A 72089-nucleotide genomic window follows, 5' to 3' on the forward strand; every position below is an offset into this window, starting at 1 on the left:
AGATGGCAGCCATTACATCTTCCGCTGTTAATCAAGGTATGTCATCTATCATATTAAGTTCTGTTTGTGAAATATTCGGTATTGATGATCTTTGGGCTGTTAATGGAAATTTTACAAATGAAATGCAGGCGTGGGCACATGGGGCGATTCTGAGAATCGTCCAGTCACCCCACGATTCTCAGAATCGCCCCAGCATCATTATAGTCTCAAGGAGTATTGCCCATCTGCTGCAATATCCACACTTGTAATCTTTCACAAGAATCAACCTTCACTTGTTTGTCAAATAACACTGTCTGCGCACGTGGGCATTTGCCTTGATACCTCAGTGAATGTGAACTTTCAAGGCCTGAATAGGGTTTTTGTGTCTAGCTAGTGGTTGATTATCAATGGCAAAATTTCCACCACTTTGAGAATTGGGCACTCTCCTTAAGTCTTTCCAAACATTCTTCTGAGTGCATTTTCAATTTGAAACTTTCCAACCACAGTTTATAATGATGCTGGGGCGATTCTGAGAATCGCCTCATTATAGTTGCCCCATTACTATATACTAGGCCTTTAGTAATCTATACCAACTACTGTATATCCGGCCTTTGTAAGCCTCACGGCTGTGTTTGAGAATAGATCCAATTGGATTATTAGATTTCAAAATCGATGAATAAGAAAAATCATAGACTCCAACAAATATTGTTGTTTAACTAACTTTTTGTTCATATATATTTATAGTCCATGGGTTCAACGTGACCGCAGATATTCACATTCCAAGTACCTTTCATCGTAATGCTGCACTCTGCACCGTAGCCTGCAATCATGAAAAGAAAACAAATTACATGGTCTGAGATTCTAGACATTTTTGTATTTATTTAATTGTAAATTTTTATAATTTTTCAGAATCTATTAAAAATATTTGAAAATCTCAGGAAAAGAGAAAAAAAATATTTCTCAAATCTACTATAAAAATACCTAATAAATATAAAATTTTAACAATAAAAAAATATATATTCTAAATATTGCCCAATTAAATTCAAGATAAGATGTATCAGCATTGCCCATAAAACTATCGAATCGCTGTTTAAGAATATAAATAATCACGATTAAGGTTATGTTAGGATATTGACTCTGTGGTTGTACCATGAATTGGAAAGCTATGTATAATCGCCCCAGCATCAACTTTGGAAAGTTATAATTGGAAAGTTATAATGTTGGCTTGTCTTCATTAATTATAATTTCAAAGTTGATGCTGGGGGTGATTATACATGGAAAATATATATTAACTTTTCAATTAATCACCCATATATATATATATATATATATATATATATTACTTACATACAGAACGTTAAAAGAGAACATGTCGTGGCCGACGCATTTGACGGTATGGGATCCATCCTTACCATGGTAGATGAAGGACTTAGCAGTAGCTAAATCAGAAATGTTGTAACCACATAGCCCTCCACTTGCTTCACACGATCTGCAACTTTTATTTCTCATTGGAAACCCATTTGATTCCTGCAACTGGTTTTTGTCTACATAAATTTATATTTTCCATGTATAATTGCCCCAGCATCAACTTTGAAGTTATAATTAATGAAGACAGGCCAACATTGTATTCAATTAGTGGTCGCATTCGCCATGTCCATCAATGATTCAACAAAAACAATATATAGTAGATGCGACTATAATGATGCTGGGGCAATTCTGAGAATCGCGAGGTGTCGGGGGCGATTATGCCATCCAGGCGTGGGACCACCCCATATTTTTTATCATTACATGGAAAATATAAATTTACGTAGACAAATGCAATTATACAGCAACGAAACAACTTGTATATTAAACTACAACCTATTACCAAATCAATAATCATCTTAAAAGATTCCATGATCAAAAAGCAACGAAACAACTTGTATATTAAACTACAACCTATTACCAAATCAATAATCATCTTAAAAGATTCCATGATCAAAAAGTATTTAGTTGGAGACATATGATATTTAATCTGTGATGCTTATTTATTTATTATTTAGTGGCTCAACCTTGTTACCTGTTTATTAAATTTTCAAATTAATATATAATATACTTTTTCAAATTCATAATAATATATACAGCTTTATGATTGCTCTTACTTTTAAATTATTAATATTACAAATGGGGATGATTTTTCTTTTCAGATGAAGACATAGATGACCAATTATCACCGAACGAACTTTTCAACCACATAACTATTAAGGTGGAACAAACTTTTTGTTAGTCTCCTAAATAGCTCGCTAATAAATGAAGGGTGGCTGATAAATATATTCAAACCTCGGAAGAAGGATGGTTATTACTAGGCTATGCAAACCTGGGAAGAAGGATGGTTATTACTAGGCATGGATATGAGGTGCTGCACATGGTATAACAAGATGACTTCGAAATTCAGGAAAAGCATTACAACATTATAATGGGGGCAAAAAAATGATTCTTAATGAACTTAAGAAATAGGTTCACAGAACCCATGTTAGCAAACAAGCCAACTTAGAAAGGCTACCAAATAATTCAACATCATATAGTGTTGGATATTAACTCAAATTTGAAGTTATAATTAATGAATACATGCCAACATTGTAGTCAATTAGTGGTTGCCTTCGCCATGTCCGTCAATGATTCAACAAAAACAATATATAGTAGCTACGACTATAATGATGCTGGGGCGATTCTGAGAATCGCGGGGTGGCTGAGCGATTCTCAAAATCGACCCATGTGCCCACGCCTGCATGCAATCCAGGCCTGGGCACATGGGGTGATTCTGAGAATCGCCTCGCCACGCCGCAATTCTCAAAATCGCCCCAGCGATATATTGATTCTACACATGATGTAACTAAGTTTTTTTTCCTTCTTAAATAAAATAATGGCAACCAACACATCCTCACTGGCCAACATGTCATCAATATTAAATGTTGAATTCGAGTTAGTGGGTAGACCTTTTTATCCTAATGTGACTTAATGGAATTTGTGTAGTATACCACTTTGTGACCCCTATAATGTGTCCCATTTTATGCAAGAGTTGCCAGTCACATAAATGGTTAAAGTCCACTCACCAATATATTGAACTATTAATGGAATCTAGAAAATGTTTAAAGGTTTCAGAACAGGACATGGTTAACTTTGTCCTCTATGATAGCAATATGAAATAGGAGACGATTCTACAACACAACTTAGCAACAAGAAACGTTGGGTTGGTTGCCTCAGACATTAGAATTAACTAACTTCTTATATATATATATATATATATATAGTATATTCAGAAGGTTAATTGGGAGTGGTGGGGTGAAATGCTATTATTTTCTTACTAGTGATATGATGACTATAATACCATCATTGTAATGACTTTGTGCGTTTATGATTAAGAGTTCCTTGAGAATATATATATATATATATATATATATATATATATATGAGATTTTGTGAAAAGTAAAAGATTTCTATAGATATTTTAGAGTATATTTCAAAGTTATATGACGGTAGCAATGACTGTTGGAAAAGTTTTGTTGGAAGATGTTAAATATATATCATTAAATTAAACTAATATAATATTATGTTATATAGATAGATAGATAGATAGTGTTAATATAGTTTATATCAATATTCAACTATGTAATTTTTTTGGAAACTGAAACAAATTAATAACTTGGAAATCAACGTTAAATTTTGTGCTAAATTATGTAACCTTTAAACCTAACAAAATGAACGTTCAAATCAATTTTTTTGAAATAGCATAAAATACAATTTTATACATTTAAGATTACACATATAGGCTTTATTAATGCATCAATTTTTAAAACACAACCTCCAAACCTAGGCTAGATTCTAGTTCATAATTACATTCCCATTGGAGATGCATAAAAGGAAATAGTTATGCTTGTATTCTCAAACATATTATCATAATTTTTAATCTTATAGGTGTATTACATGTGTGTTATATATTGTGATCGTGAGTTATAATTGTGAGTTTCTAGATTAATATCTTTAGCTAATCAAATCCACTTTCTTAGAGCATAAATAGGCCTAATGGTTAAGAGCATGTGTTTCCTCCTAAGAGGTCACAGGTTCAAAAACCAGAAGGGGTTAGAGTAGGTATGCCTTCGTAGACAATAATCAAATCGTTGCATGGATGTGGGTCTCTTGTCCCACAAACAAGGGGGTCTCGTACACCAATTTGCTGTCTGGTTTGGCTATGACCTTAAAATTGGATAATAATAATAATAATAATTAGGATATAGATTGTTAGAAATTCATAATCTATAAGGGTGAAAGCATGGAGCTGGGTTACACTTTTTAGCAAGAGATGGCACGTTTGGGTGGAAAAAATGATTTCTCGATTGAGCCCTTTTTAAGTGCTTGATCGAGCCGTTTGAGGACTTAAACAATGTAACCTAATGTTATTTAGGAGCTCGATTTAGCCATGTCTTTGCGGCAGTGAAATGAAGGAGATTGGGTTTTGGATTTATTTTCTTGCTCATGTAAGTTTTATTATATGGAATTGAATTTCAATATGTTATTTATTAATTTATATGTCATTGTACTAATTTACTTCATTATTTCTTTTGTGCTTGATAATTAGGCACAACACTAACATGTTGCCTTCAAAAAGGAAGAAATTTCATTGCTATTGAAAAAGATCCAATACATTGCAATTTTATTTAGCAAAGAATTAATGCTCTTCAATTTCTTCCAGATGTAATGAAAGAAATTGGGTTGAAGAAAGGGGACTTTAGTGAATCACGTGTGGCGAAAAAGGCAAAGGAATCCCAACCACCATTACACGGAATGATTGGAAAGGCACACATTGGGAGATTCGCAGACATCAAAGATCCATTAGAGGAGGAAAATGAGCAAAATGAAGCAGAAAATATTGTGGAAGAAGACAATGATGAAACTCGAAAGGACGAAGAGTTTGGATTACGTGACATTGTTGATTAAATTTAAGTTATGCTTGGAAATCAAGCTCATTTTTGGAAACTATTAATTAGTTATACTTGTAATGTTTTGAATTTGACATTTTATGAGATGAATAATCACTCAATTAAGGTTGTTATGTGTTCAATATTTGTATTATGTGATTTTCGCATTCATTTTTATGTTAATCATTATTTTTTGAAAAATAACAGTGATTATTATTTTTTTTTGACATGAAATTCATAAAAAAAACTATTATTTAACCATTTTTAGTTAAAATTTTCCTATAAAAATTGTGATTTTGACATGTCGTCTCTAGCCAAAAATTACAAAAAATTATCAAAACGTGTAGTTTTTTAGTTATATTTATGTTAAAAATGGTTATTTTTTTGTCAATTGTTAAAAATTATTGTTTTTTAGAGACAATTATTTCATTTGGATTAAAATATTAATTAACGATGTATAAATATGTAGAATATCGAAAACTCAAAATATCGACTTTCTTCTTTAAATATGCAAAACAATAAAAACCTCACTACAAAAAAAAAATTAAAATAAAAATAAGAAAATATGAAGAAGAAGACCACTTTAAAGTCAAAAAATAGGTCTTTTAAAAAAATGGCCTGATGCAGAATTACCACTTTTTAAAATCAGCATGAAAATCACTACCATTCTAAAACGTAATGTACATAAAAAAATTTAAAGTGCCAAAAACTATGCTCTAAAAAATAAATGTGTGTTCTGCATCACCCCTTTTCAAAATCGGGTCACTTTTTTGCTATTTCTACAAAACGGGTAACAGTATCAGTTCTCGTTTCAAAGTTTACATTGTTAAGTGTTGATCTCACACACTTTCATGTTTGGTTCATGGTATTAGTCCAACAGTTTTTTGATCCTATGGTTTTGGACCGTGGCATTGAGAAAGGACTAAGGCTATAAAAGAGGAAGGAGATCATTTGGCAAAGTATCTTCTGAATTATTGAATATCTGATAGAGTGCTAGATCTGGAATATGGTGATTGGGTTATGGTGCAGATCTGGATCTGAATGAAGAAGGAACCTGAGCGTAAGGAGAAGGATAAGTTCTATTGATGGGTCAAAATCTTAAGGCTGGAATAGTGGTATCTCTATATGATTTTGATCTGTGATATGTGGCACACGGTTGATCTATAAATCTAATAATCTGGGTTAACTAATATCTAAATATTTGAAAGAATGAATTTATAGATCTTAATTATTGATGCATGTTTTATTGTACACATGTTATGATCTGGGTATACTGCAAAGTTATAAGGAAATATTTGCAGATCTGTATGCGGGTTGGCTTTGGTGAAAGCATTGATTCAGTATTGGATAAATCAGAGATTGATGATGCAAGTGTAGTTGATGGGTTTTTGGTGTTCTTGTATCCAGTCTGAAAATTAATGAAAAGTGGTCCTTGAAAGAAAAGAAGTAGGGGGTTGTAGCTCCCTTCCAGGAGAGACTGGAAAACGAGAGAGAGAGTTGTAGCTCTCTGCAGGTTGTAGCTTGCGTACTGGTAAAGGACTGCACCAGTACAAAATCATTGTAAAAGGAGTTTCTTATTAAAAGAAGATAGAGACATATTGTAGCAGGTGGTTTTCACCCACATTGGGTTTCCACCTTATATCTGGTGTTCTTTTGTGTGACTATTTGCTTTTCTTGTTCCTGCTCATTATTTTATGATACTGACATACAAAGTAATGATCAATATTTGAAGAACTATTCAAAGTATAAATAAGGAAGATATATTGAAAAGAATTTGATAATACTGATTCACCCCCCTCTCAGTATTATTTCCAACAATTGGTATCAGAGCAGGTCCTTTTGAAGAAGCTTGATCGCTTGAAGGAAGATATATCATCATGAGCAACTACGAGAGGGAAGCATCAATCAGGCCACCGATTTTTGATGGGACAAACTTCGTATATTGGAAGGTAAGAGTTACTGCCTATCTTCAATCTTTGGGTACAGAAGTATGGGACATTATAGAAACAGGGTATACTTTTCCATCAGCTACTCCTACAGATTCAGCTGAGAAGAAGAAATATGAAACAAATGCAAAGGCGGTTAATACTCTTCTAGGATGTCTATCTCAATCTGAATTCGTGAAGGTTATGCAATATAAATCCGCAAAAGAAATATGGGACAAGATTGTTTTGAGCTACGAAGGAGATGAACAGGTAAAACGTGCAAAACTTCAAACCCTTAGGATTTAGTATGAGAATCTCAGAATGTATAATGATGAAAGTGTGGCTAACTATTTCCTTCGGGTAGATGATATTGTTAATTGTATGAAAAACTTGTGTGAAGAAATAAAAGAGGATGTTGTGGTTGAAAAAGTCCTAAGATCATTGTCCCCCAAGTTTGAATCTAAAGTATTTGTAATAGAAGAAAAGGAAAATCTACGAACTCTTACTATGTCTCAGCTACACGGAATTCTAACTGCTTATGAAATGAGAAAAGGAGGTCCATCAGACAGCAGAGAAGCTGCTTTTAAGGCTTCACGAAAAGGAGACTACTATGAATCAAGTCACGTGCCAAAAGAAGAAGAAGAATCAAATTTTGTCAGAAATCTTCAACGAGGTACTGGAAGGTTCAGAGGTAAGCTACCTTTTAAATGTTTTGCTTGTGGAAGAGTAGGTCATTATGCTGCCAAATGTCCTCATAAGGATAAGATTGACAAAGGAAAGGAACCTGCTAGATGGAACAAGAAACATAATGCAAATAAGAAAAGCTACTACACTCATGAAGACAGTGATGGTCTATCAAATAGTGATGAAGATGAACGAGGTAATGACTATAAACTTTTAATGGCATTTGAAGATGATGATTACATGGATGCTATAGATGTGGATAGTTTTTATGAAGAGATTTCTAGACTTAAGACATGTATAGAAGAAAAGAATATGATCATTGATACTCTACAATTTCAAATTGATGAAAAAGAAAAATATCTTGAAAAGTTAGAAGGTGAAATTGTTGACCTTAGAAAAGAAATTGAGAAAACAAAGGCTATTAATCTTAAGTTTGTCAAAGGATCTGAAACTCTGGATGAGATCATCAATGTACAGCGTTCTCCGCTAAACAAGACAGGTCTAGGGTATAATGGAGAAACATCTCAAGCATCCACCTCAAAGAGTTATCTTGATGCAGCAAGAAGGAATGAGCAAAAGCACAATGGAGATCACCAGGTAAAGCAGGGACGAATTACATCAAGAACGAACAAAGACTATCAGGTAAACCAGGGGAAATCTGTCTTAAGGATGAACAAAAGCTACAACCAGCCACAGGTAAAATCTTCTCAATTTGATTCAAGAATGGATGACAATAGAAATTACAATCATTTGGCCGGTAGATTTGATAATCGCAGAAGTTTCTTCAATGGGCAATGTTTCTCTTGCCATAACTTCGGTCACAAAGCAACTCAATGTGTTGCATATAAAACAATCACGACTAGAGAAGCTCAAAAAGAAATAAGTATGATCGGGATTACAAAAAGGACCTATAACAACTTTTCGGCTCTTGAAAATGAAGTTGAATGTTCTATTTGCAATAAATTTGGTCACAAAGATTCTGAATGCAGGAGCAGGTTTCTGCAGACAAAGGAACAAGCCTCAAGCACCAGAACATGGAGAATAAAGGAACCACAAACAGAAAGATGTGGGATAGAATTTTATGCAGAAGGACAAGAAAATCTATGGTACATTGACAGTGGATGTTCGAAACATATGACAGGTGATAAAGAAAAACTTGAATCATATTCTGCTTTAGAAAAGGGAAAGAAAGTTTCTTTTGGAAATGATACTCCTGCAGCTATAAAAGGAAAAGGCACTGCTCAGTTAAAAGAAAAGGTCAAAGCTGGAAATGTTTTGTATGTTGATGGATTGAAGCATAATCTTCTAAGTGTCAGCCAGATGTGTGATCAAGGAACCGAGGTGATATGTAGATCAAACGGATGTCGTGTTCGTGATCTTGATACAGGTGAAACAGTAATCAAAGGTAGAAGAACTCCAAATAATCTATACATATTTGAAGAAGGACAACAACAATGCTATTTGAGCAAGGATGATGAACACTAGTTATGGCACCGGAGGTTTGGGTATCTAAGCTTTTCACAAATAAGGAAATCATGCAAATATCGGGCAGTTCGTGGTCTTCCAGATATCAAAATTCCAGACAACACCATATGCAAATCATGTCAGTTTGGAAAGCAAACCAGAACTAACTTTCCAGAGAAGGAAGGATCAGCTAGCATGCCTCTTGAGCTAGTCCATACAGATGTATGTGGTCCATTTAGGAAAAGGACACCTCGAGGAGAAGAATACTTGATATTATTCATTGACGATTTCTCCAGGTTTGTTTGGTTAGGACTTATGAAGCACAAAGACGAAGCATTCGAGAAATTCAAATCCTTCAAAGCCTTGGTTGAAAATGAATCAGGTTACAAAATTAAGTGCCTTAGGTCTGACAGAGGTGGGGAGTTTACCTCAAATGAATTTTTCGATTTATGTGAAGAACATGGGATAAGAAGAGAATTCTCTACAGCTAGAACTCCTCAGCAAAATGGAGTGGTGGAAAGGATGAACAAAACAGTCCAACAAATGGCTCGTGCTATGTTGGATGAGTCTGGAACTCTCGCAACTTTCTGGGGTGAAGCCGCATATGTTGCGATTGTTATTCTCAACAAAACAAATGTCTGAGTAAACAACACTCAAACTCCTCATGAGCTCTGGTATGGTGAGACTCCTTCGGTAAAGCACTTCAAAATCATTGGGAATAAATGCTATATTAAGAATACTGATGAGCAACTTGGAAAACTTGAACCTAGAGCAGATGAAGGCATTCTTCTTGGTTATTCTCCACACAACAAAGCATATAAGTTCTACAATAAAAGACTTGGAAGAATTGTTGACATCATTGATGTAGTGGTTGATGAAAAGGGATACATTCCTAGGCAAGTAAATCATGAAAATATCGAAGAAGATGAAGACTACCCTCAAAGACAGAATGATGAAGAAGAAGAACCTCAAGGAGCACCAGAGGAACAGACAAGAATAGAAGAGAAGACTCCATCCCGGGACGTTCAGAAGAATCATCCATAATCTCAGATTTTGGGGCAGAAAGAAGCAGGTGTACAAACAAGAAGAAAAATTGCAGAAGCTTCAAGCTATTTGGCATTACTCTCCTCCACTGAACCACAAAATGTAAAAGAGGCATGCAAAGATGAATGCTGGGTCAAAGCAATGGATGAGGAACTTGAGCAGATCGAAAAGAACAACACTTGGGAGTTAGTTCCTAGACCAAAGGATAAGAATGTTATAGGGACAAAATGGGTCTTCAAAAATAAGTTGAATGAAAATGGGGAAGTAATTAGAAACAAGGCAAGACTTGTTTGTAAAGGGTATGCACAACAAGAAGGAATAGATTTTGAGGAAACTTTTGCTCCTGTTGCAAGACTTGAGGCCATCCGAATGTTCCTTGCTCTCTCAAGCTTTAAAAAGTTCAAAGTATTTCAAATGGACGTGAAATCAGCCTTTCTGAATGGAGACTTAGAAGAAGAAGTATACATTGAGCAGCCAGATGGGTTCATTCTTGGAAATGATCAAAATGTTGTATTCAGACTGAAAAAGGCTCTCTATGGTCTTAAACAAACTCCAAGGGCTTGGTACTATCGTTTGGACAAATATCTTCATCAACAAGGTTTTTCAAAAGGATCAGCAGATAGCAATCTTTATATAAAAATTGAAAATGACAAATTGCTAATACTTGTTGTGTATGTAGATGACATTATCTTTGGCAGCAATGAAGAATCTATGAGTCAAAGCTTTGCCTTGGTGATACAGAAAGAATTCGAAATGTCCTTGCTTGCAGAATTGACATATTTTCTTGGCCTGCAAATCCAACAAAAGGAAGGAGGGATCTTCTTGTCTCAAACCAAGTATCTCAAGCAGATTTTGAAGAAATATGGCCTGGAAGATGCAAAACCAGTATGTACACCCATGGTCACAGGATGTAGCCTCAGTGCAAATGATGAATCAACAGCAGTACATCAACCAACCTACAGATCTATGATTGGAAGTCTACTTTATTTGACAGGTACCCGACCATACATTATGCATGCAGTGGGAATAGTTGGAAGATTTCAGGAAAATCCAAAGGAAACTCATCTTCAAGCAGTAAAGAGAATCTTCAAATATCTTCAAAGGACTCAAAATTATGGCTTATGGTATCCTAGAGATACAGATCTCACACTTCATGCTTATATTGATGTAGTTTGGGCTAGAAGCCTGGATGACAGGAAGAGCACAAGTGGTGGTGCATTCTTTATGGGTTCCAGATTAGTATCTTGGTTCAGCAAGAAACATAGTTTGATTGCCTTGTCTACAACTGAAGCAGAATATGTTGTTGCTGCATCTTGCTGCACTCAACTCCTTTGGATGATACAGACCCTGCAGGATTTTCAAATCACTTGTACACCACCTATCTCCATCTTATGTGATAATACAAGTTCAATCAACATTTCAAAGAACCCAGTCATGCACTCAAAAACCAAGCACATGCCAATCAAGTATCACTTTCTCCGGGAACAAGTGCTTGAACAAAAGGTAAAGTTGGAGTATGTTCCTTCTAAGGAACAGGTTGCTGATATACTCACCAAACCATTGCCTAGGGAGACCTTTGAATACCTCAGGCAAAAGCTAGGGGTTGTTGATGTATCATCTTGTTGTTGAATCTCTTCTGATTGTTGGTTGTACGCAAGGTTCATCTGAAGTATATGCGTACATTGGTCGAAGATTGAATGGCACAGGTTCAGGGGGAGCATATCATGCATTGTTGGCATTATGGAGGAAGTACAGAAGGAGATCATGGATGCTGGTCTAAATATTGCTGCAATACGTCTCTATCTCTTTCTTGGAGAACATATTTTGCAGATCTTTCCTACAGTCAGGGGGAGCATGAACAACACAATTCAGAAAGAGCAGAGCTTTCAGCATGTAGCATGAACAGATTGGTACACCTTGGCATATACAAAGGGGGAGCTCATTAAGAGATTTCAACAGGTACTCAGGGGGAGTATGAACAGCGGAATGCCTTTCTAGGAAAGAGAATATCTTGGTTCACCCTTTGCCCTTGATATCAAAGGGGGAGAGTGATTTGGTATTGTTGCCATCAAGTCCAAAGGGGGAGATTGTTTGCATTATGATGCATGTGTTGTACTTGATGGCAAACAACTCATAGAAGATCAACTCACTTATATATATCTAGATGAATCTACGGAAGAGATATCAGATGACAATTCTGAGTATGACAAGTCCAAAGGGGGAGATTGTTGGCATTATGAGACAAGTGTTGTCCTTGATGGCAAATCACACAAATGATAAATTATAGTGCAGCAAATTTATTTGATAAATTATAGTGCAACAAAGTTTCCTTCATGTAGAGAAAAGTTCACGCACTTTTATACAGAGAAAAGTTTATTCCATGTAGAGAAAAGTTCACGCACTTTTATGTAGAGAAAAATTTATTCCATGTAGAGAAACGTTCACGCACCTTTATGCAGAGAAAATTTTATTCCATGTAGAGAAAATTTCACGCACTTTTATGCAGAGAAAAGTTTATTTCATGTAGAGAAAAGTTCACGCACTTTTATGCAGAGAAGAGTTTATTTCATGTAGAGAAATGTTGACGCACTTTTATGCAGAGAAAAGTTTATTTCATGTAGAGAAAAGTTTACGCACTTTCATGCAGAGAAAAGTTCCCTTCATGCAAGAGAAAAGTTCACACACTTTCATGGTTGGTTCATGGTATTAGCCCGACAATTTTTGATCCTATGGTTTTGGTCCGTGGTATTGCATCCAAAAGTGTTGATCTCACGCACTTTCATGGTTGGTTCATGGTATTAGTCTGACAATTTTTGATCCTATGGTTTTGGTCCGTGGTATTGCATCCAAAAGTGTTGATCTCACGCACTTTCATGGTTGGTTCATGGTATTAGTCCAACAGTTTTTTGATCCTATGGTTTTGGACTGTGGTATTGAGAAAGGACTAAGGCTATAAAAGAGGAAGGAGATCATTTGGCAAAGTATCTTCTGAATTATTGAATATCTGATAGAGTGCTAGATCTGGAATATGGTGATTGGGTTATGGTGCAGATCTGGATCTGAATGAAGAAGGAACCTGAGCGTAAGGAGAAGGATAAGTTTTATTGATGGGTCAAAATCTTAAGGCTGGATAGTGGTATCTCTATATGATTTTGATCTGTGATATGTGGCACACGGTTGATCTATAAATCTAATAATCTGGGTTAACTAATATCTAAATATTTGAAAGAATGAATTTATAGATCTGAATTATTGATGCATGTTTTATTGTACACATGTTATGATCTGGGTATACTGCAAAGTTATAAGGAAATATTTGCAGATCTGTATGCGGGTTGGCTTTGGTGAAAGCATTGATTCAGTATTGGATAAATTAGAGATTGATGATGCAAGTGTAGTTGATGGGTTTTTGGTGTTCTTGTATCCAGTCTGAAAATTAATGAAAAGTGGTCCTTGAAAGAAAAGAAGTAGGGGGTTGTAGCTCCCTTCCAGGAGAGACTAGAAAATGAGAGAGAGAGTTGTAGCTCTCTGCAGGTTGTAGCCTGCGTACTGGTAAAAGACTGCACCAGTACAAAATCATTGTAAAAGGAGTTTCTTATTAAAAGAAGATAGAGACATATTGCAGCAGGTGGTTTTCACCCACATTGGGTTTCCACCTTATATCTGGTGTTCTTTTGTGTGACTATTTGCTTTTCTTGTTCCTGCTCATTATTTTATGATACTGACATACAAAGTAATGATCAATATTTGAAGAATTATTCAAAGTATAAATAAGGAAGATATATTGAAAAGAATTTGATAATACTGATTCACCCCCCTCTCAGTGTTATTTCCAACAATTGGTATCAGAGCAGGTCCTTCTGAAGAAGCTTGATCGCTTGAAGGAAGATCTATCATCATGAGCAACTACGAGAGGGAAGCATCAATCAGGCCATCGATTTTTGATGGGAAAAACTTCGTATATATGAAGGTAAGAGTTACTGCCTATCTTCAATCTTTGGGTACAGAAGTATGGGACATTATAGAAATAGGGTATACTTTTCCATCAGCTACTCCTACAGATTCAGCTGAGAAGAAGAAATATGAAACAAATGCAAAGGCGGTTAATACTCTTCTAGGATGTCTATCTCAATCTGAATTCGTGAAGGTTATGCAATATAAATCCGCAAAAGAAATATGGGACAAGATTGTTTTGAGCTACGAAGGAGATGAACAGGTAAAACGTGCAAAACTTCAAACCCTTAGGATTCAGTATGAGAATCTTAGAATGTATAATGATGAAAGTGTGGCTAACTATTTCCTTCGGGTAGATGAGATTGTTAATTGTATGAAAAACTTGGGTGAAGAAATAAAAGAGGCTGTTGTGGTTGAAAAAGTCCTAAGATCATTTTCCCCCAGTTTGAATCTAAAGTATTTGTAATAGAAGAAAAGGAAAATCTACGAACTCTTACTATGTCTCAGCTACACGGAATTCTAACTGCTTATGAAATGAGAAAAGGAGGTCCATCAGACAGGAGAGAAGCTGATTTTAAGGCTTCAGGAAAAGGAGACTACTATGAATCAAGTCACGTGCCAGAAGAAGAAGAAGAATCAAATTTTGTCAGAAATCTTCAACGAGGTACTGGAAGGTTCAAAGGTAAGCTACCTTTTAAATGTTTTGCTTGTGGAAGAGTAGGTCATTATGCTACCAAATGTCCTCATAAGGATAAGATTGACAAAGGAAAGGAACCTGCTAGATGGAACAAGAAACAGAATGCAAATAAGAAAAGCTACTACACTCATGAAGATAGTGATGGTCTATCAAATAGTGATGAAGATGAACGAGGCAATGAGTATAAACTTTTAATGGCATTTGAAGATGATGATTACATGGATGATATAGATGTGGATAGTTTTTATGAAGAGATTTCTAGACTTAAGACATGTATAGAAGAAAAGAATATGATCATTGATACTCTACAATTTCAAATTGATGAAAAAGAAAAATATCTTGAAAAGTTAGAAGGTGAAATTGTTGACCTTAGAAAAGAAATTGAGAAAACAAAGGCTATTAATCTTAAGTTTGTCAAAGGATCTGAAACTCTGGATGAGATCATCAATGTTCAGCGTTCTCCGCTAAACAAGACAGGTCTGGGGTATAATGGAGAAACATCTCAAGCATCCACCTCAAAGAGTTATCTTGATGCAACAAGAAGGAATGAGCAAAAGCACAATGGAGATCACCAGGTAAAGCATGAACGAATTACATCAAGAACGAACAAAGACTATCAAGTAAACCAGGGGCAATCTCTCTTAAGGATGAACAAAAGCTACAACCAGCCATAGGTAAAATCTTCTCAATTTGATTCAAGAATGGATGACAATAGAAATTACAATCATTTGGCCGGTAGATTTGATAATCGCAGAAGTTTCTTCAATGGGCAATGTTTCTCTTGCCATAACTTCGGTCACAAAGCAGCTCAATGTGTTGCATATAAAACAATCATGACTAGAGAAGCTCAAAAACAAATAAGTATGATCGGGATTACAAAAAGGACCTATAACAAATTTTCGGCTCTTGAAAATGAGGTTGAATGTTCTATTTGCAATAACTTTGGTCACAAAGATTCTGAATGCAGGAGCAGTTTTCTGTAGACAAAGGAACAAGCCTCAAGCACCAGAACATGGAGAATAAAGGAACCACAAACAGAAAGATGTGGGATAGCATTTTATGCAGAAGGACAAGAAAATCTATGGTACATTGACAGTGGATGTTCGAAACATATGACAGGTGATAAAGAAAAACTTGAATCATATTTTGCTTTAGAAAAGGGAAAGAAAGTTTCTTTTGGAAATGATACTCCTGCAACTATAAAAGGAAAAGGCACTGCTCAGTTAAAAGAAAAGGTCAAAGCTGGAAATGTTTTGTATGTTGATGGATTGAAGCATAATCTTCTAAGTGTCAGCCAGATGTGTGATCAAGGAACCGAGGTGATATTTAGATCAAACGGATGTTGTGTTCGTGATCTTGATACAGGTGAAACAGTGATCAAAGGTAGAAGAACTCCAAATAATCTATACATATTTGAAGAAGGACAACAACAATGCTATTTGAGCAAGGATGATGAACACTAGTTATGGCACCGGAGGTTGGGCCATCTAAGCTTTTCACAAATAAGGAAATCATGCAAATATCGGGCAGTTCGTGGTCTTCCAGATATCAAAATTCCAGACAACACCATATGCAAATCATGTCAGTTTGGAAAGCAAACTAGAACTAACTTTCCAGAGAAGGAAGGATCAACTAGCATGCCTCTTGAGCTAGTCCATACAGATGTATGTGGTCCATTTAGGAAAAGGACACCTCGAGGAGAAGAATACTTGATATTATTCATTGACGATTTCTCCATGTTTTTTTGGTTAGGACTTATGAAGCACAGAGACGAAGCATTCGAGAAATTCAAATCCTTCAAAGCCTTGGTTGAAAATGAATCAGGTTACAAAATTAAGTGCCTCAGGTCTGACAGAGGTGGGGAGTTTACCTCAAATGATTTTTTTGATTTCTGTGAGAAACATGGGATAAGAAGAGAATTCTCTACAGCTAGAACTCCTCAGCAAAATGGAGTGGTGGAAAGGATGAACAGAACAGTCCAACAAATGGCTCGTGCTATGCCGGATGAGTCTGGAACTCCCGCAACTTTCTGGGGTGAAGCCGCATATGTTGCGGTTGTTATTCTCAACAAAACAAATGTCCGAGTAAACAACACTGAAACTCCTCATGAGCTCTGGTATGGTGAGACTCCTTCGGTAAAGCACTTCAAAATCTTTGGGAGCAAATGCTATATTAAGAATACTGATGAGCAACTTGGAAAACTTGAACCTATAGCAGATGAAGGCATTCTTCTTGGTTATTCTCCACACAGAAAAGCATATAAGTTCTACAATAAAAGACTTGGAAGAATTGTTGACAGCATTGATGTAGTGGTTGATGAAAAGGGATACATTCCTAGGCAAGTAAATCATGAAAATATCGAAGAAGATGAAGACTACCCTCAAAGACAGAATGATGAAGAATAAGAACCTCAAGGAGCACCAGAGGAACAGACAATAATAGAAGAGAAGACTCCATCCCGGTACGTTCAGAAGAATCATCCAGAATCTCAGATTTTGGGGCAGAAAGAAGCAGGTGTACAAACAAGAAGAAAAATTGCAGAAGCTTCAAGCTATTTGGCATTACTCTCCTCCACTGAACCATAAAATGTAAAAGAGGCATGCAAAGATGAATGTTGGGTCAAAGCAATGGATGAAGAACTTGAGCAGATCGAAAAGAACAACACTTGGGAGTTAGTTCCTAGACCAAAGGATAAGAATGTTATAGGGACAAAATGGGTCTTCAAAAATAAGTTGAATGAAAATGGGGAAGTAATTAGAAACAAGGCAAGACTTGTTTGTAAAGGGTATGCGCAGCAAGAAGGAATAGATTTTGAGGAAACTTTTGCTCCTGTTGCAAGACTTGAGGCCATCCGAATGTTCCTTGCTCTCTCAAGCTTTCAAAAGTTCAAAGTATTTCAAATGGACGTGAAATCAACCTTTCTGAATGGAGACTTAGAAGAAGAAGTATACATTGAGCAGCCAGATGGGTTCATTCTTGGAAATGATCCAAATCTTGTATGCAGACTGAAAAAGGCTCTCTATGGTCTTAAACAAGCTCCAAGGGCTTGGTACTATCGTTTGGACAAATATCTTCATCAACAAGGTTTTTCAAAAGGATCAGCAGATAGCAATCTTTATATAAAAATTGAAAATGACAAATTGCTAATACTTGTTGTGTATGTAGATGACATTATCTTTGGCAGCAATGAAGAATCTATGAGTCAAAGCTTTGCCTTGGTGATGCAGAAAGAATTCGAAATGTCCTTGCTTGGAGAATTGACATATTTTCTTGCCCTGCAAATCCAACAAAAGGAAGGAGGGATCTTCTTGTCTCAAACCAAGTATCTCAAGTAGATTTTGAAGAAATATGGCATGGAAGATGCAAAACCAGTATGTAAACCCATGGTCACAGGATGTAGCCTCAGTGCAAATGATGAATCAGCAACAGTACATCAACCAACCTACAGATCTATGATTGGAAGTCTACTTTATTTGACAGGTACCCGACCAGACATCATGCATGCAGTGGGAATAGTTGGAAGATTTCAGGCAAATCCAAAGGAAACTCATCTTCAGGCAGTAAAGAGAATCTTCAAATATCTTCAAGGGACTCAAAATTATGGCTTATGGTATCCTAGAGATAGAGATCTCACACTTCATGCTTATATTGATGCAGATTGGGCCGAAAGCGTGGATGACACGAAGAGCACAAGTGGTGGTGCATTCTTTATGGGTTCCAGATTAGTATCTTGGTTCAGCAAGAAACATAGTTCGATTGCCTTGTCTACAACTGAAGCAGAATATGTTGCTGCTGCATCTTGTTGTACTCAACTCCTTTGGATGATGTAGACCCTGCAAGATTTTCAAATCACTTGTACACCACCTATCTCCATCTTATGTGATAATACAAGTGCAATGAGCATTTCAAAGAACCCAGTCATGCACTCAAAAACCAAGCACATACGAATCAAGTATCACTTTCTCCGGGAACAAGTGCTTGAACAAAAGGTCAAGTTGGAGTATGTTCCTTCTAAGGAACAGGTTGCTGATATACTCACCAAACCATTGCCTAGGGAGACCTTTGAATACCTCAGGCAAAAGCTGGGGGTTGTTGATGTATCATCTTGTTGTTGAATCTCTTCTGATTGTTGGTTGTATGCAAGGTTCATCTGAAGTATATGCGTACATTGGTTGAAGATCGAATGACACAGGTTCAGGGGGAGCATATCATGCATTGTTGGCATTATGGAGGAAGTACAGAAGGAGATCATGGATGCTGGTCTAAATATTGCTGCAATACGTCTCTATCTCTTTCATGGAGAACATATTTTGCAGATCTTTCCTACAGTGAGGGGGAGCATGAACAACACAATTCAGAAAGAGCAGAGCTTTCAGCATGTAGCATGAATAGATTGGTACACCTTGGCATATACAAAGGGGGAGCTCATTCAGAGATTTCAACAGGTACTCAGGGGGAGTATGAACAACGAAATTCCTTTCTAGGAAAGAGAATATCTTGGTTCGCCCTTTGCCCTTGATGTCAAAGGGGGAGAGTGATTTGGTATTGTTGCCATCAAGTCCAAAGGGGGAGATTGTTGGCATTATGATGCATGTGTTGTACTTGATGGCAAACAACTCATAGAAGATCAACTCACTTATATATATCTAGATGAATCTACGGAAGAGATATCAGATGACAATTCTGAGTATGACAAGTCAAAAGGGGGAGATTGTTGGCATTATGAGACAAGTGTTGTCCTTGATGGCAAATCACACAAATGATAAATTATAGTGCAGCAAATTTATTTGATAAATTATAGTGCAACAAAGTTTCCTTCATGTAGAGAAAAGTTCACGCACTTTTATGTAGAGAAAAGTTTATTCCATGTAGAGAAAAGTTCACGCACTTTTATGCAGAGAAAAGTTTATTCCATGTAGAGGAAAGTTCACGCACTTTTATGCAGAGAAAAGTTTATTTCATGTGGAGAAAAGTTCACGCACTTTTATGCGGAGAAGATTTTATTTCATGTAGAGAAATGTTCACGCACTTTTATGCAGAGAAAAGTTTATTTCATGTAGAGAAAAGTTTACGCACTTTCATGCAGAGAAAAGTTCCCTTCATGCAAGAGAAAAGTTCACACACTTTCATGGTTGGTTCATGGTATTAGTCCGACAGTTTTTGATCCTATGGTTTTGGTCCGTGGTATTGCATCCAAAAGTGTTGATCTCATGCACTTTCATGGTTGGTTCATGGTATTAGTCTGACAGTTTTTGATCCTATGGTTTTGGTCCATGGTATTGCATCCAAAAGTGTTGATCTCACACACTTTCATGGTTGGTTCATGGTATTAGTCCAACAGTTTTTTGATCCTCTGGTTTTGGACCGTGGTATTAAGAAAGGACTAAGGATATAAAAGAGGAAGGAGATCATTTGGCAAAGTATCTTCTGAATTATTGAATATCTGATAAAGTGCTAGATCTGGAATATGGTGATTGGGTTATGGTGCAGATTTGGATCTGAATGAAGAAGGAACCTGAGCGTAAGGAGAAGGATAAGTTCTATTGATGGGTCAAAATCTTAAGGCTGGAATAGTGGTATCTCTATATGATTTTGATCTGTGATATGTGGCACACGGTTGATCTATAAATCTAATAATCTGGGTTAACTAATATCTAAATATTTGAAAGAATGAATTTATAGATCTGAATTATTGATGCATGTTTTATTGTACACATGTTATGATCTGGGTATACTGCAAAGTTATAAGGAAATATTTGCAGATCTGTATGTGGGTTGGCTTTGGTGAAAGCATTGATTAAGTATTGGATAAATCAGAGATTGATGATGCAAAGGTAGTTTATGGGTTTTTGATGTTCTTGGATCCAGTGTGAAAATTAATGAAAAGTGGTCCTTGAAAGAAAAGAAGTAGGGGGTTGTAGCTCCCTTCCAGGAGAGACTGGAAAACGAGAGAGAGAGTTGTAGCTCTCTGCAGGTTGTAGCTTGCGTACTAGTAAAGGACTGCACCAGTACAAAATCATTGTAAAAGGAGTTTCTTATTAAAAGAAGATAGAGACATATTGCAGCAGGTGGTTTTCACCCACATTGGGTTTCCACCTTATATCTGGTGTTCTTTTGTGTGACTATTTGCTTTTCTTGTTCCTGCTCATTATTTTATGATACTGACATACAAAGTAATGATCAATATTTGAAGAATTATTCAAAGTATAAATAAGGAAGGTATATTGAAAAGAATCTGATAATACTGATTCACCCCCCCTCTCAGTATTATTTCCAACAATTGAGGTGCCAACTTGGCACATGATCCAATCCTTAAAGAGCTCCTGTTGGGCTTGATGTGTAAATACGCATGCTCCCCAACCTAATGATCCTTGAATGCTCTATGTTTATCCGCATAATTCTTCTTCCTATCCCGTGTTGCCTTCATATTCCTTTTGATGACCTCCATCTCCTACTACATCTCAACCAACACATCTAGTCAATTCAACACATTGTTCGCTAGATCACTCCAACTGATAGGAGTATTACAACTCTACCCATAGAGAGCCTCAAATGGAATCATCTTCAAGGATTCCTAATGCCCATTATTATATGCAAACTCTACTAGTGTAATATACTCCTCCCACTTATTTTATTGATGCATGACATACATCCTCAACATGTCCTCAATGATCTTGTTAACCTTCTTTGTTTGTCCATCTGTCTATGGATGTTAATGTGTATTGAAGACTAACTTTATCCCCAAACCTGAAAACAAATTCCTCCAAAACCTAGAAGTGAACTTGGCATCTCTGTCTGATATAATCTCCTTGGGAACACCATGCAACCTCACTATCTCCCCTATGAATATCTGAGCTACGTCACTAGCTGAATTAGTAGACTTCAAAACAATGAAGTGAGCTACCTTTCTCAACTTTTCAACCACAACCGTGATGGAATCATCTTGCTTCGATGTACTCAACAAACTAGTAATGAAGTCCATGGAAATGACCTCCCATTTCCATTTTAGAATACGAGTAGGCCGTAATAGACCAGTTGGATGCTTACATTCAAATTTTACCTGTTCAAAGTCCAAGCATCGTGTAACAAAATCAACCACCTCTTGCTTCAATTTCGACCAATAGTATAGCTTCTTAACAACTATCAAAGTCTTATGGTATCTTGGGTGGCCTAATATGACTTCACATGAAATCTCTCAAGATAAGCATCTTCAACTCACTGCTATTTGGCATATAAATCCTATTTATGAATATGACCAAGCGATCTGTTGTGAGGGAATAATCCTAATCCATATCACCTTCACCCTGCTGTTTCACCCTGTGATTCAACTGTTGGTACCTATCATCATGCTACCTTGCCTACAACATCGCTCCTACAAATATGTCCCATATGAACTCACAATTGAGATGTGATTTTCTTGCATTCTTCTACTAAGAGCGTCTACAACCCTATTCTCCTTGTCCTTGATGTATTTGATCTCAAAATCAAACTCACTAAGGGTAGCCAACCATCTAGCTTGCCTAAAATTCATATTGTGTTGTTCAAATAAGTATCTCAACCCACTATGATTTCTCATCAAAACAAACCTCCTGCCAAGGAAATAATGTCTCCACATCTTCAATGCATGAATGATAGCTACCAAATCAAGATCACGAGTCACATAGTTTTTATCATGCTCATTCAACTTCCTTGAATCATAGCATACAACCTGCCCTTCCTACATCAAGACTCTCTCAAGTCTTCCTTGAAAGAATATGTACAAACCACAAACTCTTTATCAAGATCTGCAATCTTTAGAACCAAAGAATTTGAAAGACAATGATTCAACTAATCAAAACTAGTTGCACACTCCTCAATCCATTCAAACTTATTCCCTTTCCTCTGCAAGGATGTAATAGGATAACGAATCTTTGAGAAGTTACTAATGAACGTCCTGCAATAAATTGGTAGTCCCATGAATGATCTGACCTCATCCACATTCCTAGGATTCGACCACTCCATGATAGCTTTAATATTTTATGGATCTACTGCTATCCCTTCCTTGGAAACAACGTGTCCAAAGTAATGAATCTGAGACTGAAAGAAACACACTTGCTAAGCTTGGCATACAATTGATTCTCTCTCAACAATATCAACACTTTTTCTAAGTGCTCTTCCTCATTCTTGGAATATACCAATATGTAATCAACAAAAAATATCTCTAACTTGTCAAGATAAGGATACAACATATTCTTCATCAAACACATGAAAGTGGCTGGAGCATTAGTAAGACAAAAGGGAACCACCACAAACTCATAACCCATACCTCGTACGAAATGCAGTCTTGTAGATGTCTTCTTCTTTGATGTGCACCAATGATATCCTAATCTCAGATTAATCTTTGAGAACATTGCTGCTCCCTTCAGCTGATCAAACAAGTCATCAATCCAAAAAAATGGATACATGTTCTTGATGATCGTTTTGTTTATATTTCTACAATCAATGCACAATCTGAGATTACCATCCTTCTTCCTTATGAAAAACATTTGTGCACCCCAGGGTGACACACTTAGCCTTATGTATGCATTATCAAGCATTTCCTTAAGCTACAACTTCAATTCCACCAACTCAAGAGTGCTCATCCTGTAAGGTGCCTTTGATGCTAGTGTTGCTCCTGCCATCAACTCAATAGAGAAGTCCACTTCCCTATGAGGCAGTAACTCTGACATATCTATAGGAAACACATCCTGAAAATGTTGCAAAACAAGATACTTCTTCAAGACTTTCTCATCCTCAACATTCTTCCCTTTATCATTGGAAATACGCACTGAAAATAATAAACATCCTTTCCTGCAGTTACACTTAGCTTGCATAATTGTAACCATTCTTGTTGATGTAGGATTCTTGTTTCCCTACAAATTTCTCCTTTCTCCATCATCATCCGGGCACTCAATATCCTTGTTATAGTAATCCATTTTAGTCCTGTGAATGAACAACCAATCCATGCCTAAAAGCATACTATATGAATCCAAAGGAAGCACATTTAGATGTGATGATGTAGGCATACCATTCATCTCAAATGCATAATATCTCACCCAATGATGAACTCTTCTCTTGGTCCCTGTAACCAACTACACCAACCAAGATTCTTCCATCTCGATAATGGATGCCTGGTGATCTGCCTGCCTATTATCCATTGCTGCATAAATATGAGGAATACTTTGACCAACATCTCCATCAGTATTTCCTCCCGAGTACTGTAAATTTGAGGCCTGTCACCTTGATTTGATGAACACTCACTTTAGCGCTGCTCTCCAATACAAGCTTAACACCTCCAAGGTTTCCTTCCATTACCCTTATTCTTCTCCTCAGGTTGAGACCCACGTCCTCTCTCAAATGAATTGAACTTCTTATATGGAGCTACATTCTCCTTATCACCTGCATATGGAAGTCTTCCTCACTTCTTAACCCACTTTCCTTTAGTCTTCTCATTCCCTTTCCAATCCTGCTTAGACTCAGAGTTGCGCTTTTATTGTTCATAGAAATGCTTCAACTTTCTGATGGCTTCCTCCGACTACTGAGGCTCACTACAACAAAACCAACGATTAGCGTCCCTTTTTACTTCTTTTTTTGCATCTAGAGCCCATTTTTGGTGCTATTTGCATCCATTTATCAAATATGGTGCAAAACTTGACACAAAATTTGCATCAAGTTTTGCACCAAATCTTACACCAAGTTTAGCACCAGGTATTGCAATAGGTTTTGCACCACATTTTGCACCAAATTTTATGCCAAGTTTTGTGTCATCCTTTACACCAGGTTTTGTTCCAAGTTTTGCATCAAGTTTGGCACCTAATTTTGTTTGACATGCTTTTGCATCCTCATTTGCATCCACTTTTTGCACCTACACTTGCATCAACTTTTGCATCGACTTTTGCATCCTTTTTTGCATCCTTTTTTAAATCATTTTTTGCATCCATTTTTTCATCCATTTGTGCATCCCTTTTGCGCCAAGTTTTACATCGTGTTTTGTGTCTAGTTTTGCATAAAATTTTGCATCTACTTTTGTTGCATCCACTTTTCCCTCTTGTTTGGCATCCATATTTACATCCTCTTTTGCATCTATTATTGTACCCACTATTGCATCTAATATTTTTGTGCCACAATTAGCGCCTAGTTTGGCACCTCCTTTTGCACCCACTTTTGATTATAATTTTGCATCCATGTTTGCATCCTCATTTGCGTCTAGGTTTTCATCAACTACTACATCTATTTTTGCATCCCTTTTTGTATCCAATTTTGGACCGGGATTTGCATCGGGTTTTGTGTCTCGTTTTGCATCTACTTTTGCATCGACTTCTATTGCATCCACTTTTGCACACAATTTTGCATCCACTGATGCACCCATTTTAAATTTCACTTTTTGCATCCCTTTTTACATCTTCATTTGCATCATACTTTGATTATTTTTTTGCATCTATCATTACATCCACTTTTGTTATGCCACAGTTTGCACCATGTTTTGCACTCACTGTTGTATCCACGTTTGCTTCCAATTTTGCATCCATGTTGACATCCTCTTTTGCATCAAATATTGCATCTATTTTTGCATCCACTTTTATGTCAGGTTTATGCATTGGGTTTTGCATCTCGTTTTGTATCTACTTTTGCATCTACTTACATTATATCCATTTTTTGCATCCAATTTTGTTTTGCCTGTTGCATCAATGTTTGCTTCCACTTTTACATCCATTTTTGCATCTTATTTTGCATATTTTTTGTCTATTGTTACATCCACTTTTGTTGCACCATATCTTGCGCCTACCATTGCAACCACATTTGCTTCCACGTTTGCATCCCCTATTGCATCCACTTTTGTTTCATCCATTTTTGCATATACTTTTGTTTTCGTTGTTGCATCCACATTTGTTTCACCACAATTTGTGCCAAGTTTTACACCTACCATTGGACCCATGTTTGCTTCCACTTTTGCCTTCATGTTTGCATCCAAGTTTGCATTGACAATTGCATCTACTTTTGCATCCACTTTTGTGTCAGGTTTTTCATGTTGTTGTGCATCTACTTATGTTGTATCCACTTTTCATCCAATTTTACTTCTATTGTTGCCCCCATTTCTATGTTTGCTTTTGCATCCCTTTTCCAACACTCATCATATTTTCTGCATTGTGATATTCCTTATGGCATTGACAATTATGAACAATTGATGACAATGTCAATAATATTGACAATGATGAAAATGAAGATGATGGCGATGACATGAATTGTGATTATGATGATAAAGACGATAGTGGTTACAATGACAATGATGATGATGGCAATGATTATGATGATGACGATGCTAATGACGTTGGCGAATCTTCCCAATTTTAGATGTTGTCATTGTCATAATCATAAGCATTATCTTTGGTGTCATGATCATCATTTTCATCTAGGTCATCATCAAAAACAATAATGGCATGAATGATGATGATGCATGATTACAACAATGTCGATAGAAATTACAGTAATGATGATGATGGGGATGATAAAAATGACAATGACGATGATAATGGTGGTGATGATGATCATCATCGATCATCTGTCAAAAATAGAGTTGTTATTTCTCTTACGTATATCAATGTGTCCTAAACAACCCTTTTCTAGCACTGATCACATTTTTTGGGTTGATGATATTTCTTACAACATCTACAATTATGAACAATTGCAAACAATGTCCATAATGATGATGATGATGGCATGAATGGTGATTATGATGATAATGTAATGATGGCAATAACAATGACAAGGATGATGGTGATGATGATGACAATGATTATGATAATGAGAATGACCTTACAATCTTATGGATTTGTGAACAATTACTAGTTTCAATACCATCTTCTGGATACGTATTACTATCATACTTTTTAAATTTTCTGTCTCTCTTGAGGTATCTTACTATAATGGTGTTGTCAACACTAGAAAGATATCTTGTTGTAATGGTGGTTCTAATGTTAGCACTAGCAAAGTTTAGTAGGGAGGATGCTACTACAAGAGGAATTCCTTCTAAGTGACTATGGCATTCAAAATGAGGCTTTATGGGCTGCTTGTTAACACATGTTCTCATGCTCATATAAAATTAATGTGAAAAGTTGCCTTAATTGGTTCCCATGCATAATTGATATTGATAATGGGGTGGTATAAAATTGTAATGGGCATATCCGTTAGTTAGTTATGATGGGTCAACAACATTGAAACCATCCAAGTGACATTTCACCTTGGAACAATCGTCGCTCGTGCGAAAAAACGAAGTTTATGTAAATGAAAGTTGTGATTGTAGTGGAATTAAAACCATCGCGAAATATCAAAGAAGACGCTGCCTACCAGTTTTGAAAGACAACCAAGGCATTGAACAACTATTTGCGTTAGGATGTAGTGAGGGAATCGAAGGAAATTTGGCAGCCCTAAGTTGCCATTACTATTGCCAATCACACATTCAATAGTAACCATAAAAGGTAGCCACATATAAACAGAACCTCGAGGTGTTGACAGTCAGAATCTATTGTAATAGCTTTGACGTATATATAGTTTTGTGTTTAGATGAGAATGAAGTGGGCTTCATCCAGGGTTCGGCTCAATCCTCGTCCATTCCATGCAGTGGTGTTTAATTCGCCAAGCAAGAGAATATTACGTGAGTGTTCAGAGTTAAATCAACAGAAATCAAGGACGTGTGATTGTCAAATTATTGCTCCTCCCTTATGATTGAGCGCTTCATGCGATGGTCATTATCCTTGGGTGATACTTTTATTCCCCATTTTCTATTGAAAAAGTAGCGTTTTTCTGTTCGATTATGATAGGATTGGATGAACGCCAGTTTGGGTGGATGTAGACCCATGTTTTTTTGTGGTGATCTTCAAATGTCTTGAGGATAAGAAAAAAATCCTTGACCAAGGTCCATGGTTTTGGGGATGAGTTGGTCTTCTAGTGAAGCCATGGTTTCCCAACTTCAATCCTCTCACTATGTTGCCGATGACTACTCTAGTATGGGTAAGATTCACAGTTTTCCCATTCACTTTACCCATCTAGATCTCTTAGAAAAAGTGGGCAATTTTATTGGAAGATTCGTCAAAGTAGACAGGGAAAGACTTTTGAAAGGCATTTTCACCTATGTTTGCATATGTGTTTAGGTAGATCCAAATGAAGTTTTGCGAGATAAAATTGAGCTCAAGTGGATGGGAATTGTGTATTCCCAACCCCTGGACTATGAAAATACAACTTTTCGATATAGGAATTACCAACAAGATAGACACCTTCAAACTGTCTGTCCCTTTCCAATAGGGGCTTCCTCCTTACAGTCATCTAAGAACTCTAGCTGCAGTTGGAGGGATCTTAAGGAAAGAGAGGGATCCAAAATGTAACACCCCTCCCTTGTGTGTCAAACTTTGCAAACCTAAGCTGAGAAAAGCTAGATATGATGTGTAATATAAAAAGTAAACACATTATTAATAAATTAATCACTTGGAAAAGTGAGACACCAAGAGATGAGATTCTTGCCAAATCACATTGGTGAATGGGAAAGGATAATTCTTTCATGGTAAAGCTTCTCGATTTAATTCTAGATAAGTTGGATGGATTGGAGATAAATATCCATTGAGAAAAACATAAAAGTTGTGCGGGAGAGAAAGGCAATCTTCTATGAGGAAAATCCTCACGGGAGAGAAAGGTGAGCTTTTATGAGATAAGCCTGCGCAAATGGATAAAAAGATCCATAAAAGCGAGACACCGCTAATGGAAACCATATCATGAAAGAAGGTATTAAATACCCATTGCATAGATCAATTGGAGGCGGTTGATCCATGGCAAGAACCTCGACTCGGTGGTGAACTGAAGAGTCATTTCTAGGTTGGGTAGCGGTGCTCTGTTTTCCAAGTGTCGTTCTCTCTTTTGATCTAGTTTGACTCACTTGCGTGGATTGTTCTGTATGTTGGTTTCTTACCCTCTATGCTATAAATTCCTTAGCATATGAGAGAATTTGATTGAGTTTTAAATGCACTGCATGTGGCGTTAATGAGATGATTTTATGGATGCACATAAATGAAATTCTAATTACAGTCACAGTATGTGGATCTTATGTAGAATTGGTGTTAAACTGTCTTTTGTTAAGATAGTGAATAGTCGTGCTTGAGCCGCTATGCAAATTTGTTAACTGTGGTTAAGGCTCGACTGTATAAACTATGGTATAAGTTATTTGTGCTATGCATCCAATGCTGCGCTTCTGATTAATTGTGCATAATCCCTAAGATACACATGTTAACGTGTCATGCAACTGTGGCAGACGGATTATTGATTATGTATGATAAATGATTTTGTTTTGAAACGGTAGAGCCTATGGTTCGGGTTATCTAATATATGCATTATGCATTATAGGATGAATTGCATCCATTGAGGCATTCTAATTATTTATTCGTATTGCATAAGGTATATGTCGGTGGTACTTTCGGCCATGACAATAGGAATATGAACATGCTATATGGCAAAGCTAGTTATTGTAAATGGATGACCTGATCTCCATAAATGTTGGATTGAATCCTCAAAGGAGGGATACTCGAATGCAGGATATTGAATAATATTGATTGATTCCTCCTTTGTGATGTGATGTAGGCATGGGTAGAAGTGCTTGTGTTAGCTTTGTTATGAGGTAGTTGTATATGAACGCGTGTGACAACCATTACATCTAAATTTATTACAAGCTAAAATTAGTAAAGGAAACCAATATGTTGCCTTTAATACTGTGGCTAGGAGGTGTCTACTGAAAGAGGACCCAAAGTTGATCATAATTCATGGAACAAGGTACCAATCAACCTTAAGCACAATGCAAGAATAGGATGAAAACCTTAAGCATGACCACCAACTCATCGAATGGCCTTGAGGCTGCAATATGCAAGAAGAGGATGAAAAACATTGACTTTGAAAGCTTTTACAACCAGAGAACCTTAAAACCCCAACTCCCTCCTTAGGACAAGTGTATTTGAGTTTACCAAGAGTTGGCTTCCAACACACCCAACGCTCAATGCCAAACATGACATGGTACACTAAAACACAAAGACCGTAAAACCTTTCAACATATCAACAAAGTACACATTCTTCCTTGAAATACACATTCTAAGGAAACCCACAGATGACTTCTCCTCATTTTGAGGATGGTACCTAAGTTAAATTGGATTGCATAGGGATTTCTTAACACAGGGTTCAAAATTATTACAACAATATACTCATTAATCACTAAATATGTCATTTGTAGGAATTGCAGTTAGGTGGGGAGGATAACACTCCTATCCATTTTTAAAGCTACACCCAATTAATAAGTTCTCCATGTGCCACAATAAATGCAATTTTTATGACTATAGTGACACATCCCTCGATATTTCCTTCCACACCAACACTTTTATCCATGAACTAAAGAGTGACTATTTCATTATTATATTATACATACATGTTAATATAAGCATTAAAATTTGTATTCCTTTGTAAAAAATGCTAGTCCAAGAGATACATTTGATCACCTTGTCTTGTATCCAATATCCAATGTTGACCCCTATATCCTTAGATCTAGAGTGAAGGTTTCATTTCTAATGTTGTGTTTGAGCTTAAATTCTAATTAAATATTTGGGTTAGCCAAGGTCATTACTTAACTTAATGGCTTTGCAATATACAATGTATCATATTTTTTTTAAGTTCAATTGGTGAGATATGTATGGGGGATTGAACTTTCGATCACTTGGATACACAAGGGCTTGCCAACATGCTTTTTTCCAATTGTGCTACTACCCTCAGAAAATATACAATGTATCATATTAACATCCACTTAAACCAAATTGACTTTTGGGACACATGTCTCTTTGATGATGAAGGGAATCCAATTATGTGATGTCAAACACATTCCCTCACAAACACTCACAAATACCCTACACTTTTTAGGGTTCGAACCTAGGTTGTGTGTTATGAAACCAACTCACAAAAAGATAGAAAAGATAGATCAACAACTTAGAAATCAGCCTCTTCGAGGGGGCAACCTCCTTTACATTACACAAAAGAACAATTATTGGATGATACAAATGACAAAGCCTCATTTCTATATATAGGAGTCTAAGGGGTCACAATATAATCAAAGTCAACATAACAATAATAATATAAGGGCACAAAAATAACAATAGTGGGCTTCTATGGGGCACAATAATAACAATATGGGGACAATAAGGGCACAACAATAACAGTAAGGGCCACAATGACACTAGTAATGGGGGAATCACTAGTGTTATAGGGACCTAACATTGTCTATATGGAAACACTGTATAATTTTGAATTTATTTATTGTAGATTTGTACATAGATGGATATTCCTTTCTTTGCATTTATCTTTTAGACTTATTGCTTTCACCAATTGATTTAGAGCTTATGGAGTCTCAAGTAGCACCAATCCCCTTGCTTCTATTGGATTGAATAACATGATTTCTCTTTTGAAATCCATAATATCTCATTCACATGCTTCCTATTTCTCCCATAAGACTTTAGCACAGACTCCATGATCATGTTTGTGTCCCTCTTAATAACGCACTCCTTGGAAGGGGCCATAAAATCTTTTATTAGGACTAAACTTGGATGTCTCTTCTTTCTTGCCCTTTGATTCTTCATTCAATCATACCACCCATCAACTTGTTATTTTTCCATTTTTCTTATAATGACCTTTGTTGTTGGGAAGGTGCCTTTCAAGTATTTTGTCTTTGCATATAGATACACATAAAGTATCATTATTTTAATCTAATGGACGTGGTTGTTAAAATCACCAATATTTAATTAAATATGCATTGTTATACCTTTGCTCAAGTCAACTTCAATTCAAATTCTAACACATGTGTGTATACCCTTCCTTGCTTAGTTTGTATATTGTTGTAAGTCCCCAATATATTTATGTTGGCTTTTGAAAGATCATCTCATCCAAAAATAAGTATGGGGGATTCAATATTCAAATCCAGAGTGGGGTTGAAGAAATGGATATTGAAGATGGATTCAATTATAGAAACTATCTTTTGAAAAAAGGTTAGTTTTGCCCCAAAAAGAAATTCCCTCCTTTGAGACCTTGCCACAACTTCCATAGTTGTGAAATTTTACAATAATAGAACCTCTAGAGTAGAGGTTTACCATATACTTAGAACTTAGGTTGGAATTGATTTGATTCTTGAACTCTTTAGATGATGACTAGAGATCATTAAATACATAGTTTGAAGCGTTTGCTTGTAGTTATTAATGAACTTGTTAACCATCCATAGATGAATACTTCCCTTGCACATGTGCTTGATTTTGTCAATAATGAAAGAATCCTACTATGTTTTTGGTATATTCGACAAGACTACATCTTTAAAATAAAGAAGATTCAATTCTTAATGCTTTGCAATCCTGTAAGAGGGAGGGACAATCGAAGTCACGCAGGAGGAGGTATTCCCTTTGTTTAGCGAAACTCTACAGAGATAAAGCACTAAATGCAAGATTAACCCCTTGTTTATGTGATAATTAGGGAATATATATCTATTCTCTCAAAGATTAGTCTTATATATTCAAAAAGAATTTCTCATTTATTCTAAATAACACTTAACTCTGTTTATAGAATAATTTCTCACCATTACAATCACAATAATCATTTTTCAAGGCAAAAACTACATCAAAACTTTTTGAATATGCAAGTAGATAATCTCCACAAATGAAGATGAAAACATATTTTGAGCATGTTTAAAGTGGATTAAACTATAATAATAAAAGACACAACAAAAATCTTGATACAATAATAGCTCAAATAATTATCTTTAACAAAAATCTATTAAAAATTACTATAAAATTATAAAATGAAATTAACATTAATAAATAATCAATTAATTTATATAAAATCCCAATTTAATAATGAATAATTACTTAATTCTTTAAGTTCCACTTCAAAGAAAGCATTGAAACATCAGCTAGAGAAGGGTGCATTATTGTTTTTGGAGTAAGAGAAGGGTGCATTATTGTTTCGGAGTTCTGTGTCCGTCGCATCAATATTTTATTTGATGTGCCCAATTATTTTTCCAAAGTAAAACTATTATTCAGCTTAAATAATAGAATGTAGAATATTTCAAATTCTATAAAATGTATAATATTTCAAATTCTTTGAAAATCCGTTTTACTGAAACACAAATATATGGCCGTCGATGACATGATCGACGATAGATATTCTATCCCGCCTTTAAATTCAAATCCTCTTGGTAGTTTGGCGCCATTGCGTGTATCCCTCTCAACGAGCTCAGTAGCTCGCATATGAACAATCATGGTTTGCAATCGCATAAACATTGCCCCAGAATCGATCCACGAGCCACCAGATCTCTCTCTGCACGACTTCCAACAGTTCATCTGCGTTTCTTCGTGGTCAAAACGATTTCAGAAAAGGTATTTTTCTGCAAGAGTGTGCTAAAATTGCAAAGCGCCATTATTTTCTTGTCGCCGTCATGAATCCTCTACGCCTTGTCCTAATGAAATTATTTAGAGTTCTTGATTGGAAAAATTTGCCATATTTCAACTTTCTGGAAATATTTCATTAAATAAGCTACCGCATTATCTAAAATAAATCTGAAGAAAGAGGCCGTGCTCAAAACAATGTTTTAAGCAGCAAATTTCACAAGGGTTATTTCTGGTTCAGTTATTCTGAGCTTTCAATGGAAAATTGACTCTATTTTGGCTTACAGGCAAGATTTCATAAAGTAACACTCTCTATAAATGGACTAGACAAGGTTGTGCTCAAAATTTTGTTTAAAAAATGGCAGAGTTTGGGAAGAATTTCTTTAAGTTAATGGATCAGCATTCAGATGCATTTCGAGTGGTTTGATTGAATGATTTCTGTCTCAGTTCCGCACATTTAAAAGTTTTGGAGAATGGGAATTGATAATTCTGGTATTTGATGGTGTTCTATTCAAATTACACAGAAGAAGATAGAAAGCTAGGGCTTTTAGAGGCTAAGCGTACACAATGGCACAATCTTTACAGGTTTTCGTGAGATTTTTAAGACAGACAAATAGGATAGAAAATTAGGGATTTCACTAAGCCAACAAAGCTAATGCTACATTCTTTACAAATTTACTTCAGAGTTTTGAGACTGAACATTTTTGATGTTCAAGTGGTTCGTAGATATCTTCATGCGGTTTCTATTTCCATGGAACCAAGAATTTGATACCTCAACATGAAATACGGTGCTCCGAAGGGTTTTCCCTTCCAGCTCATCTTTGTGTAATGGAATAGAATCGTTAATGCTCTTTAGTGTCTGGAGAAGTCAAAACTAATGGATCATGAAGCAGGGGCTATTGGAACGGTTAGTAATTGAGGGAAACACTATCCTTCACAATATAACAACGTAGAGGAAAACTCATGGTACATTTTTGTAGTTTTGGTCAGATTAGGCCATCCAAGCACGCCGTTAGAGATTTCAGAGAGAAGCTTTTTGTTTTCTTTAGCACCGGCTGAAGGGGAGAACTTTTGCCACATTCCAAGGTCATATCTGTTCATTATAGAAGGAGGTCTTGTAACCTGCTCCAAACTGCCAGTTTCTCTCTTTGAAAGTTTGTATTGAAAACCAGTGCTGGGTCGAAGGTTTACTCATATGAAGGATGCAAAAAATGAGAGTCCTTTAGTGAGTCCATGAAAAAGGCTTGGCGAAGATTTGGGGCAAAATGATACCTGCAGCAGAGCCAACAAAGTTCCAAAATTAGAGCCAACCTCACCAATTAAAATCTGCAAACAACCTGGAATCCTATCTTTAGGACGAGATTGTTTGGAGCACCCCGAAAACTCAAGCATGTTATTACTATGCTACCTTTCTATAGACTGGAATTATTTCTTTTATTGTTGCAATATCCGTGATATAGTCATGGTTCAAGCAATTGAAAGATAGACTTGATTTTTCTTCTAGTTGATTATGAGACTCTGTACTCAAGGTCATAAGAAAAAAAAATCCAAAACTTTTTAGCTAGTGAAGTATAAGTTCCTGAAAGTTAAATAGTAACTATCTCTATCCAATTACCCACTGTGTAGGCAGGCATATCATTGATTTTAGCAAGCCTTAGCATTTTCCTGTCTACCTGGATAAGGAAGCAAAATACAAACGAATAACTATCTTATCCCTGGTTGAACAGGACAGGTAAAAACCATTGTTTCCTTAAATTAGTTTCATCTTTTACCCCTATAATAAGTTATTGTGTCAGGTTTCTGAACTCTTCCCTGACACACATGAAAGTGACATGCAGTTTCAACAATGGTATTGATAAATTATAACAAATTCTTGTACAAGAACATTCTTATAGTCGTTGCCTCTCAATGCCAAGCAGATGTTGCAATGAGAATTTTGTCCAACCATCCAAAATAGTAAATACATAGCTCCTCCTTCTTCCTTAGTCTTATAGCTATTGCAATATGATTAACAGAGCAAAGATTTAACCATGTCCTTAACATTAGCACTGAGATGATATACACTAAATCCTACCATAGTCACTCTAGCTCTCCATTTTCCTGTAACTTCATACCTCTCAATCCTTTCTTCTCCCTCACAAGCAATTATGTTCACTGTGTCTCAGGCAAGGCATTGTTTTTCAACATTCATACGATTTCTGCTATCCCTTTTAAGTGTAGCATCTAGCGACTCAAACACTGATGAGTAATAGTTTAATGCTTCCATGGACTGGGGGATGAAAGGTGTATTATTAGTGTTAACCTCTTGTTTTATGATCAGAAAGTAGAATGTCATGCTTGGAGGCCTTTTTTAACATATTGTTATTCGGTAACCATAAACTGCTATTCACAAAAACCAGGTATCATAATTTATTTAATTTCAACTTGTTTCTCTTATTGGGGACAATGAAATGTACTGTCTTGCAATCTCTCTCACATGCAAATGAGTTAGCAGGTTTTCTTGAAATACAATTAAGAAACTGCTGCAAAATTAGCAAATTAACTCCATAAGATTCCCCCACAAGACAATGTTGTTGCTTGCCCCTTGTCATAGTTAGTTTCTTGGAGTCCACAAAATACTCCCACCTCCTTTAAGAATTCAATTCATCTCCAATCATTCACTGCTTCTGTGGGGAAGGGTGCATTCTTCTTGTTACCTCTCAAATTGTATGTAATGATAAGAGCCCTAATCCACAATGTACAACTTCAGGGAACTGTTAGGATGGTCACCACCTTCACCTCAACAACCTATCCTCTTCACTTTAGGTTGGCTATCCTTTGGCTCAAGGGGATATACCTAATACTATTAATAAGACAAAGAAATGAGGCACAAGGTGAAGTTGAGAGAAGCCTTAGTAAAATAGAGTTTTGGAGTTTTTAGGGTTTTAGAATAAGTGATGGAAGGAGAATCAAATGGCTTATGAGGTCAAGAAGAAACTCTTTGGAGAAGTGGCTTATTTCCTTCAAGGATTAGGGGTTTGAGACTAGAGTCTAGAACCAAAAGGAAAGAGTGATCCCTCACTCAATGAAGAATAAAAATGAATATCAAGGTCTACAAGAAGGGAACTTTCAATGGAAAACCTTCACCAACAAGATCAAATATGTTTTGATAAATTTACTTAATACTTCTTACTAGGGAACCAAAGGAAAAACATAGCAAGGTGCCAAATAATCACCAAATCAACAAAGGAATAATGCAGAAGAAAATACCCTAAAAGATCTCCCTTCCGAGTGGTAACTTACCCCCTAAATGGATTGATCTTGAAGTCTTGTAGAAGACGAGCATTTCATCATTAATATGTATGCACCAAAATTCAAATAATAACCAAGAAAGAGACGCTTCAAGAATTGAAAACAATCATCCACAAAAAAAGAATCCCTTACACCATAAATGCTCCAAGAAAGATATGTCAATTAAGTTCCAAGGAGTGAGAGCTACAAAAATCCAACCATGAGTGAAATTGAGGAAGTGCATCTCTTTACACATGAGATTGACCTCCTCATCAACAAACACATCATTGACAATAAAACCAAATAAAATGCTCAAGGGATCTTATTTTTGTTACACTACTGCTCAAGTGAACTTATTCATTTTCCTACCCTACTGTAGCATGTACAAAATGCAGCTACTAGGTGAAGTCAGTGATCCAATGCAACCACCTTAACATCTTGGAAGCACAATGCCCCTTCCCTCAGTGCTTAGTCATCATGGAAAACAGGGAGACATCAAACTCTGAATGGTTACAAGTTGGAATCTCTGTCAATGCCTCTCTGGGAATGAATTTGGATGCCTGCAAATGAAGTATGTCATGAAGGGGCTGTAACTTTGGACATGTTCTGCTACATGATATATCTACCCATCCCTGCAAAGGACTGTTATAATTGTTGTCAAACCATAAGGTGTTTTCTTGGCTCTTGAGCATCTCTTCCGAGAAAACAATATCCCCCTTTACTGCATGTTTTTGGATTCTGGTTTTAAGACTATATGAAAAAGTACAAGAATGTTGTATTTTTGAGTCTTGCACAGATTCAACAGTTTGCATGTCAAGGCCATATTATCAGTTCTGCACTCTTCTGTTCCCTTTGGACACAAATCACTGTTCTTTTGCAAGGCATTCCCGAAACAAATTTCAACAATGTGGTGATCCATATGACCAATTGGTGTGTTCTTCTGCCTTACAAGAGAATCAATTTTATTTTCTAAAGTATGCCAAAGAATGGCACCAATGTCATTCTCAGGGCATCTTCAAGCATGTATTCTTGATTAGGGCATTGATACATCCTCGAAGGACTGTCCCCAAAAACTATCTGAAAAATGAATACAACATTTACTATAATAGCTACAAGTTGATACTTTCCAGGAATGGTTATTACCTTGCTCAATCTACCACATACATCTTTTTTATTGTCATTTTCTATCATGGTGTATACATTTTTTTCAACAATTTTGAAGTGTTCCCTGCCTTCAATGCAATGTTGGTTCGAGGAAGGAATATAATCACTGTCGAACTACCATGACTGCCATTTAATGATATCAGGCCTGTTTCTTCAAAATCTAGCAAGCTGTCACAAGGCAAAGGCCAGACATTAATAGAACAATGAGGTGCATTTCCATTGTCACCTCAGCAATCCTCCTTCTGCTTTTTAGTGGAATTATACCACACAGGAGGCTTCCCAATTTTCACCTAAATGATATTCTAAGTTATATGGATCAAGGTGATATATCAGATGAATCAAAGCTAAGTAAAGGTACTTTCAATGGACAAGGGCACAATTGTCTATGTGTAGGAGCAATGTACCATATACAAAGCCCTAGAGAGGTACTTGTGACCTAGGGTTACATCGTGTAGATCAACAAAGGGATGCCTAGGTATACAAATACCAAGAAAAGGTTTGCAAATAAGAAAAGGAAAACCTTCGATTTAAGACCCAAGTTGAAGCCTTAGCCAAAGTTAGGATTTAGCTAGGTCACAAATTACCTAGGGTAGATTGTTGGGGAAAATTCAAGCATGAAGAGAGCTAGATTTTGAGTGCCAAGGATCAATCAAGTTTAACTCAAGCTACTAAAGCCTCAATGTCTATCCAATAGGAGACCCTTGTTGAATTTGACCCTATGCCCTAGCCCTAGCGGCTTGCTTTAAAGGACTTCAAAAAATAGAAGAGGAGATAAGATGAAAGTTTTTATGATTTTAGATCACCAAAAGGATTCCTAGTGCCTTTTCCTACCTGGGTGATGTAGTCTATAGGGCTAAATTTAAGATAAATTAAATTTATGCTTGGAGTAAGTGGGAAAACCCTAGTTTTCACTTGATAAACCCTAGCTATCTTTTTAATGGGGGGGGAAATTAAATAAATGAAAGCTCTCTAGGAGGTCCTTTATGGTATTCAAGGTTTAGCATGCAATAATAAAGCAAGATTTCCATATAAGATATGCATGTAGAGATGGAATAAGAAAAACCCTAGCATAATTTTATCACATGAAAAACAATAAAAATCTGCAATTACACTTAAATTCTTCCAAGAAATAGCCTTCTTTCAATCCCAAAAAAACACCTCCAAGACACAAATCATTCGCCAATAGCAATGGGTCCAAAAAGATCACATCTCCACAAGTAGCGAGTTGCATCTAGGCTAAGTAGAGCTTTATAAAAGAGGTTGAAATCCACAAGTGATGATGATAAACAAGGGAGTGATCCTCTATTTATATGAGGTCAATCACTTCCATTAGTTTTCCTAAAAGCCTTATAAGAAACTTAATTCTGAGTGGGCTTGAAGTAAATGGGCTACCAAGCCAACTCAATAGTTCAATACAAAAAAATAAGCCACTAATGCTCGCATGCATGGGTTGAAACTCTTCCCAAGCATGATGTTATGCCCTTTTAGGGGTAATAAAGCTCCAAAAATACAAAACAAGGGCTAGATGCATCTCCAACCATCATAATCAATCATGAATTGAGGTTGAGTCATCAAATCAAGCCTTAAAACATCTCCCTTTATTTTCCTCCCTTCCTATGGATTATAATTGATAATCTAATATTTTTTAACTTCATTTGATTCTCTGAAGTTGATTCCCTTCCTCCTTTTTCATTAAAATCATCATGTTATAAGGCAAAATGGCATACCTTTATATGAAATTTTGCCAGCAAAGAGTCCAAAATTAAATTTTCATGCAACTAAGCAACATTGCTTTTTAACAATACTCTTGGTTCAACATTTTTTGACAATGGTCTTGGTTTAGTACTTTCTTACGAGCAGAGCCCTCTCCATTCCTTCAAGCAAGAGTGGTCTCCTTGGAAAAACAATAAATCTGACCATTTCAATTTTTTCATAATGTAATACCTTGTACCGGATATCTTTGGTTTATGCCTTCTAAAATCTTGGATACCTCATCAATTTTTCCCTTAGAGAAACACTGTTTTACAGAGTCAAAAAGTTAGTTTCACAACCTCTTCTAATTATTTTGCCTTCTAATTGTAATGATTTTTCCACTTCACTGGTCTGAAATAGAGCAGACATTACTTCTGTGTATACTTTAACATGTACAGAGGATTTACAATCTATCACTTCTTCAAGAACTTTTTATGCCTCAATTTTTTTTCCTACCTTCCCAAGATGATGCATGCCATAGATAAAACTTGCATGACTTGGAACAACACGTTCCCTAAGCATTTTGTTCAGTATCTGGGCAGCGGCTTGAACTTTCTTTGATTTGCAGCAAGCTTTGATGAGTGAATAGTACAGAGCATCCTCCTACAACATGGCATAGAGCAAAATATGCTTAACAGAAGTAGTCATTCACATCAATAGCAGGAAAACCATCCTGATGTGTTTCCAACAAAACATTATCTTGTGATACCCTACACACCACCATATTGGGTAAAAATGTAAAACTAGCATGTGTACCCCCAATTCCAACATTTTTTTCAAGAAGTTCCAAACCATAGCAGACAAGACTCTAGATACTAAAATGACAAGAAAAGTTTACAAAACTTTGAGAATTGTCAAGCCTGTTTCAGACTCTCAGATATCTAGTGGGCTATGCCTGTCCATGAATGCACGTGAGAGACCAATAATATACAAGAAGGCAATGAAACAATCACAAAAGCACCTACACTCAAAATTCTATTCTGGAAAGAAGGAAAAGACTCACTAAGGATACCAAGGGGTGCAAAATTCTAGATGTGAGGAATAGCAGTTACTGAGGAATACGGTTCATCTATTCTTACTGTTACAGATAATGCATTTACCAGATTGACTCAAGGTCTATTTCCTAGTGTCATGGAACACTGTGTTTTGATGATGGATTTTGGTCTTGTTCCCATGGAATTGTAGTTGCATCTGGCTTAATCAATATGAAAGGGCTGCCCTGTGCGCGATTAGGAAGAAGTTTCCTTTATTTCTCCTCTGGGTTATGTTTCAAAATTATAACCATCAGCTATCGGCATGTTGAATGGATCACACACCTTTCAAGCAGAGCCCATTTTTCTGCAGGATTGTCCATAGGCATTGTTGTAGGTAACACCCCTTCATACAGAAGCCAATTTTCCACAGAAGAATGGTGGCTGTTCAGTGACTCAGGGCCTCTCTGTGCAGTCACAAGTAGTATCAGCATTATAACATATCCTTTCAGAATTCAAGTATATCTTCTCATTGGAAAGCAAAACAACCTCACTTCAGAAACAACAAACAATGTAGATTAGGGTGAAATTTGTGATCTATGATCTTCCTGATATATGTCATTCCCTTTCTAATCTTGATGACATTTTACAGGTCTGTATGAGCAGAAAGAATTCTCTCAGTGCTTAATCATTTTGAATTTTTATGGCTTCTCATGTTGGTCCCCATGTGAGTATCAGTTAATACTGCTGTCAAATTGTATAAAACAAATAGACAGGAGGACTGAACACAGAAGGTCTACATAAACCAGTTTTGCAGTGCTTCCTTTTGCTATTCATAAACAACTTGCACTGTGGGAATGTACTACCTGCAAGGTTGCGTTGTTTGTTTCATGAAAGGCTGGCCGCTAAATGGCATTGGGAGCCCAGTTGTTTACTTTCCAAGTTAGTCATTCCTATCAGATTTACTTTGGCTAAATATCGTAAGTTAACACCCCATCTTTTGTGTCATATGAAGTTGAAGTTGAATCTTTAGAGTAACAATATTCTCCAAGCTTGTTTCTTTTGTTCAGCAAAATAGATTTCTAAGTTTATTGTTCTTTGTGTCACTGGCCCATAGTAAGGTTGCTTATTTAAATAATTTATTCAAATTATCATTTCTGTTATTAAACAAAAAATATTGTATAGCCCAGAATTGGGCCCACTGGAGTTCATTGCCCTGTTAGGTCAACATAAAACCTTTGTTGCATAGATCAATGGGCCATGCAACATTGGGCATATCATTCTTTAAATTTCAATAAAAAAAATTATTTGAAAATTAAATTTTTAATACAATTTTTTTATGAAGAACCCAAAGAACCCAAAGAACCCAACCCGAAGAACCCGAAGAACCCAAGCACACGAAGAACCCAAGCACACGAAGAACCCGAAGAACCCGAAGAACCCGAAGAACCGAAGAACCGAAGAACCCGAAGAACCCAAGAACACAAGAACCCAAGAACCCGTTAAAGGAAAAGAACCCAATTTTTTTTTTTGAAGAACCTAGTTCTTCATGGAAGAACCCGGTTCTTGTGGCTTCGTCTGGGAAGAAACCGTACCCGAATCCGGTACTTGGGTGCGGGAACCCGGGACGGGTTCGAGAACCCTACCCCCGGGTGCGGGTACCCATGCAACACAGATTTTCATGGATATAACTTAATATAACTTTCTTATGTAGAAAACATGGCTTATCTTAGGCTTAACCATGCATATAAAATACCACCTATCATCTTCATTGAAAAAAGAATGGTGTCTTTGTTCATAAATATCATTGATTAATCGTAGGAATGGCTATTATTCTCTATCAAACAAAATCAAGGACTAAGTAATGAAGATCTTGGTCGACAACAAAACTTATGATTATTAACTTCACATTAAAATTCACTTCATCTCTGCCACCTTCAAGGAAATCTTTGTTATCCATCACCATATTGATGTTGTGACTTGGTCCTTGAAAAACATTCAGCATGTTTGATTCATGGAAACCTTCAAGTTAGACAGTATATGTCATGCTAACTTGCAAGAGATTGGTGTGAGGTACATTGAGGCTTGCACGGCCTGCCCTGCAGTTTGCCCTCATGAAAGCATAGAAGTAGATTATAACCAGTTTCTTAGGAAACCATGAATCCTTTCTAGCCTTGACATCTCCGTGACCAACAAGATATACAACTCCTGATAATTCAGAACACTTCCATAGTTCCAAATGTACATCACAAGAAGGAAGCAGGTGGCAAAAACCATTTATCCAACCATTTTCCCCCACTTTCATCAAAACTGCAGAAAAATAAATTAGCTCAGTTGATCCAAATAGAACAGGAAATCCAATCGCAAGGAATATATTTTTTGCCCATATAAGAACCATGACAAGAGTCACTAGGCTTGTAGTCACCATAATCATCTCTACCTTTGCAATGCCATATGCATTTGATATCTCGACCGTGCTCTTAAAACAATCACATACCAAGACACACATTATCATTAGAACCCAGTTGATGACAAGAATGTAGATCTGACCCATGAACCGTCAGGATGTGTGAATTATTTTCAATCTGGGAAAGCATCCTAGGGCCATGGACATTTTAATAGATGAAATTGTTGCTGAGATCATTGCCTGGCTTGCAATCATGGCAACAACACTAGCTATCACGAAGACTGGCCAGATAAAACCATCTGGAATTGAAGCAGAGAATACGTTCTCCACCACAGAGGGATGCTTCATAAGATATGCAACTTGATCCATGTAAGCCAATAGTAGGCATGGGAATACTACACATGTGAAGGCTATCTGGATGGATCTTACTGAGAAGTGACCCAAATCAGCAAACATAGCTTCAGCTCCTATTATGCATAACACGCAACCTCCTAGGGACATCCATGCTTTGATAGTGTTCCTCTTGAACAAGTAATAGATATAAACAGGATTGAATGCCCTTAAAATTGTCATGTCATGTTAAATAATATTGTAAAGTAAAATAGAACCAATAGAGAAAAACCATATCATGAGTGCCAGAGAAAATGTCATGCCTACTTTGCTTGTACGAAACTGTTTTATGCTGAACAAGATCACCAGGAATATGATTGAGACAATGACCACAGTGTCTTCCGTAAAGCTAGATATTTCATCTTGCATGCCACTAACAATAGACATGACTGATATTGCAGGTGTAAGTATGCCATCCCCAATTACCATGGAAGTACCCATGAGAAACAAGAGTAGCAGTAGGGTCTTCAATTTTGTACTTCTCTAAAGGCTTTCTTTGATTCTTAATCATCTTTCCAGTTTCGGGGTGGGCAACTTGAGCTTGAAACTGGAATTTTTTTCATCTGATGGTTGCTGGTTGGGGAGCAGATTGACCTTCGCATATGTGCAAATCAAAGAGTACAAGGAAAATGTCCCCCCTTCACCATTGTCATTGGCTTTGAGCATAATGAACACCTATTTAGCCAAAGGGTTGAGGGCTATTGTGTACATCACTAAAGCTAATGCACCCAAAACATCTTCCTCTCCTTTGGTACGAGCTTGGATGAATACACTAGTGAAAACATACAAGGAGTTGGTACCCATATCTCCATAGACCACTCCAAGTGTTTGGAATGCCAAGTCGAGCGTCTGTCCTAATGAAAGGTCATTATCATGGCCCTTATGAACATCGGGCACGTCCATGGCCTCCACATCAAAGGAATCCACTCACTTGGTCTTCAGAACGAGCCCACGACTCATTTTGTGTCATGTCTGATCATCGTCAACAAACCACCTTGGGGATTACCCTTCCATTTCACTGCCATCAATCGACCTGGACTCTGATGACAACAAAGACATTGAGCCCTCACTGATCCCATCCCTGTCTTTCTCATCCTAGACATTGATATGATAATGGGGTTGGCAATGACAAGTATGATACATAAAAGAGAAATCAATAAAAACTTAGGAGAATCCCCACAACTGTTTATAAAAAAAGCACAAGTTTATCATCCAAAGAAGCAATTTCTGCATTCAAAGACCACAATCCTCAATCTCATAATTTTATCATCCATAGAAACAACTCCTGCATTCAAATCCCATAATCCAGAAAAAGAAAGAGCTCAATCTCTTTGACCCACATCGTAACATCGCATCCCACATCCAGATTTCCATTGAAATCTTGAAAATCCTCATACCCAAATGATTTTTTGCAGTGACTTCTATGAATACATTACCATCCTTCGATCAGAGCGTTTTTGTTAAAGAAGAAACATATTATATATCTTCAAGGAGAAACATATAATGGTAATGCAAAGTTTTAAAAGGTATGTGATCCTTAGGCTTATTGGAGAGTATATAAAAAATTTCACACCTTTTTATGAGATATGGGAGGAAAACATGTTAAAGATTTTTAATAAATATAAAATTTCCAAAATGATGCTAGTTACGTGTGATTCTTTTTTCATTGTTTGTGATTATGAAAAATGAAACTCAATGTTTTTTCATTAGTGCAGACATATTTCATTATATAATTGCATATAGAAAAATCATTCCAGAGCCGATAACAATAAAAGTGAAGAATTTATGGTCCAACGTTATATTTAAGGGAGATGTTTAAGGATGACGTTTGAATTTTGTTTTTCATTTTAAGACATTTGGAGCAAATATTAGGAAGGATTTTGAGAGAGGATTGTCCTTGATTTTCGAAAATGGAGTTGTTCCTTTCCAGCCATATGCCCCAAGTGACCATCAAAGGGAGAGCTCATAAGTTTTTTGGATGTTTTCTTTATAGCCATTTTTTTACACATATCCATAGGGTCCCCATGCCATTGATGTGAATTACTTGTTCGGTTTTTTTTAACCAAATTTTTTAACCAAACAAGAAAAATTAAAAAAATGCCTCAAGATCAAAGACTGAAACAAAGACCTATTGACATACCTTTTAAAGTATGGAAAGAACTTGTAAAATCATATGAGAAGTTGGATGCACAAAGAAAAGCCGACAATGAGAGCATTCAGGTATTGAATTTTTCATTAAACATTATTTAGAATGTATTAATACTTATAAGTATCTTAGACATGTATTTGTGTGAAAATAAATTGAATTGGTTTATGTTTAAGGACAAGGCATCCAAGGCGAGGTTAACCAAGACAAAAGTCACTCATCGTAGTGGCCAGAAAGGTTTAAAAGCACTGATAACAACCTTTGTAAGTATATTAAACATGTGATATTTTTTTAATAAATTTTGTACTAGAAGAAATTCATTGTTATCTAATTTCTCCCTATTTACTGATTGATAGGAACTAAAATATGGAAGACCTCCAAATCATTTGGAAAAGGAGGTGCTGCAGCAAAAGAGATGGGTTGAATTTGTTGTTTGGATGGACTCTATGGTATGTAATCTTAGTTGGATTTCCAATATACTTTTAAACCATATTTTCATTTTATTTTTTAGTACTATTAGATATTATATCTTACCTCATTTTATGGTTAACATTGTATAACAAAAACATGCGTTGTGTTATGTAATTAATACTAACATGTAATATTGATTTTTTTTGTCAGAATGCTATAGGTAATGATTGCCAAGACGATGATCCAAATTATGTTCAACATATATCATGAGATGATGAGGATGAGGATGAGGATGATGGTGGTGAAGGAGGAGATGATGATGATAGTTGCGGTGTTGGTGATGATGTGGATCAGAGTAATGAGGATGGTCAAGATGATCATGAGGATGATCTTGGTGGTGGTAGCTAGGCATGCACATGCATTGTTTTTTTATGAAGAAATTATTGTGTAGAATGACATTGTTATGTTTAGATGGGTGTTGTGAATTTACCCTATATCAATGAGACATTTTGATTTTGTAATCATACGATGAGTTTGATTTATGTATGTTGTTAATTTATTGTAGAATAACGATATTCATGAAATATTTTGATTTGTTTATCATATTTGAATTTTACTTGTTTTGATTAAAAATAATACTGATTTTATTAGTATTATGTTGCTATTTTATACATGTTTTGAAAATTGTTAATGACAAATTGTTATTTTTTTGGATGGATGTTGTCAATTTCTCTTAAATTTCTTTACAAATGATTTTGAATTGTGATATCTGCTTTAATGATATTTAGAAACTATCATATATTTCACTATGAATCTATAGAGGGGGTCATATATGTAAAGAAAAATATACTCTATATAAGAAGTCAAATGCGGATGTAACCATGGATGCAAAATTGAAAGTAAAATTGGGTGTTAAACTAGGAATTAATACAAAATGCAAACAATTGACATACAAAGTGTTTTAAATTAGAAGTGAAAAATTGTGCAATAGTTGACACAAAGAAGGGAACAAAACATGGCATACAAAAGGATATCAAATTGGGCAAAAACAAGGACACATAAATGGGCACCAAATTAGATGCAAAAAAAGACAACAACTAGATGTAAAATAAGATGCAAAGTTGAGCGTTAAAAAGATACAAAAAACGTTACAAATTAATATGCCAAATGATGATGCAAATAATGGTGTAAATTTGGGATGCAAACTTGGGTGCAAAAAAGGAAAAAAAAAAGATGTAAGAAAAGACATAAAACAAGATGCAAAATGGGGCTGAAAAAAGGTGAAACCAAGGATGCCATATTGGATGTAAAAAATGATTCCTAATCACATGCAAATTTAGGCTCGAACTCAGACACAAAATTATATGCAAATGTGGACACAAAATGAGGCAAAAAAAGATGCAAATTTGGATGGTGAAAATGATGTAAAACTAGACACCAAAAAAATGCAAAATTGGATGAAAAAGTCGGTGTAAATAATGGTGCAACATTGGACACAAGTAGACACAAAAAATGGTGCAAAAAGGGGCATAAAATAGCTTAAAATTGGATGCAAAACTTGGTGCAAAAACAAATACAAAAGTAGACGTAAAAAATGGCTCTAAATTGAATGTACCATTAGACACAAAATAAGATGCAAAGGTGGACACAACACATGACTCAACATAAGATGCAAATATAAATGAAAATTTGGATGCTCAAAATGATGTAACATTAGATGCAAGAGATGGTGTTAAAAATGATGCAAAATTGGATGAAACAAATGACACAAAATATGGTGCAAAATGAGATGGGAAAAATGGAGACAAATCAAACGTAAATGTGGATGTAAAAAATGGTCCAAAAAAAGATGCAAAAATGGGCACAAAAATGGATGCAAAATTTGGTGCTAAATCAAATTCAACACATGGTGCAAAGATAGGCACCAAAGCTGGTGCAAAAATAGAAGCAAAAACTAGTGTAAGACTAGATACAAAACCTGGCGTAAGACTAGATGCAAAAACTGACACAAAATGGATGCATAAAAAGACGTTAAATTGGATTCAAAATACAGTGTAAACTTGATGCAAATGATGGTGCAAAAATGGAAGCAAAGAATGACACAAAATAGGAAGCAAAAGAGAATGAAAAATAGATGCAAAAAATGACACAAAACTAGAAGCAAAACCTGTCATAAAATAAGATGCAAATCTTGGTTCAAAATTTGACGCAAAAAATGATGCATAGTTTGGTGTAAAAAATGATGCAAAATCTAGCGTGAAAAAGGATGCAAAATCAGGTGCAAAAAAAGACGCTTTAAAAATTGTACAATAGAGCCAGATTTAGCGCCAGGTTTCTCATCACAATTACAAAAAAAATGCACTAAAATCTGGCGCTAAATCTGGCGCAAATCGCTGGTTTTGTTGTAGTGGCTCATCAAACTCAATCCGGTCTTTGAATGCTACCGGTAACCCACTGATGAACCTTTGAATCTTGGCTTTCTCATCCTTAAAATAAGGAACATACCTCAATAAATCCAAGAATCTGTTAGTGTACTCGTAACCTATCATAGAACCCATCTTCAAATCATATAATTCCTTAGCCTTGTCATCACAGTATCTTTCAAATTATTCTTGAAGAGTCTCTCATACTCATCCCAAACCAACTCCTCTTCTCTAATGCTTATGATATTCTTCACATATTCCCACTAGATATATGTTTTCCTTTTGAGGCTAAAGGTAACTATCTTGGATTTCATGTTCTCTAAATACTCATGCAATTTGAAGAGCTTCTTCATCCCAAGAAACCATGCTTACACATCTTCTCATCTCTTCATCACTCCATCAAATTTAGGAGGCTTGAATTTATTGAACTCCTATGGAAAATATCTCCTCTCAATCCTATAATGATGATGGAAGTGATGGCGTCCTGGAACCAGAACTAGAATAGAATCCATAAGCACTACCCCTCCTATCAAGTGTATCCAAATATCTTCCACCTCTGACTGTATCATCTCTATCCAACGTGTATCCTGATAGAGACCTACTAGCATATGCCTCATTAGTCTTTTCCTCTTGTCCATGAATGATCCTCAACCATCCCTGTCTCTGCAAATTTGAAAGACTCTACAGGATGAATGCATTAACCACTACTTTCTTTTCTTGAGATTTGGCAAGCATTTCCCATGCATCAATCAACCTGCTATTATCTGCTATACAACTTCTGATTTCTACATTCAAACTTCTTAGTGTATCTGCTATATAAGGAGAATACTCTTCTCCTTGTTGCTCAATTGACCTTTCCCATTCCATTGAATTATCATCGGGCCTGTAAGGGGAGTCATGTGAATTGTAGTCCACTGTTCTTCTCTTAATCTCTGATCTTATCTATCTTGCAAACATACCATGTTAGATAAACCAAATCGAAACATAATCAAATCATACCTCAATGTTTCTCAGGGGAGGCTATCACATATTGATCCAAATATTTTACTTCAAGGATGCATATAGAATTTCATTTAAAAGAGCATGTAACCAAGTGATATAAACACATAAAATAAACAGAAATCAAAAGAAACCATGAGATCAAAGGCACAAAACAATTTGATAACAAAGGTCACCCAGTGTGGGCTACGTCTCGTGACCCTGTTCAATGTGGGGATGCCTCTCATTAATTGGCAACGAAATCAAATTACAATAAAATACAAAGTGACACCTTATACCTCCATTTCCAAGGATGCCCTAAAAATGTAGACCTCTACTGAAGAAACAGACTGCACAGTTGGACTCTTAGCGAAAAATTGTGAAACTGACTATAAAGTTGGCCCAATTCTATGCAATTGTACTCTGGAGCTCTAGGAAATCTTTGAGATTTTCTGCAAGATTCCCTTGTAGTTATATTCCAAGAATATTATGGGAATATTCTCTTGTCTCGAACAACATGCACACAGGACTGGTACTGTGTTCTGTGGTGCTCCTCCCACCACGTGGCCTTCGTGCCCCCATACCTCGGAGGTTATGGTTTAAATAATGTATGGTCGGCTTGGGTTTTAACATCGGGCCATTTGGCCCAACAGTGTTCGGCCCGTAATATAACATTGGGAGGTGGGAGGTCGGGGTTCAAACCCCATGATCCACTCATATTTGTTTTGTTATACAATATAATTTTTAATGGTCCATCGGACCGGAACCTCCGTTCAACATTAATATATCATATGTTTTTGTATGATTAGTTTGTTGTGCTAATAACAATTACAGATTTATAAACATGTGCTTGCTTCTTGCTTTTTGTGCTGAGGTTTCCTTAGTTGTTGGTGCTTACAAATAGGTAAATTTCCTTAAGTTAAACAAGACATTTATGAGCAAAATAGCTTCAAAGATGAATAATGAACAACAAACATATACAGTACAACAAACCATCAAAGAGATACATTAACACAATTTTTTGATGAAGGAGTTCACCCCTCTTGGGCTACATCTCCTTGATCCAACTTCCATTGTTTGGGCCTCTGTATTAGCTCAATGTGGAAAAAATGTTGTTTACAAAGCTCTATGGCTCCCGGTACCTACACCAATGTGTTCAAAAGCTAAAAATTATCCAAAAACATTTCTTTCTGATCTCAATTTGTTCGAAATTGAGCAAGTTATGCTTCATTCATTTTTTCCTAGGAAACCTCCGCTAAATCTGGAGAGAATCTAGTTAAGTCCACCAAAAATGGCAATTTCGCCTAATTTTGTGTTCCCTCCAAAATATCCGCCAACTTAATCCATCGTTAACGAAGAGTTAATTAGTAGCTAAGCATAATTATGGGCGCTAAACAAGCTTAATGGTTTTGCGTTGGCCCATGGTTTCCATTGGGCAGTTGTATGGAGAGGGGGCTGGCTCCCTCCTCTCCCGCTGTTGGATAATGGTTACATTAAATACAATAACATGGGATGTTGTTAACAAGACCCATGGTTGGTTCAATGGTAGGCATTGGTTGTAGGGTAGGGGAGGTCGTGGGTTCCATTCCCCCTTTGCCCGTCCTTCATATGATTTTGCACTACTTTAACATTTAAATTTAAATTCGGATATATATATATATATATATATATATATATATATATATAATATAAATAATAATTATATATAATATATAATAATATTTAATTAAAAATAAATTCTAATTCCACCTTAGAGCCAAATAGGAAATTTCCCTTTCACACAACCACACTGGCGAATCAGAGGTGACACTTGTTACAACCCCATTGGGTGAAAACTGAAGAAGATTCCCCTTTCTGACTGGACTGCCATGTCATCATTCTATCCATTCTGCAATATTTTTAGCTGTTTAGTAAAACGAACAACATGCCTTTTCTCCTTCATCTAGACTTCGTTTTCGATGAAACAAATTGCGTTGTAGTCATCTTGACGAGACGAACGCAGTCATACAGTTTTCAAGCCAATTTTAGAACTTTGATTTTTGAGCTAAATAATGAGCACCTGATTACTCCTCCCCACTAGAAGCCTTTTGGACCCCAAAAGATACTATTATTTGACAAGTAGGTGAGGGTGAAACCCCCTCACCTTTCCAATCTCGATCCAATTGGATTTTGATGAATTTGTTTCCTTGAGCTCCTCTCTAAGGAAATCAACATTCACTTGCCTTGAGGACCCCGTTCTTCTGTCATGGATGGCGTCTTGTTGAAATTGATTCAGAAAGTATGTAGGAATGCATTCAAAATGTGAAATATGAACATTCTCTCCTTGTTCAACAACTTGAAGCCTCTTTTTTCAAAACTGACAACAGCTTGCAACGTCAACTTGAAACCTGTGATTGACATAATACTCGTACTTGTCTTTGCATTTTCAAGCTAATCTTGCAGTGTTTGTTGCACCATTTTTAGTCGTTCATAGAAACTCATGGTTTTGTATATTTCGCCATCAAAAGAAACATCCTTCTTACCAAAATGACACAAGAAAATATAATGCAAACGGATGACAAATTTCACTAGGTTTTCTTGACTCAAGCCCGATTGCACATCTTTAAAGTATGAAATTTTCTGAACATAACTTTCATGTAAAACATAATGACGCCTGAATACAACAATACATAACCAATAGGCCTAAAATTCATAACAATGAACTTGCTGCTTATACCTCTTTTGTACCTTCAAACCAAGTGAATTTTTTTACAAGTATCCATCCAATGAAAGTGCATGGATCACTGAAACTTAATCTTTACACCATAGAAATATTCTCAATGAAATAAGATGGTGAAGTTGCTTGCATAAACCTGAAACTCAAATGAACCTTTCAAGTTTGAAAGAGCATAAAAAAGAATTGAATTGATCTTTTGGTTTGAAGCAACACATGCCTCTTGTTGTTTGCTTCCCCACTGGAAGACTTTGCACACACATGACAATGCATGCCAAGGATATTCGAAAGAAGAAATGTCAACAACAAATCTCCTCCAACATTGGGCTGCTCCCAACAAACCTCTTATCAAAATGATGATCTTGGGCGTTGACCACTCAACAATGGCATCCAACTTGGAGAGGCTTACCTTCAACTTACCTCCTCCAATACCATGGCCCAAATGCATCAAAGAAGTGAAACCCAACTTGTACTTTGATATCTTCAAAACATTAAACAATTTTCCTTTATAGATGACATATGCATAAGAAAACTTTCTAAACATGTGTATGCCACCCAAGTGGACAGTTTCTTCAAGAAATGACTCTTTTTTGCCATAATTCAAATACATGTATGTAATTGAAGTGCTACAAAGAAAATACAACTTTAAAAGCCATACAAACCATTCTTGTTTGGTGTTATGTATATTCTTGCACTGACCTATTTTTACAACTTTGCTTTGGCGAAAACTACTCTTTTTGTCCTGTTTCTTGAAATACTTACCATTCCTCTTTGGCACCATAACCATCGGTGCACAACATGGTGTAAGGGATGATTGAATGAGCCCATTGTTCAAAAAACTTTTGCATTGAATTGGTGTCTCTACACTTTGCAATTTTGTCAACCTTTGCATGCTAACATCACAAAGAGAAACCTCTTGCTACACAAATATTTCATGTGAAGTTTCTTTATCCTCGAAGGACGATTCTTTCACAACCTGAAATACTTCATCACTCTAATGAACTGAACCAACCAAATTAGAATTGAAACTTGCATTACATGCAACAATATTTTCATAAACAATATCATCATTTGGCTTGAACATGAGAAGTACTAAACTTTTACTTGAATTCACTAGCCTTTTTTGCCTGCCCTGCATTAACTAAAGAAATGTTCAGCTTTTTGCGATGGGCTCTCACTATGTACTCCACACCATCCTTGAACAAGTGATACTTGTTTTCATGGTGGTAAAAGACTGCTTTCCAGTCATACAAATATGGACTACCCAACACCATACTTGAAATATCAAGTGGTACCACATCTAACTCTACTTCAACAACAAAATTTGCAGTGATTCCAAACTTGAACAAACATTTTTGTAACCTATAAACTTGTGTCTCTTGTTATCCATCCCAAAGGGTATTGTTTATGATGAGGTACAATTTCAAGATTGAATTTGTTGACTAAGTCTTCAGAGATTAGATTCGCTTGTGACCCACTATCGAAGAGTGTGTCAATCTTGGTGTGCTTAGATATGACCCTAACATGAAATAACTCAATTCGTCTCTTTTCATCTGGAGTAGTAGTAGTGTTACAAATTTGTGAACTAGTGCTTGCAATATCTTTTTTTCATTTGATTCCCATGACAGTGATTTTGTTTTCATCACCTAATTCAGAACCTAAATATTCTTGAGTTATAGCAGTGGTTTTCTGTTTCCCTTTATTGTTGAACTTATTTGGTCTCATTTCTGGATGAAATTTCCAACAGTTATCCTCATTATGTCCCTCTTTGGAACAATGTTTGCATGTTATTTTCTCCCATTCTTTCTTCACACTGTCATTTTTCTTCCCTTTCCATTTTCCTCCTTTCTCTTTCTCCTTACCCTTAGGTGGCTTTTTATTACTACTCTCTTCATAAGTGTTCTTTCCTCTAGATTCAAGATGAGTGGCTTGCACACATACTTCATCTAAATTTTTTGGATTGAACATAAGAATAATGTGTTTAAGATAAGAATGTAAACCCCCAATATATTTCAACAGTGTATCTTGGGAATTCAAATTCACTCCTAATAAAAAATCCCTTTTCCTAAACTCTTGTATATAATATTGGACTGTTTGACCTTTAAGATGCCTAAAATTCTACCAAATCATAATGGCTTTTTGTATATAGGCTAAATGATAAAATTGTCTTTTAATTGCAGAAACAAATTCAACCCAAGTAATGGATATTTTACCATGGATTCTCATTTCCTCTTGAGTCTTTGCTTCCCACCAAGCTAGTGCAGCTCCTTATAGCCTCAGTGAAGCCAACTCGATCTTTATGCCGTCTTCTTGAAGGTTATGAATTCTACAGTATACCTCCAACTGTCGAATCCAATTGTCTAACTTTTCTGCATTCACATCTCCATTATACATGGGAAGTTCGAATTTTATGTCCAATTTTAGTAATGGAGTTTTTCCTTTTGGGGTTTTGGAATGAGTATGGGCATTTGCAGTGGTGGTAGTGGAAGATGATCTTGTGTATTGGTGAAGACGATGAGGAAGATGATGAGGATGATGGAGATGGAGGTGGCTTTCTGCCATTCCCTTTGGAATCCTTCTTCTCATCTTTTTTGTCCTCTGAGCTTCCTTCTCCATGTGGAGGTTTAGAACTCTCTCCAACCATTCTAGTGTTCCTCTCTTCATAGAGGACTTTAACCATCTCAGTCAAAGTATATAAATATTTCTTGAATTCTTCCTCTTCTGAAGAGGGACCTCCAGGCTCTCTTTCTCCAGACATAATGGCTATGGATTCAGGCTCAGAAATTTGTACTAATTGTACCTCTTCAATCTCAATTGAAGGCAAAACTTGAGGAGCTTCAAGTGTATTTGGAATTGGAACTTTTGGTGGTGGAGATTGTGGCCTTGTGGCTCTTCTTCGTATGGGAATTATCTCAGGAGTTGCAACCAATATCTTCCCTTGTCCTCTTTGTAAATTTAACCTTGTAAGCATCACAATTTTACAACCATTAAAACCCTAATTGCACAAACTCAAGCAATCAAGCAATTCAACCTTGAGATCTAATACCACCTTGATCTATTTTTGTATGATTAGTTTTGCTATGCTAATAACAATTGCAAATTAATAAACATGTGCTTGCTTCTTGCTTTTTGTGCTGAGGTTTCCTTAGTTGTTGATGCTTACAAACATGTAATTTTCCTTAAGTTAAACAAGACATTCATGAGAAAAATAGCTTAAAAAATGAATAATTAACACAAAACATCCACAATACATAAAATCATCAAAGAGACACATTAACACAATGTTTTGATGAAGGAGTTCACCCCTCCTGGGCTACATCTCCTTGGTCTAGCTTCTAAGGCTTGAGCCTCTGTATTAGCTCAATGTGAAGAAAAATTCCATTTATAAAGCTCTATGGCTCCTGATACCTACAACAATGTGTTCAAAAGGTCCAAATTATCCAAAAACACTTCTTTCTATTCTCAATTCCACCGAAAATTGAGCAAGTTATGCTTCATTCAAATTTTCCTAGGAAACCTCCGCTACATCTGGAGAGACTCTAGTTAAGTCCGCCAACACTGGTAGTTTCCGCCTAATTTGGTGGTCCCTCCAAAATCTCCGCCAACTTAATTTGTCATTAACAGAGAGTTAGTTAGCAATTAAGCATAATTATGGGTGCTAAACACACTTAATGGTTTTGCACTGGCCCATGGTTTCCATTGGGTGGTCATATGGAGAGGGGGCTAGCCCCATGGGGCTGGCTCCCTCTTTTCCCGTCGTTGGATAATGGTCACATTAAATACAATAACGTGGGCTATAGTTAGCAATACACATGCTTGGTTCAATGGTAGGCATTGGTAGTTGGGTGGGGGAGGTCGTGGGTTCCATTCCCCCTCTGTCTGTCCTTCATATGATTTTGCTGCCGCTTTAACATTTAAATTTTACCGTCATTTTAACATTTAAATTTAAATTATATATATGGATATATATATATATATATATATATATATATATATATATATATATATATATATATATATATATAAAGAATAATATATAATAATATTTAATTAAAAATAAATTCTAATTCCACCTTAGAGCTAAATAGGCAATTTCTGTTTCACACAACCGCACTGGCGAATCTAGAGGTGACACTTGTCACAACCCCATTGGGTGAAAATTGAAGAAGATTCCCCTTGCGGACTGGATTGCCATGTCATCATTCTATCCCATTCTACAATTTTATAACTGTTTAGGAAAAAGAACAATAGGCCTTTTCTCCTTCATTTAGAATTTGTTTTCGATGAAACGAATTGCATTGCGATCATCTTGACGAGACAAATGCAGTCATATAGTTTTCAAGACAACTCGAGAACTTTGATTTTTGAGATAAATACTGAGCACCTGATCAATATATATATATATATATATATATATATATATATATATATATATATATATATATATAGTGTTTTCCCTCTGCTGGCCTGGTTGGTCGAGTTTGACTACCAGCCAACCGACTGATATTTTTTTTAAAATATATTTGAATTTATCCCATAATGGGGGATTTTCCTGTCAATGGATTTGGGGGTCACCGGGAAAATTAAGTAGGCAAAAAATTTGCTGCCACTAGCCACTGGACCGATCCAAATTGTCACCTCCTTAGTATCACCTGGCATGCTGACTGGGCTGCCACTTTTTGTGTCTGGATTGGTCTGTATGACTGTTTATGCGGATGACTGGGCTACTAATGTCAGCTGACATGTGTCTTGTCCTGATTGGCTCTCCCTTGTCTGTACTTCCATGTTACCTACTGATGTCACCATTTATACGACTGACGTCACCATTTGTACGACTGACATCAACATCCATACTGCTGACATCAACATGCCAAGCATCCCTCCTGCAAAATTTTTAGCTGTTTTTGAAAAAAAAATAGTGGGCCATAACTTCTTCATATTATGTCGGTTTGAGGTGTCCTTCATGCCGTTGGATTCAGAATGACGAGATCTTCAATTTGAGACTATTTTGGATGCATTTTGAGAAATATGAAAATTTTGCCTTTTAGGATGCTCTTGGATCATTCCTCCCCACTAATGAGCTTTTGGGCCGCTAAAAGCTTTATCAATCAATTGGAAAGTGAGGGAATTGATCCCTCACTTTCTCCTTTTCAATATGATGGACCTTAATTGGATGCATTCCCTTGAAACCAATATGAAGGCGCTCCACGTATCCCCGTTGTGAAGTCCTAGTTCTCTTATCAAGAATGATGTTTTGAGGTAGCTTGTCCAAGTATTTAGGTGCAAAGTCATCTACTTTAGGAACCTATCTAACCTCTTTGGTATCCATGAACAAAGGAAGTTCATAAAGCTTCAAGTTTTCAATGATCACCACTAAGTACATCTGCATTTATGCTTGCAAATCGAGACGAAAAGCATTGTCTCCAATATTCTCTAATATGGTGAAAGGACCATATCAGAGTGGTCTCAAATTCTTTCCTTCCCCTTTCATTCTATCCTTGCTGATGTGAAGCCACACCTTGTATCCAACCTGCAATTGGTGATCAACCCGGTGCTTGTCATGTCAAGCCTTGTATTGAGCTTGATTTTTCTCCAATTTCTCTTGCACTGCCTGGTGAATTATCTGAATTTTCTGAATGAACTTTTGTGCATTGTTCCTGCCATCTTGCTCATTGGAATATTCATCTCTCCCAGATACCATGTTTAAGGGATCCTTTGGAAAATATCCAAAGGATGTTCTCGAACGTTGAGCTATGAGTGGAAGAATGCACTGCCATGTCATATGCATGTTGCACATAAGGAAGATGCTTGTCCCACAACTTAGGCTGCTTGCCACAATATCCCCAGAGTAAATCTATCCATTAAGGGAATTTTGAAGCCTAAAATGGGCCTCTTAAGGAAATTATAAAGTAAAAGTGGAAATAATAAAACAAGATTAGATTACATCATCAACTTTTAGAGGGAAAAAATGAAAAAACTATTTTGTCAACTCACATTTTCAACTTATCTCCCTATGGGTTTACTCAAATTTCAAGTGGAAACACTTATTGGATGCAAAATTTTATTCCTCATTCATGGATTACCCATGTTGTGTACTTTCAATGGACCCTACTACACGAAAAATGATAAATACATGAAAAACTTGATTGCAATAACGTTTTTCATGAATTTCTCTTTTTTCATGTAGTAGGGTCCATCGAGAGTATGCAACAGAGGTACTCCTTGGATGAGGAATCAAATTTTGCATCCAACGAGTATTTCTGCTTGAAATTTGAGTAAAACCTCAGGGAGATAAGTTGAAAATATGAGTTGAAAAAGTAGTTTTATTATTATTATTTTTTAATCTTTTTACTTTTTTTTCACTCCAAAAATGGTGAATCATCCCCCATGGTTGAAATCATCATCTTGAATCTTATTGGTTGTTATAAAGTTTATTCTTGTTGTACATTTTTCTTATGAGGCCTATTTTAGACCTCAAATATCCCGTAATAACTATGCGGTTGAAAACCTTTGTTTCCCAGTTGGTCTGTGGATGAAATGTCATACTCCTCTTTAGCTTGGTGTCCATCATTCTCTACAAACTCATCAATAACTCTCCAAGGAAACAAGAGTCTCGCTTAGACATAATGGATGTGGGCAACTGTGGTGAATTAAAATTATAACTACGGACACAAACGAATTCCTCTAGCTTGATAATGGGTGTAGCCACACCAGATACATTCTATGGAAGATTTCCTTAGATTAGAATCAATCAAGAGGGCCTACCTCTTGGTTGCTTATCCTGCTTGATGATGTCCTCGCTTGCTCACTCCAGAAATCTCTCACTTCCTTCTTCAAGCTCCTGAAACAAGTAAACAACAACAACACACAAACATAATAATAGAAAAATTGCAATTCAACCTACTTAATGAGTCAAGAAGCATTAAGACACAAATATGTAATATTACAAAACATGTAGGAAATCAATCGATAGTTGCATATATTAATATCAAAGAGAGATTACAACCATTCATCTTGATGTCGCAGTCTTCCTCTAACAAGACTAGGTTCCCACACACTTCTGCTAGCATTCCATGATGGCTTCAAACACAAATAGTTTAAAGAATCTTCCCTTTAGGCTTCACTCCAAACCAACACAGTTCTCCCTCACACAACTATATGGCTACAACTAGTAATAGCTTGCTTGTCTAATTCTAATTTTTACACTAATCACTAGTTTGTGCTTGGGAAGAAGGGAGGTTTATATAGGAAAGATGGATGGGAGATGGATCCTCTTCTCATGGGAGAAGGACTTATCCCTTGAGGTAGTTCCATCATTATAGGGGAAAGGAGCCCAAACTGTCATCCTCGATCCCATCCAGCCAAACCATTTACTAGACTTCCGTTACGGAGCTTCTAGAGATGGAAGCTTCAGTTCTAATTTAAAAAACTTTCCATAACAGGATCGATGCGACTGGAACACAGCCTAGTCACACTGATCGACATGGGGAATAGTGCTAATCTCTGCAATCACAGTGAGGGAGACAAAGGCCATTAGTATTGGTCTTGTAAATTGGGAAAAACAGAAGTTTCAGGGGAAATGGTGCAAAAGGGAAATGATATGCTCATGAAGAGGGACATAATGGGAGTTTCTACATGAAGGAAAAGCATGCGGGGTTCACTGTAGAGGTCCTCTAGGATCAAGGAACGGGGAGTATAGAGACAGTGACAAAATTCTATGTAACAGATGCCCCGTAAAGCGTGAAGGCTGAACCAGAGTGAGGGATGAAATGCTTTATAAATTAGTGCGGGGAACCGGTCTTTCATCGAAAAACCTACAAGCAAGTATAGATACATATACATAAATTGAGATCTCTGTCAAATGATAGATGAATCGTGGCATGGACATAGCCATCTAGAGAACGATCATGTAAATGGATCCAGGCATGGGCGTAACCATTCGTCAAAGAGGATCATAATGAAACAAAGGTATGGTCACAACCATTCGATAATGAGAAGGATCACATATGTAAATCATGGTTTGGTCTAGCTAACCATCTGAAAGATACATGCATATCATCATAACCATGTCACATTGCTTCGCAACCTGGACTTTTTTGAGCTGAGTCCAGGGTATTGCACTCCAACACGACCCAATCAAAGTACAATTCCTAGCATGTGAATAGATGTGTTGACATCGAACATGCTAGAAAGCCGCTTGATTACTAGGCAATGATGTAAACCATTAACAAGTGCGAGAGAAACCACCAATAATGACAATGGACCTCAAGGTACTATCAGCACAATTCACAGAATGTGAATACAAGAACTGAAGTCGAACACCCATGAAATCACTCGATCGAAAGCCAATGATGTGAACTTGTTGTCAAGTGCGAAGAACTTGCCATTGAGGCATGCAAGCTCTAAGGTACTGGAAGGGAGTCTCTCGACCAACTTCCTAGATAATGAGCTGATGTCGACGGAAAGTGACTGTGTTGAAGGAGGGCCATAATGAATCCCACATCATCGATGTGAGACGAGAGGATGAAAAATGATTTTGGACGATACAGAGAAATAAAGGTAAGTGTAACTGCATAAGGGCAACTCTTGAACATATCGGCAACACAACTGGAAGTTTGGCAGCTTTTGGATACATAGGATTGGTGGTCATGGTGACATAGTAGAGATTAGATGGAAGGAAAAAACGACCCAAACCCAAGAAGGTCAATGATGTAAAGGAGGATTTCCCAACCCCACAAGAAACAAAGAGTGTCATGTTCAAGAGTGAGCTGCCGACACGACTTGATAGATCTCCAAATTTTTCCCCCACCATTTCTGGCGAGTACCCCAATTATTTTTTAATCGCAAGCTTGACGGGGATAGCATATGCTTGCAATGTAAGTTCATCCTTCGGACGAATCCGACCTAGTAATTTTAACGAGCCCTAGGAAAGAGAAACTCGTGTTCGTCATGGTGATGAATCTGATGTCGTTTAATAGTTTAACGAGTCCGACAAAGGTGTAACTCGATACCTTTTCATGTTTAGAAAGTTTGAAAAATACACATAAAAGAAAACTCCACATGGTCCCTTTTCGTACATTTGTGTCTCTCGAGCCTGAAAAGGTAGAAAACAATACTTGAGAGAAACATTTGACCATTTCAGTCAAGGAGAACCTTTTTCTTAAATAGTGCCTCCCAGCCCGAAAAAGGGGTAAAATTATACTGGGTGCATGACGTTTTGCATCCGTTAACGAGTTCAAGACAACAAGGGCTCTACCATCTTTTCGTTTTTAAAGGGTCGAAAAAGAGCTGAAAGCAGACCCCCCATTTTATTCTCTTTAACAAGTCAAAAATGGAAAAATGATCAGTGATCTTTTCATATGGTTTTAACGAGTCGAGAAAAGAGCTGAAATATGACTCATCACCATCGTCAAACATCCATCACTTGTCGCTGCATAAGTAAGGACTTTCCGCGCATTGTCCTGAGGCCTTGAAATCCAAAAGTGGGAATATCGAGATTTCTAGTGTGCAGGATTTGACACTGAGGGTGCTTCTGTTGACCATCAACAGAGTGGCAGGGTCCCAAGTGGAACATGAGACTAATAATTTGAAGTTCCTTTATGCTATTGACTGCACAACTCCTACGATCTTAAACTGGTCAGAGGCTATGAAGATGAATATCAAGCACCAATTGTCCAAGGCCAAGGTAGGAAATATGAAGCAATTTGGCTTCGGATCAGTATTCGTGACCTTTTTCCTGGAACGAGTGCCATTGTTCCAGTATCAGTTGGCTGAGGTTGATCCTCCTGTGCCACACGATCCGTGGATGGCCTGTTGGAGTCATTTGATACCTAGGATCAATGGGGGTTAGCAGATGTCCTATTGACCAACATTCTTTTTGTGGATACGACGATAGAAAATCATCGTGGAGGACTGGCTGTACATCAACACTGATTTCTGTGGAGACTCGGATATGCCCTTTCCATATGGGGAGGACTTTGATGACGAAGGTAAAAACCAAACCAAAATTTTATTTTGATATTTTTTAATTGTTTTTAGTAAATGCATGCTTATAAAATTTATCTTGTGTATGCATATGTTGGACCAGAGTGGCCAGCCGGGATGTCCCCGATAGCCACGCGCTATCCCTGTCCTATTGATGTTGTCTCCCCTTATTAGGAAGAGAGTGATAATGACGAACCTTGAGGGGTTGACTCATGGTATCCTTAAGTATGCTTGGATAGGAGACATGCCATGGTGGTACCAGAGGCACACTGTGGGAGTCTCAAATTAGATCTGCCGATCGCTGAGTCATGTAGTATGAGCTGTCTCGTGCTATCATGACCACCATGTTGAGTAGTTCCTAGGTCTAGTACTTACATAGTTTTTTGAGGCCTGCGTGCCACGAATGTGTGAGGCCTGCGAGCCACCGATGTTATTATGGACATACATATTATTTTTGGGGGTTTTGATGTATCAAACATTCTCACATATGTGTATATGTTATATTTTCCTGTCTATTATGGTACAAATGGTTTGTCTCATCTTTTACATGTTTTGCAACTGTCTATCCAACACGTAATTATCTAATGCATCTGTTAATGTATTCATGCATCTAGGAATATGATGATATGTAATATAATCAAAATATCTTTCCAATAGACAGATACAGAGATACATTCATAATATTTGAGGGTCCCTGATTGAATATTACCATTGAGTTGAAGGATGACAAGATGCGAATCCAGGTTGACAACCAATTCTCCGATGTCCAGAGTGATGGCTTCTGATAACAGTTCGATGACTGCACTGTATTCAACAATGTTGTTAGTTGTATGACCTAGGCATATACCTTGAAGGTCAATCAACTCATCTTTATGGTTTTAGATATCCCATGCCGCAGATGATATGTTCCAGGTACTTCGGCAAGCACCATCGGTGAAACTGACGTGAGGAGTTGCAGACATCTGCAAAGCACGAAAAGCATATAAACAGGAGGGTTGTTTGAAAACTTTCACACAAAACCATGCTGTATAGAAATGAATCACACACTAATGTACATAAGTAACCATGCAAGATGACCTAAGCAAAATACTTTTTGAGGTAAAGCCCGTTTCGGGGCTTGTCGAGAGGATTTCCTTCATAATCAATAAGTTCATAGGCTCCTTTCTGCAAAACACGTTTTACAATATAGGGCCTGTGCCACATAGGTTTGAACTTGCCTACCCCCAACTTATCATTAGATTGGTCATATAGTAGGACCAAATCACCCTCAGAGAAAGCGCAAGGGGAAATTGACTGGTCGAAATGGGATTTGACCCGTTTCTTTTGTGCTTTGATGACCAAGGCACCGATACGGCGAGTCTCGTCCAGTCATTCTAAATATAAGAGGTATTCCACTTGAGGTGATGTTTCAGGGAGGATTTCAACAACTAACTTAAGTGAAAGAATCTCACATTCAATCGAAAATGTTGCTTCCAGACCATAGACCAGCTGGAATGGTGTGAAACTAGTGGCGACGGGGTGTAAGTGAGCGGGTGGGGTGCGCATCTTGTGTTGGTAGATTTGGCATTAGTGACACTTGCGGACAACAAGAAGGCAGTATTTGAAAATAGACGGCCAGAAATAACCAGCGCGAAGAGCAGAACCAAACATATGACCACCACATGCCCCGGAGTTATAGTGCCTGCAACACATAAAAATATGCTGAAGGTGGTTTGGGTGATCTTGTCGCTTACGAGAATGGGCAGGAAGGTCATCCAAGTACGGTTGGACAATGTTGAGAATATTATGAAACGCATAGGACATTGCCTATAGAAATGTGGCCCTAACGTTTTTTAGGTCGAAAGGGAGCTTCTTGTATTCGAACGGACCCCATGGGTAGATAAAGGTTGTCTTCTCTTGGTCAGGAGGTGCGATACTTCATGAGTAATAGTCGGTGGTGGAAATGAAGAAGAGGACTCTTCGAAAGAGGTAGACATGACCGACGGGTGAGGCAGGAATGAGGAGCGATGATGGGTATCGATCAATGGTGGTTCCTCGAGAGACATGATTTCCATGATACCTTCATCGACAAGGAAGGTCTCGATTAAGGGATCAGATGATTCCAAAGTGCCAAGCCAGGGGGATTGAGAATACATATCGAGAGAGGTCTTCGAGATATGAGAATCAAAGGATATAGAGTTTGCAACCGAAACAATTTCCACGTAATTTACTTTGGTGGGACTAAGCGGCATGACGTCACCCCAAGCATCAACCATATATGGCATAGGTATGACCCAGGGATCAGATTTGATCGAGATCATGTTGACGGAGGCAACATGAGGAGGTGGGAGTGGAAAAATCCCCATTAAGGCAGAATATTTGAAGAGACTTGCCCCCACACTCTCAAAGGGAGCACCAGAGTGCTTGACATACAGAACGTTGCCATTGGAGGAGGAAGAGGCAAAGAAAAACAACTGATCAATGGTGACAATCCTCCATTGATGAAGAAAATGGAGCACACGAAACAAAAAGGAGGCCATGGCATGCATGGCATGGGTCCAACTTCGGCCGAGTAGAAGAAGATTGGGGTCAACAATATCTACCTCAACTTGCATTTTCTTACGTTCCAGGGTGATGGCAAGGTTGGGTAAGACGCCGAAGGGTCGTGAATCACTCCCATCGAAATATTCCAATGTGTTCAAAGACTGGTTTAGTGTAGGGGAACGAATAGCCTTCTAGTGCGCAGTTGACATGATGCAGGTAGAAGCACCTTCATCGATGACAGTGTGGTGAATGGTCCTTAAAGCCAACCAGAATTCCTACTACTAAATCCGCCAACTTGACTGTCAGTTAACCGCCAATAAATCCCGCATGTGACCGGAAAACTCGGGCTTGGCGGTTCTGTGCCTCAGATTTAGTGCCAACCTTTAATGGCACGGTTAGGTGAACTAGTTGTTAGTATTGTGTTGGATCACTTGATAATGCAATATACTAAAAAAAAATACTTAATCTACTTCCACAAACAAACTTACGAAAGCTTAATCGATTTTGAGAAGGATTAAATAGAACACATATAATAGAGAATGAGAAATCAATCACACATGAACACAGAAAATCACAAAGCACTTCCAGCTACCCATCCCTAATTTATGCCCATTCGTGAACTTATATAGCTCATCTACACTCACAATTAGCAATTTTAGTATCATTAATTACTTTTTATATATTTAGATACGAATATCCTATACAAGTATATATATATAACAAATATAAACTACGAATAGTGCTTTGATTCTTACGATTCTGAGTGCCATGTCTCAGTAATCCTTAAACATGGCTCTTTACACCCCTATATGTGGTCCATCTGCTGAGACAGATCTCACTTGGCTTCGTTCCTTTCCAAAATAGGTTTTCCAATTAAAATATGCATATTCTAGTAGAGATCTAATGTGCATATGTAAAGGAATTCATATAAGAAAGGCAATCTGATGAGGAAGTCTCGGAACATGGTTCTATATATCGAAACAAAACAAATTAAAATCGGTGGGATTAATGCCCCCGATAGCTGACAACAAATATTTCCGTTGTTATTGGCAACTTTGGAGTACCTCGAGAGTCGACATGGCTGACGATGCCTGAGACAAATATTCAACAATATTGTAGTGCTGAGCGGCTCGAGCATTGGGAATTTTATGAGGATTTCTGTAGCACACCTCGAGAGGGTGGCCGTGGAGTGGAATCAAGGTCAGGGCACTCGATTTGTAGAGGGATAGAACCCTGGGTAGAAGAAGAAGGTGGAACTTATTTTTCTTTCCTTGTTGTGGGAGCTGGAGTTTGATAATCCTTCGATCGGGTAGCCACATTAACAGGCGTGCTCATCATGAACACTTGAGATCCAGAGGAAGCAGATCGGGGTTGGTCTACCAACTGAGTTTACTGAGATGGAAAAGGCTCTTTGAGGACAACAGGGGTCCCTTTGAGTAAATGACTAACTTCGGATCATCGTGGACAATCCTTAGTATAGTGATCCTCCTCACAAATGAGGTAGGGATACTTAGGTTCCCGTTGCGAAGATTCGCCAGCAGAAAATTAGGGAGGACCCTATTTTGGGGCATCGGATTTAGCTTTGCCTTTGCCTTTCTTTTTTCCTTTCAAGGATTTTTCCTCTGCGGCATACTGGACAATGTGAACATCTGAGGTTTTGCTAGGGCCTAGAGGGTTTTGAGATGAACTACTGGGAGCAATTTTCGAGACCGACTTCTCTCCAGAAGAAGTTTTGATAGGGGCCTGGGATACTGAACCAATAACTCCATCAACATGGGGGACAACAGGCGACTTCGATGTCGTGGGATCAGATGATGGCCACGTAGCATTAGGTAATAATTGGTATAAGGTGCTAGACTGAGAGTAGACTAGGTCCAAGTACTGGGCATGAGCGATGGCTTGCTCTTCAGTGATGCATCCACCCATGGCTATATCGTGAGCAATTGGGGCTACGAACGATTTGGTAAACCATTCGGTGAGCAACTAATCAACTATCTTGAACTTGATCAGTCGATGTCTACATCTCCATTCATGGATATGATCAGAGATGTGCGTCGTAGTGTCTTTCTTAAGTGATGTGAGCAGATAGGTACCCATTTTAGTTGAAAATGCATGAGAAAGGCCATGGCTAACGAATTGAAGTCATGAAAAGTGTTTCGTGGTAGCTCAACATACCATTTTTCTGTAGTACCCATGAGGGTTCATTGGAAAAGACGAAGACGAATAGAATCGTCCACGTATGAGTTCAACGAGCACCATAGGTGATATATCATCACATGGGCTTGAGGATCTTCTTTAGCTTTTCCATTGAACTTTGGGCAATCACTTGGTATCTTGGATGACACCAGAGGCCAGTACGGCGAATGAAGAATCGGATCATTTGTAAGACGCGATACATCCGACAACTCAAGTGTAGATAAGAAAGGTAATTGAGTGTTAAAAGGCATGGGAGGTCGATAGGTGGGCCCATAAGGAGGAGTCCATCCCTGCTGGTAAGGATTTTGACCCCATAGTGGGGGATTTTGGCCATACGACATCTGAGGCTGCCCCCATTATGGATTACCTTGACCAAATGGAGGATTCGAGCCTTGAATACCTTGAAAATGTCCATGCACAGGTTTCTGATAGGTAACATATGGGTTAAAAGGCTGCTGAGCCTGTTGACCTTGGACATATGGGTATGGGACCCGTTGTCGTGAAACATAGAGCTGTTGGGCCTGTTGTCCCTGAACAAGAGGGTTCTGGACCTGCAGTCCTTGGGCATAAGGTTGATACACTTGTTGCCCTTGGACTTAGGGATTTTGTACCTAGTGTCCTTGGCTGGCAAGATTATAAACCTGTTAGCCCTGGATAAGAGGATTCTGCACCTGCTGTTGCAGGACTTGACCTTGAACTTGTCCCTACAAGGGTTTTTGTTGCCCAGGTTGGTTTTGCTGACCTTGTGGTTGCAAAAATTATCCCTGGGTTTGTAGAGGTTGGCCCTGCGAGGGTATGGGTTGAGAGGTATCCAGAGCATATTGCATCTGCTACTGCGTGGCCTGCTGCAACTGTTGGAAGGGCTGACCTTGCGTTTGTTGTAGGTGATCTTGCTGCGGGATAATCTGCCCTTGCTGTTGCACGGAAAGCCCTTGCTGCAAAAAAGTTTGCCCTTGCAGTAACAAAGGCTTCCCCAGTCGTTGCAAAAGTTGTCCTTACTGTTGCAAGGGTACTTGAACAGTGCCCGGGAAATTACCGAACTGAATTTGGCCGTAACCAGGCTGGATGTACTACCCAGACGGGATGGTGTAAGGTTTATTAACTAATCCTTGAGAATCGTATGGAATGTAAGGATTTTGGTATTGGACTTGAGTCCCATAGGGTTGCTGATACTAAACATTATTCGATCCAGATGGACCACCAGGATTCTGAACCTGTTGGTGCTAGACATTGCTTGATCTAGTAGGGTCAGCAATGTTGTAAATAATACCAGAAGAGGGCTAACTTATACCAAGCATGTGAGCTTGTGAGCCACTCACATTTGTGGCACCTGACACCATAGAGACATTCAGGTTCTGCCCCCAGGCAGTGGCATAATATGGCCACTGACTAACGGGACAGAAGAATTGACAGAGACAATATTTGAAACCACTAGTTGTGACTGATGCATAATTAGGAATGATGATACAAGAGTGTTTGGGATGATGGGTTGCACCGGGACTGAAGTAACAACTGGTTGGGAGGTTGTGTTCGTGACGAATGGACCTGACATACGTCTGATGTCTGACGCCCAAACAGAGTTATGGTAGAGTGATGCGGCACTCGGTGTGCCCAAAACTAAGAGCCCTAAAGACACATAGCCAGGTGGCAAGCTGGAGGGAATACCTTCTGAATAAGGGAAACCCTCAGGAGGGAACTGCACCTGCGATTCTTCCCCCTCAACAGCATGTGGAGTTAAGACTTCGGAATCATCCAGAGAAGTAACTGGAGCATCGCCTTCGGGTTCCATGTCTGGAAACAAACGATGGCGAAAAACCGAACGTGTACTAGGGGATAGTTCCAAAGGAACACACGGTTGATCGTACAAATTGTAAGGGTACTATGGTGATATCTCAGTAGCATCAAACAGAGGGTTTAGAGGATAGATAACCAATCCAAGCTGACCATTAGTGGTCGACTATTTCTCTGGAGTTCAAATGGGATTATCTAGAGATTTCAGTTCAAGACGAGCAGATGACCCTGAATCGAAAGTAGGCGGAGGATAAGATGATAATGGTTGAACACTAAAGACAATTGCGAGCTCAACATTCTGGTCATAAAATGGCTCTGATAACTCTGGAAGTGGCTCCTTGGACAATCTTTTAGATGGAGGAGAGGAAGAGGAAATGGGTGAACCAGATGGTTCAACCACGATGACCTTGTCTTAGCCGACATAAAAAATAATTTCAAGTCTTTAAAATGTCCTTTTAAGGGAGCTCATGATTTGGTCAAGAAATCCAACATGATGTTTTGGATTGTGGGCAATCAATTATTTAAGACACATAAAAGATTGATGTTATTTCATTTTTTAAGAGTCGAGAAAGAAACAAAGATGACTCTATCGCTTTCGATTGGAAATGAGCTCGAAAGGATAAGTGATCAGATGATCTTTTAAGTTCAATGAGTCAAAAAGATCAAATGACTACTCTGGATGATCTAGTTAAACAAGATTACCAGGCAACTGTGAACTGCACAATACCTCCTGGCGAACCAAGAAGTACGAGTAGGCAATCTCCCCGAATGTTGTGTTTGGTGTATCATGTTTGCAAGGCAGCCGACTCGGCTTCCTAAGGATAAAAGGATTGCAACCTAGTGGGGTCTCCCGTTATATACGCGATGGTACATGGAGCACAAATCCATGCTAGCACTGTCTAATGCCAAAGCTAACGACAACTACTAGGTGTATAAATGCCAAAACACATCTCTAGCCTAGACCTTCTAGATGTGATCGTTAATGTAAAATGCGCCTTAGGTAAATTGAATTCATTTTAGAGTTGATCTTGAGTTACGTTTTAGTTTTCAGGTCTTGGCAATGCTTCTCGAAAAACCTAAAATGCAACTAAATGGGACAAGATCCTTTCAATTCAATGAAATGCCTACACTATAGAGGGTAGAAACTACTCAATCAAATGCAAACAATCAAGCAACTGAAAACGAAATGATTTTTCACTACTTCACTTTTTCGAAAAATAAACTAATGAAAAATGCATACCAATTCCTAATTTCCTGAAGAGAACTTATCTATTAGTCCTTTCGAAATGAAAAAATTCTTTTCCTTTTCAAATGTTGATGCAACTATAGCTTTTAAAAGATGCGAGTCATAATGATGCAACAAGCTAGAATTTCACACTTTCTCATGAAACAACGAAACAAACTTTCGCAAGCAATCTTTCAATGAATTTTTTTTCAAGACTATGAGCTCTTCAAGCAGATGAAAACATGAAAAGAGAAGGTCATTCAAATCGACGAAAGATCGACTTTGCCAAACAAAAGACATACAATGTAATCTATGCCGGAAAAAGACGTTCAAACTAGTAAACAAAACTTTTTCAAACTTGTGCAAAAAGAGGTCAAAGTCATAAGAGGGACCAAAAACAAATGCAAGGAGCAAACACACCCACAACCAAACTCAATGAGTCCACAAGTTGCTGAATGAACGAATAGCTATATTTCCTAGTGTCGTTGGTCACTCAATGACTCGATCAATCAAACAACAAGATGACAAGCCTATAAGCAAGCAAAACCAAATGAAAAGTAGCCTTCTAATTAGGGAGAAAAATAGTCAAAGGGTTGACAGGGTCAAAAACACAAGAGAAAAACACATTGGCCAAGATTGGGGTCTAACCCTAATCTTCACTTACAGGAAGTAGCACGACTGTCTAACTAACAATAAGCACTAGAGGTGGGTCGGCGCGACTGTTCCTCTATAGTTCGCGTTGATCGGTGCTACTGTCAGCCGATTACAAGCGTTGTCTGAGGAAACTAAGAAAAAAATAAAATTTTTTCAAAAGAGGGACCAAATCTACTACTATGGATGTTAGACTTAGGCCAGTAATCAGGAGAAAAACAATAGAACAAAAGGGAAAACACGAAACTAGCAAAGTTCTCACGAAATCATGAAATCCAAAACAAACAAAAGAATGGGATCTCCCCAACGGAGTTGCTAGTTTGTAGTGAAGTAAAATTATAAGTGCGGACACGAATGAATTCCTCTAGCCCGATAATGGGTCTAGCCAAAACAATGACATTCTATGGAAGATTTCCTTAGATTAGAACCAAGAAAGAGGGCCTACCTCTTGGTCACTTATCTTGCTTGATGATGTCCTCGCTTGCTCGCTCCAACAATCTCTCGCTTCCTTCTTCAAGCTCCTGAAACAAGTAAACAACAACAACACACAAACATAATAATAGACAAATTGAAATTCAACCTACTTAATGAGTCAAGAATCATCAAGACATGAATATGTAATATTATAAAACATGTAGGAAATCAATCGATAGTTGCATATATTAATATCAAAGAGAGATTACAATCATTCGTCTTGACATCGCAATCTTCCTATGACAAGACTAGGTTCCCACACACTTCTGCTAGCATTCCATGATGGCTTCAAACAAAAATAGTTTAAAGACTCTTCCCTTTAGGCTTCACTCCAAACCAACACACTTCTCCCTCACACAACTAGATGGCTACAACTAGTAATAGCTTGCTTGTCTAATTCTGATTTTTACACTAATCACTAGTTTGTGCTTGGGAAGAAGGGTGGTTTATATAGGAAAAATGGATGGGAGATGGATCTGCTTTTGATGGGAGAAGGACTTATCCCTTGAGGTAGTTCCATCATTATAGGGGAAAGGATCCCAAACTGTCATACTCAACCACATCCGACCAAACCATTTACCAGACTTCTGTTATAGAGCTTCTAGAGATGAAGCTTTAGCTCTAATTTAAAAAGCTTTCCATAATAGGACCAACGCGACTAGAGCACAGCTCAGTCGCACCAATCGGTGCGGGGAATAGTGCTAATATTTGCACATCACTGTGGGGGAGACAAAGGCCATTAGTGTCAGTCTTGTAAATTGGGAAAAATAGAAGTTTCAAGGGAAATGGTGCAAAAGGGAAATGATCTGCTCATGAAGAGGGACATAATGGGAGTTTCTCCATGAAGGAAAAGCATGTGGGGTTCGCTGTAGAGGTCCTCCAGGATCAAGGAACGCAGAGTACAGGGACAGTGACAAAATGCCATGTAATAGCAACCCAAAGTGGACCCATACAAATTGGAAGAAGAGATGAGCATTTTTCTTTGCAATGATTTTCTTTTTATAAGGCATTCAGACACACATTTTTCCAAATTGATCCACAATGACATATAAATAGTCATGAATTCTCCTAGAGCAAGGAAAACCACCAACAAAATCCATTGACATATGTTCCCATGGATGAATTTAGAACATGGAGTGGTGTGTAGAGCCCCAATTTTCTATTAGTGGGCTTGCAAATTGAACACACCACACACCCCTTTACATATTGAGTCACAATGTCTTTCATGTGAGGCCAATAAAAAAACCTCCGCAAATTACTCAAAGTTTTCCCTACACCAAAATGACTCGACACAATAGAGGTATGTGCCTCTCCGATTACATGTATTCTTTCATTGGTGGAGATATAAAGTTTGCCAAGATTGTACAACAATTTCCCTTGCAAATGGTAATTGTTTACCTACAATCCATGAGTCAAATTTGCATAAATCTCCTTAAAATATCCATCATCAACATATT

General features: G+C 37.2%; 1 protein-coding gene across 1 annotated transcript; it reads left to right on the forward strand.

Moving 5' to 3' along the window:
* Positions 1-33004: 33004 nt before the first annotated feature.
* LOC149142398 (uncharacterized) lies at positions 33005-46263 on the forward strand. Its single transcript, XM_089449803.1, has 4 exons — positions 33005-33154; positions 45440-45526; positions 45620-45712; positions 45885-46263. The coding sequence occupies exons 1-4, from the start codon at positions 33026-33028 to the stop codon at positions 45942-45944; spliced, it is 369 nt and encodes a 122-aa protein (XP_089305929.1). The 5' UTR covers positions 33005-33025; the 3' UTR covers positions 45945-46263.
* The last annotated feature ends 25826 nt before the right edge of the window (positions 46264-72089 follow it).

This window comes from Pinus tabuliformis, chromosome X, assembly GCF_031772625.1.
Source record: "Pinus tabuliformis cultivar Carrire ecotype Pingquan chromosome X, CPIR1, whole genome shotgun sequence".
Taxonomy (NCBI): Eukaryota; Viridiplantae; Streptophyta; class Pinopsida; order Pinales; family Pinaceae; genus Pinus; species Pinus tabuliformis.

What these genes read in the sequence shown, in the direction of transcription:
- LOC149142398 (XM_089449803.1), top strand. Translation starts at nt 33,026, where the DNA reads ATGAACAATCATGGTTTGCAATCGCATAAACATTGCCCCAGAATCGAT. An exon ending in AAGCACTGATAACAACCTTT is followed by an intron (nt 45,527 to 45,619) that starts GTAAGTATATTA and finishes ACTGATTGATAG; the next exon opens with GAACTAAAATATGGAAGACC. An exon ending in TTGTTTGGATGGACTCTATG is followed by an intron (nt 45,713 to 45,884) that starts GTATGTAATCTT and finishes TTTTTTTGTCAG; the next exon opens with AATGCTATAGGTAATGATTG.